Source organism: Primulina huaijiensis, chromosome 14, assembly GCF_012295235.1.
Source record: "Primulina huaijiensis isolate GDHJ02 chromosome 14, ASM1229523v2, whole genome shotgun sequence".
Classification (NCBI taxonomy): domain Eukaryota; kingdom Viridiplantae; phylum Streptophyta; class Magnoliopsida; order Lamiales; family Gesneriaceae; genus Primulina; species Primulina huaijiensis.
Genome location: NC_133319.1, coordinates 18,105,248 through 18,163,753, shown reverse-complemented (window position 1 = coordinate 18,163,753; position 58,506 = coordinate 18,105,248). Strand labels below are relative to the sequence as shown.

At 34.3% G+C, this 58,506-nt stretch overlaps 6 protein-coding genes across 11 annotated transcripts; 2 read left to right on the top strand and 4 right to left on the bottom strand.

Annotated features, from left to right (window-relative positions):
- The first annotated feature begins 5,847 nt into the window (after nucleotides 1-5,847).
- Nucleotides 5,848-10,392, top strand: LOC140957538 (magnesium transporter MRS2-4). The gene is made up of 4 exons (XM_073414851.1): nucleotides 5,848-6,285; nucleotides 7,250-7,695; nucleotides 9,611-9,889; nucleotides 10,041-10,392. Exons 1-4 carry the CDS (start codon nucleotides 6,015-6,017, stop codon nucleotides 10,317-10,319), a joined length of 1,275 nt encoding a protein of 424 aa, XP_073270952.1. The 5' UTR covers nucleotides 5,848-6,014; the 3' UTR covers nucleotides 10,320-10,392.
- A 471-nt stretch (nucleotides 10,393-10,863) lies between these two features.
- Nucleotides 10,864-14,409, bottom strand: LOC140957831 (ubiquitin-like domain-containing CTD phosphatase). Its single transcript, XM_073415226.1, has 6 exons — nucleotides 14,041-14,409; nucleotides 12,925-13,069; nucleotides 12,631-12,745; nucleotides 12,496-12,559; nucleotides 12,168-12,333; nucleotides 10,864-11,475 (listed from the first exon to the last, which is right to left on the bottom strand). Exons 1-6 carry the CDS (start codon nucleotides 14,319-14,321, stop codon nucleotides 11,230-11,232), a joined length of 1,017 nt encoding a protein of 338 aa, XP_073271327.1. The 5' UTR covers nucleotides 14,322-14,409; the 3' UTR covers nucleotides 10,864-11,229.
- Nucleotides 14,410-15,797: 1,388 nt separating this feature from the next.
- On the bottom strand, nucleotides 15,798-23,239 carry LOC140957030 (probable magnesium transporter NIPA4). Its single transcript, XM_073414078.1, has 9 exons — nucleotides 22,439-23,239; nucleotides 20,807-20,863; nucleotides 18,244-18,334; nucleotides 18,005-18,165; nucleotides 17,763-17,890; nucleotides 17,482-17,619; nucleotides 16,980-17,072; nucleotides 16,216-16,321; nucleotides 15,798-15,982 (listed from the first exon to the last, which is right to left on the bottom strand). Exons 1-9 carry the CDS (start codon nucleotides 22,611-22,613, stop codon nucleotides 15,879-15,881), a joined length of 1,053 nt encoding a protein of 350 aa, XP_073270179.1. The 5' UTR covers nucleotides 22,614-23,239; the 3' UTR covers nucleotides 15,798-15,878.
- A 14,172-nt stretch (nucleotides 23,240-37,411) lies between these two features.
- Nucleotides 37,412-38,928, top strand: LOC140957744 (glyoxylase I 4-like). The gene is made up of 3 exons (XM_073415116.1): nucleotides 37,412-37,727; nucleotides 38,177-38,514; nucleotides 38,722-38,928. Exons 1-3 carry the CDS (start codon nucleotides 37,498-37,500, stop codon nucleotides 38,802-38,804), a joined length of 651 nt encoding a protein of 216 aa, XP_073271217.1. The 5' UTR covers nucleotides 37,412-37,497; the 3' UTR covers nucleotides 38,805-38,928.
- A 3,196-nt stretch (nucleotides 38,929-42,124) lies between these two features.
- On the bottom strand, nucleotides 42,125-45,848 carry LOC140957494 (uncharacterized). Of its 2 annotated transcripts, XM_073414784.1 has the most exons (10): nucleotides 45,505-45,846; nucleotides 45,361-45,417; nucleotides 45,157-45,234; nucleotides 44,674-44,727; nucleotides 43,871-43,953; nucleotides 43,331-43,430; nucleotides 43,186-43,248; nucleotides 42,838-43,017; nucleotides 42,628-42,688; nucleotides 42,125-42,488 (listed from the first exon to the last, which is right to left on the bottom strand). In XM_073414784.1, the coding sequence occupies exons 1-10, from the start codon at nucleotides 45,772-45,774 to the stop codon at nucleotides 42,382-42,384; spliced, it is 1,053 nt and encodes a 350-aa protein (XP_073270885.1). In that variant the 5' UTR covers nucleotides 45,775-45,846; the 3' UTR covers nucleotides 42,125-42,381. The 2 variants fall into 2 exon arrangements, with proteins under 2 accessions (XP_073270885.1, XP_073270884.1); XM_073414783.1 differs by having other exon boundaries at nucleotides 42,628-43,017; nucleotides 45,505-45,848.
- A 6,680-nt stretch (nucleotides 45,849-52,528) lies between these two features.
- LOC140957036 (uncharacterized) lies at nucleotides 52,529-57,904 on the bottom strand. Of its 5 annotated transcripts, none has more exons than XM_073414092.1 (10): nucleotides 57,752-57,904; nucleotides 56,641-56,695; nucleotides 56,125-56,186; nucleotides 55,603-55,732; nucleotides 55,352-55,422; nucleotides 54,790-55,191; nucleotides 53,989-54,501; nucleotides 53,669-53,881; nucleotides 53,378-53,554; nucleotides 52,529-52,925 (listed from the first exon to the last, which is right to left on the bottom strand). In XM_073414092.1, the coding sequence occupies exons 2-10, from the start codon at nucleotides 56,666-56,668 to the stop codon at nucleotides 52,797-52,799; spliced, it is 1,725 nt and encodes a 574-aa protein (XP_073270193.1). In that variant the 5' UTR covers nucleotides 56,669-56,695; nucleotides 57,752-57,904; the 3' UTR covers nucleotides 52,529-52,796. The 5 variants fall into 5 exon arrangements, with proteins under 5 accessions (XP_073270193.1, XP_073270194.1, XP_073270196.1 ...); XM_073414093.1 differs by lacking the exon at nucleotides 57,752-57,904 and adding an exon at nucleotides 56,897-57,148; XM_073414095.1 differs by lacking the exons at nucleotides 56,641-56,695; nucleotides 57,752-57,904 and adding an exon at nucleotides 56,747-57,145.
- Between the last annotated feature and the right edge of the window lie 602 nt (nucleotides 57,905-58,506).

Genomic DNA, 58,506 nt, shown 5'->3' with positions numbered 1-58,506 from the left:
GTGACGAAATATATCCAAATTGAATATAGATAACATAAAATATGATTCAGATATGTAATCTCTTTTTAATTTTTTATACTAAAAATTGAGGATGATACCATTTAATTGATTGATGTTACTTTTAGTAAATTATTTAATATTTGATGGCAAGGTCAAAACCAAAATATTGGTTGTAACATAGCAGTAATTTTATTATTTTTTTTATCGAAGTGTCGGTACCATATCAATGTCCGAGCGTCATTTAATGCTTTGATTAAAAAAAAGGACTAATATTGAAAAGGAAGTAAAACATTAAAATATTGATTAATTAATTAAAATCAAAATAAGACCAAATTAATTTTGTTATTTTCACGGATGTTAATTTTCTCTCTCTCCTTTTTCTTTTTCTCTTTTTCAATTTTTTTAGATCAGCAATATTGATGTTCAAACTCATGTCCATTGTGGATATCCACCCACAAATCCACCTAAGCTGGGATGTTCATATGTTTGAACGCCCAAGTTTTAAATTTTTTAAAAAAATTTCATTATGGTGCATGCAAACATGTGCCAGAAAAGGGTATGAAGGGGTATGAGTATTCAAACTTTGGATAAAACCGAAAAAACTGAACACCGAATCGAACCGAACCAAAAGCCGAGTTTCTCGGATATAAATGTTAAAACAGAAGTTTATTTGGTTCAGTTTCGGATTATGTATGTCAAAATCGAAAAACTCGATTTGTTTATATTTTTATTTATATTATATATTTTGGTGTGATATTTAAAGAATGAAAAACTATTTTGAATAATTTTTAGTTAATTGTTGTTTGTTTAATTAATTTAGATCTTATATTTAAATATTTTACTTAGAAATCATGTAAAAAAAAATTAACATATCATATTTTACAATATAATTATATTATTAATTTAAATAATTATACCAAAACCGAATTAACCGAACCGTTTTGATAGAAAACTGAAGCGAACCAAAGGAAAATGGCTCGGATATCGAATTATATATTTCTAAAACCGAAAACCGGAAAACCGAAATAAAAAACAAAAAACCGAACCGAACCGACCGATGAACACCCACGCTACATGCCTATCTTTTACTTTTTAATTTTTTTAATGATTCAAACGGTTATATTTTAAAAATAATATTTATTGAAAACAAATCTGATCAAATTGAAATTTTAAAATTAAACGGCTAGTTAATGTGGGGCCCCGAGTCCGACATTAATACTAATATTTATAAATGTAACAAACCAAACGATTGAGTAAAATACATAATCTGTGGTTCATAAACCGACGTAAACATCATTAAAATAATTTAAAGGTCTCAAATGTTTGAAATATAAGTTTTAACATATCAAAATAAACTAGTGAACCAAAGTAATTCAAACATCATCAAATAGCTCCTAAGACCCAAGAATCTCACTCTAACTCGTATCTTGTAGCGTCTTTACCCGAGCAACTACTAAACAGATTAATAAACATGCAACATTAAAACTTAATAACAACAATTAAACAACGAAAACCGAATAGCTTAATCATCTTACAACCCAAACAAAAACAGAACAAACAACAGCAGTCTTAAATATTAATACAACCATATCGAAAACATAATTCTGAACGAGAAAACGATAAACCACACATAAAACCTCCACTGGATCACCACTGAAAACCCAATTGCTCTAGCCACTGCCCTGGTCGTCCGAACCGTCCAACCTATGACCTGCCCCGTGGAATAGGGTGCCCAAGATGAAAACAAAGACGTGAGCAACAATCGCCCAATACAATAATGTACGAGTATACGAACTGATATAATGCATGCAAAATGAAATATGCTCGGATATCAAGGATTAAGTCAAGAATCTCATGCTCAGTCTAGAGACGCCTGAGTGTGTAGTCTCTGATCTGCCCTAGACATGTTTTGGCTCCCACACTCATTATCAAGACGTGGACCTGCAATGTCCAGGTCATCAGAGCCCGCGGGTCCCGTCGGACACTGTAGCTCTTGATGCCCCATCGTCCAAAATACAGAATAGGGCTGAGCGGCCCCAACAAATGAGGTATATCTCAAAAGATATCTGGCTCAACATGATATGTCATGCATAATATGCCAAAGCAGTAAAACATATATAATGCAACACATAAATATGCAGCATATAAGTGTGTATATTATGCTTGGATATCTCAGTCAGTACATCATGTACCTCACTAAAGCAATCTGACAGAAAGATCTGAACCTAGACAATACCAACAATATGAAATCACTATCAAACCAGATCCTGAATTACCAAACATGCTAAAAAGTTCTTCTTAAAGGCTTTAGGATTATACATGCGTCCGTTGTCATCCCGCTGATGATGTCTCGATCTCAGTTCACCGATCTCCCCTCGAGTCGACATTAGCTCCGAAACTTCACGACACCAAAGTGCTTTAGAAACTGACTAGAAAACTAAGGTATATGGCTAGAACTCTCTCTGAAGAACGTGGTGTAGGAAACAAAATGATTCAGCTTCTATTTATAGGCTGCATCCGGACTATTTCAGAAAATCCAAATCAATCTTATCTACCACATGTCAGAATCTCATTCGTCTAGTTGGATTTCTCGAGATAACGTAATCTGAAGTAGATCGGGTTATCCATTTAAAATTCGGTGGATCTGACAGATTAATCCCAAATTATCAATTCGTTAATAATACTTAATTAACAACTCTTTAATTATCTCTTAATTTGTACTTCATTCAAAATAAGGATTAGGGTCATTACATATCTCCTCGCCTGGAGCTGGACTCTGGCATCCCAAGCCTCGCCTCACCTACCGTCAAGCACATGAAAACAAGAGGTAGCCGACGTGCCCGTGAGTATAAACCCAGTGTCATACAATCAATAACATATGAGAATTAAAATGACAAATAGTTCATATGAAATTCATAAAGATGCAATATAATGCAATGCATGATCAGAAGCTGTGGGATATCAATAAATCTCAAGATCAAGTGAATCATCTGGTCATAGGGTACCCAATGGAAGAGAATCCCCCAGCAACATCCACCGACTCATACGCTCGGGGTGGGGTGCTACGTTATACAATCTCATGACTATGATGCGCCTATAGAGAGTACTCAGGCCATAGCAGCGACCTCCGCATACACTATGCCAACTCAACTATAGCACCCTACGTCCAACAAATATATAAATCAAGACGACTTCCGTCATATCAAATCTGAATCGACAAGTGGCTCAATATGCAATGTAATAATGTAAATCAATATCATTATCTCGATATCGTAATAAACTCATCTCAAGACAACAATCATCATCAAATCACAAGTAATTCATCGAGCCATAGAATTTTCAATTTAAAATAAAAATGATACTTTTACCTCGTATGTTACCGACCGTAACATACTTTTCAAATATTACCAAAAGGATATCGAATGTGTAGTTGAGAAGTCTTGAACCCCTGAAGTCAACTATAAGTCAATTAATTAGATAATTTATCAAAACAGAGCAGTTTCTGTAGAAAATTTATAATTAATTCAATACTGCTTCAAATCAAGACCCGCAAATTGGATATGCAAGAAAACTCAAATTCCAACAATTATTCTTCACAAAGTTTTGTCGAATAAAGTTATTTACTCAGTCGTTCATAATCTGAAACATACAACATAATTCTCACGAATTCTGCGTCAATACATTTCTGGCACATTTTAGTATTTTGAGCATAACTTCTTCAATATCCAATGAAATCAAGCCAATTTGGTATCATTTCGAAGATAAGACAATGTTCTATAACTTTAATGTGAACATCAAACCAGAATCGTCCCGTAGATACACCAATAGACGTGCAAGTGTCATATGATTGCACTGACACAAGACCATTCAAAAAAAGTATATCGCTTCAACGCAAATTACAATAGCGTTTATAGTATGTATCGTAGCTGCCACAATGATGAGCATATATTTCGGCTTGCATATGAAAAATATCGCGAGGAAAATAACGACATTGCATTTAATCTCGAGCATATATGGAGAATCGTAAAATACAGTCTAATGTTTACTCCACCATAGTTGATCACCTTGTTGGCACGAAAAAGGCGAGGACCTCGGAGTCGGGGCTAGCAACACCTCATCAAACCAAGATGCGAGTCTACATGTAGACCTAAACGAATAAGAAACTCGTCCAATGAGTCAGAAGACATGAAAAAGAAAAGGAAAGGCAAAATGAAATCGAACATGGAGTGTATGATAATAAATTTAGACAATACGTTTTCAAAATTTACTGAGTATACAAGTATGAAAAAATGTTGAAGTTGAAATGAAGCAAAAACAACTCAAAGAGAGGAGATGAAAGCATAAACTGCCTTAGCCAAAGTTCAACTAAAAGAATACAAAATCATTTCGAAGGACATTGCGGATGCTCTAAGGGATTGTATTTATTATAGAGATTTGCAGAGTTTTTTTAAAAAAAACAGACTTTTGCAGAATTGATAGATTTCTACATACTTTTGCAGAATCTCAAATTTATTTTGCATGACTTTTATTAATATTTTATAAAATTTTTCCATAGAGCTTTATGGATTTTGTAATTTATGATTTTGATTTTTTTTTTAATTTCTTTCAACTAACAATTGAAAATGAATAACTTTTATTTATTTAAAATATTTTATCTATAAATATAAATATTTTTACTTAGTGATTTAATTTATGAAAAAAAATAAGTAAGTCAGTACTAAATTTATTGCAGTTAAATTGTAATTATTCAAGTCAATTCAACATGAATTAATTAATATTTTAAAAAAATACATAACAATATTTTTCAATATTAATAATACTAATACTTAAAATAATTTTATTTATTTAAATAAATTTTTTTATAAAAAATATATAAATTTTGTTTTTGATAATATGTCTAACAAAAATAAATAAACAAAACAATTATTTGTTCCTGAAAATAGAGAATAAATATATTACATATATGCGGTTATTGTAACTTTATAAATTTTAATATATTTAATTTATTATAATTATCTTTATATATGTGTATTTAAAAAAATAAAATAAAAGATATTCATAAATTTAAATTTTACGAAGTTTTGACCGAAACTCGAAAAATAAATAAACGATATCGATAATTTTGATTTTAAATTATTGTAAGCAATAAAAAATATGTTTTTAAAAATTTAAAATAAAAAGAAAAATATATGGAAGAGAAAAGAATGAAAATCAGTATTTGTATTGATATTATTTTAATAAAAATAAAAGTGAGTATGTGAGTTTGAGATATTTCTCAACTAAATATTCATCTAAATATTTAAGTTGAATCAAATATATTTTTTAACATTTTATATTTGTGCTTTAGATTTTAATTCTTGTACTTAATAAAATTTATAAAATTATTAAAAATCTATTGATATTTTAAATTTATCAAAACTTTTTTTTAGAGTTTTTAAAAATAAAATCTGAATATCACTTTATTTTTTTAAACTTTACAAAATTTATATAAAATATATAAAAATTTAAATTGAATATAACTTCCAATCGAAGCGCATTCGAGTCTCGAAAGGAGTAGGGATTATTCAATTATTACTAGTTATTATGCACACACGATGCGTGTGTTTACAATATTTTTTATTATTATCGATGGACTAAAGTGAAATTTGACAAATTATGGAAAGATTAAATTGATATTTGAATTGTTGAAATAAAAATAAATAAAAAAATACGTGTTGAAATTAAAAAAATAAAAAATAAAAAACAAAAATATAATATTAATATCTTATAAGAGTAAAATTGAAAAAAAAATTGATGTCATCTCTATCACATTTAATATAATATAATAGTATAGATTACGAGCCAATAAAGAATCCGATTGCTTCCCGAGAGGGCTCCATTCCCCATTGGTTCATAAAAAATCATGAAAATTGTATATTTTATGGAAGAATAAAGCGAAGACGAAGAGGCATACTCCATATAGAACGCATATATGCACATGGTCATTCTTTGTGTAGGCTAGATATCTACCGAAAATGGGGAAATTGACGTTGAGACGGAGGAAGAAGTCTGCTCTGCCGCCGACGGCTGATGTGGCGAGGAATTCGATGATGGCGGCGGCGGCGGCGAACAAGGCGGTGGTGAAGAAGAAGGCTGCAGGTGCACGCCTGTGGATGAGAATGGATCGTTGGGGACAATCGGAGCTCATTGAATGTGATAAGAGCGTGATAATTAAAAGGGCTTCGATTCCCGCGAGGGATTTAAGGATTCTTGGGCCCATATTCTCTCATTCCTCCAGCATCCTCGGTAAAGCTCCCAGATTTTGTTACAGATGTTTAGTTTTGTTTGTTTGTACCTGTTTCTGGTGGGCCCCTGTAGGGAAGCATTATTTTCTGAGGTTTTTGGGTGCTGTGGTTGTTTTCAGGTGTTTGCCTGCGGGTTTGTTTGTAAATGTTTCTTATTAATCTGGTAATGCTGTGATTTGGCGTTTTTATGCTTTCTTTTTCCTCGTAATTACGGATGAATTTGATGACTTGATATTACTATTTTATTTTGTATGATGAATATCTGTTTTCCACCCTTGAATAATTTCCATCAAGAGGCTAATTACTGGTTGCCTGAGCTTTTTATTTCTACTTTTGGAGCAAATAAGTCAGTAAGAATTGTGTTTTAAATGTTTTCAGAGATATCCTACTGGTTAACATTTTTATTCTGTGGTGGAAATGTATAGGGGCAGGAACCCGAAAGCGAGAGTCCGGGTAGAAAATATTGTTATATAATGAGTGATCCGCAACAGTTTGATTTTATGGCCAACTTTGAATTGATGTTCTTTTCTATATTGAACTTGGTGATGGTTGACTGTAGTCCAGGCATGATTTCATGCTGACTGCTGAAGGTTGCATTTGGTCTCTTATAAAAAGGGTCAAGGTTTTTGTCAGAGGATGCATTATTTTGGTATTAAGCAGTTCTTCTGCATCATGATGTCGTGGTGTTCATTTAATGTATTTCAGTGCTTAACCATAAATCATTTAATTATCAAGGTATACATTTTGTTTCCTTCTGAATTTTGTAACCTCGTAGATGCTAATCTGGTTCCACTCATGAATAGTTGTAGCCAATCATTGAGTCTCATTTTGGTCCTGCATCAGAAGTCTTCATTTGATTATCAATCGGGCCTCTTGTTGGCAAGAATATATGTTTAATGGATATTTTTGCACTAACAGTATGTATTATGGAAGAATGACAAGGTTTGTTCTAATTTCTTTTGCAGCTAGGGAGAAAGCCATGATTGTAAACTTGGAATATATAAGAGCAATAGTTACTGCTGAAGAAGTATTATTGCTTGATCCTCTTCGGCAGGAGGTTCTTCCATTTGTTGATCAGCTGAGGCGACAATTACCACATAAAATCCCTTCTGAGCATGTGGCAGGCCAAATGATCTCTCCATATAACGAATTCCAATCTCCCACAACCGGACAGTGGTTAGCTGTTCCTGAAGCCGCGGGAGGTTTGCAAGATGAACTTCCTTTCGAGTTCCAGGTTTTGGAAATAGCATTAGAGGTTGTTTGTACATATTTGGACTCCAGTGTGGCAGAACTTGAGAGAGATGCTTACCCTGCTTTGGATGATCTGGCTATACACGTGAGCACTAAGAATCTTGAACATGTGCGGAGTCTCAAAAGCAACCTCACTCGATTACTTGCACGTGTACAAAAGGTACAAATATCTTCTTACTTTTTTTCTTGTTATTTAATCAAGAATGTAGGAGATCATTTGAATCATAGCTGTTGCTACATATTCTATGTGGGACTTTGGTTGGAGATGCCAAACCTTTTCATGTATGTGTGATAGAAGGCAGCTCATGCTAAGGATGTTATTTTATGTCGTTCGTCTACCTGTTTTTTCGGTTTTTTTTTGGGTCGAGTAATTTTTTCTTTTTCCTTTTGTTCTTACATCCTGTTTACGTGCATCTATCCTTGAAACGGCGCTTAACATCATTAAAGTTTCAATATATTGCTCAGTACTTATCAGTATGGGATTGCTCAAGACACTTGTGCAATTAGATAACGATATAAATTCTCCTGATTATATGCAAGATCGGTTCGGTCTTTGAGGAATGCTATTTGGCTTTTGGAAATAATTTTGTGACGTTTCCTTTGCCTGGCTTGAAGAAATAACTTATAATGACACCTGATATTTTTTCTCATTTATTTGCTTTGTGCTATCATCACACCTTTTCTTTATCTATGCCGTTAATCCATCTTGTTTTGGAAAGTGATTAGTCTGTGGTTTTATCTCTTTCTGTTTGCATCTTCATATGCCAGTAGGATTGTTGGTGCTTGGTTTATAATCTCCGACTTAATATAATCTCATAAACTGGTCTACGAGCCAAAGAAGTTTATATTCTCGGTGTCAATAATTTACCGAGGTTACTTTGTAAATTAACTTTTTAACACTTTGAAGGATATTGTCCAGGGGGGCTATGGTTTCTTTTTCTATTAAGGATTATTCTTAAGACTAATTCTTGTCTAGTGTCAAACACATGTTGACATGTTTAAACTGTGGACATTTTGTGAGTTGTTGGAGTTGCAATAGTGTGCAAGAAGAAAAAGCTGAGCACACTGTCAAGCACTTTTCTGGAAGTAATTGGTGTTCTCGCAGATTTTATGAAGTTTTTATCAGAAGAAAAATAGCATGAAAAATTTGTTAAAATCATGTGGATTCTAGGCTTTTTTTAACATCTTAGTCGTATCCATAGTTATTTGGGGCGCAAGGCGCACTAAAGCGCTAGGGTGCCTTGGAGCCTGAGGCGCGAGGCGAAGCGTACGCTTTATCGAAGTAAAACGCATTTGAAAATCAAAAAATTCTAGTTCATTCATAATTCTGATAATAATGTATTAAAAAAATAAAATACAAACCAACTCCAAATGATATTACAGATTACTTCAGTAAATTCAATTGGACAGCAAACATGAAAAAAAAGGTTTAGACTTTAGAGTATTTGGCTTATCTACTCACAACCGGCAGCGATCAGGACATCAGGTGTGGGGTTCATAATCATTTACTGGGAAGGATTTGAATAAGGCTATGACATTAAAAGTGTGGATAGCATATGTTTGCTCAAATGACATTCCATGGTATCCATATCCGTTGAAAAACTGAAACAAGAAAGCAAAAAATAAATATGAACACATCTAGTGAAGGCTCTCATAACTGCAATAAAAAGGTTTAGACTTTAGAGTATTTGGCTTATCTAGGGAGAAAAATGCACACATGCAGGGCTTTTTAGAAAATAAAATAGGGATTCTGTTTGTTATTGGGCTTAAAACTTATTGGGCTTTAATTATACGTATAGAATCGTACCATAAATGGCTTTATTGGTACGAGCGCACAAGCGCGCGCCTTTCAGCAGAGGCCCAGGCGCGCGCTTGATTAATGTATTGCGCCTGGGTTATCACCCGGGCGCAAAAGGTGCGCCTGTCGCCTAGGCGCAGCCAGGCGCTCGCCTTTTATAACTATGGTCGTATCCTGATATTTGGTGCGGTATTGCATTATAGTTTCTCTCTTGATTTCTCTCTCCAAACATTATTATTTTTATCGTATTAAAATTGAACTAACATGTCTGTGACAGGTGAGAGATGAAATCGAACATCTTTTAGATGACAATGAAGACATGGCTCAACTGTACTTAACACGGAAGTGGACACAGAATCAACAATCTGAGGCAATGGCTGGAGCTATGGCACTAAATGGTGTTGTTCCTGCAGCACATCATCTCGGTCGGCTCAGCTTTACAAGAAGTGGTAGTTTGGTGAGCAACTATCAAAATGACCATGATGTGGAGGACCTAGAAATGTTGCTTGAAGCTTACTTCACACAACTGGATGGCACCCGAAACAAGATTCTCTCTGTCAGTATTTTCTTCTCATTATTAGTGTAACAATCCCCTTTTCATTTTCTGGATTTATATCGATGTTATTTTCTTCTCAGTGACGTCCTTCTCATGTCCTTGACTGTTACTCGATTGACATTCTTGTCTTTCGTGTATATTAAACCTGCAGGTACGTGAGTATATTGATGACACGGAGGACTACGTTAACATCCAACTCGATAACCAAAGAAATGAACTCATTCAACTGCAGTTAACATTGACAATTGCTTCATTTGCCATAGCTGTGGAAACTCTTCTTGCTGGGATATTTGGTATGAATATTCCTTGCACATTGTACAACACGAATGGGATATTTGGTCGTGTTGTTGGATCCATGTCAGCTGCTTGCATAGTGCTATTTTTTCTTGTTTTGTGGTATGCCAGATGGAAGAAGCTTATTGGGAATTGAACTGTATAAATACGTCGATTCCATCCGAGACAGCGAAAACAAGTATATTATGACGTTCTTGATCTTTTGTTTTTCTTTTCTTGGGGTGAGCACTTTCTGTTGTCGCTAAACATTTAGTTACTTGAGAGGTAGTAATTTAAAATGGACCCAAAAAAATTTGAATATGAAGTTTCAAAACCTGGTCTTTTCACTTTTTTTAATCTGAATCGACGCCCTATCTCAACATGCATCGATTCCATCTCAAAAAACTACTTGGTCAGATTTTGAAATACGTCACATTAAAAAATGAACTGAAGTAAAATTCGAAATCATGGAATTAAAAAATACCCGAATAGACTCAAAGATTGAAACTATTTGATTTTAAATCCTTCGATTCAGACGCACCTTATTAGATATATAAGACACATGATAGGGCTGATTTGAAGTCAATAACATTTTGCATATCCTCTGAAACCAGTGTCCAATTAGACATATACAACAAAATTCAACCATGGTCGCCAGACATGTATTTTTCAAAAGAAAGAAAAAATCAAGCAAGAGCAACTTCAATGCATACCCCACAGTTATGATCAATGTCTGAATAATATATCACATTTACAAGGTTTCCCACGGACAACAATGCAGACAAAATAGAGTAATCTTGTTGCAGTGACCATCATCAACCCACATCTACCCCACTCGACTTCTAATAACTTCATGTGCCGCAATCTTATGACGATAGGTTCCAAGTATCCGTAACATATTTTGGTATGATGCTATTTCACTCGATCTCACTATACTCAATAACTCACCTCCTCGACAGATCCCCAGCCAGTATCTAAATATACATAGTAGAAAGAAACCGACTACATAATAGAGAATCCAGTAGATATTAAAGAAGCATAGCTGTTTAATAAATATTTCAAGTAGTTTAAGCATGCCTACGCCTCTTGACACTGTCCTCATGAAATGACTCCCAATGTTTGTGATCGAGGACACTGATATCATCAAGCTCTGCGATAGCAAGTAAATACTGGGTCAGCTTCACCAATTCCTGATCGGTGCTCCTATTTGCATGGGCTTTTCTGAATGGTTTAATGGTCAAACCATTTTGTGGGTTCATCACGAAGTTCCTTCGTAAGTCATCAAACATTATGGTATTCTTGGCACCGTAAAACTGCAGGCATATCATGGTATATGTTAAATCAGGTTTACTTGAAAAAAGATTACTTTTTGAAAAAAAAAATCTTATTGAGACAGTGGTATTAGAAAATCCATTCCATTTAACCTCCGAGCAGTGGTAAAGCTTTTAGATTTTCAAATATGCTTCCCTGGATTGGCAAAAACACAATCTCTTTAGTTGATTCTTTAACTTGTTCAAGAGTTCTTACTATTAATATCTGCAAGTGCTTTGACATATCTATACACTAGCTAAAATGGGGGGCATGGCATATAACAAGTGCAGATGATAAGAGAATGTCTTCCAGAGTTTTTGCAGGAAAGACTGACATTTCAAAATGCAGTTTCACATTTCAACAAAAAATAAATATTATAACAAAAGCCAAACATGTGATGGACGAACTTTCAGAACTTTGTCCAAAATTCATGATTGAAATGTACAGATGGCGGATGCAGAGGGACTTCACAAAAGAACGTCAGTGACTAAGACTAGTAAATTTCCCTACTTGTACGCAAATTCACATCCTCCCACAGGAGATTTATTATTCTAGTGACGGGAATAAATGATGCAACAACAAAAATGTGGTCTTCAGGAGTCTCACTAGTCACCGACATTACATAATAATAATACTTTTCTTGTGGAGAAACCAACACATAAACGATAAAAATAAGAAAGATATGAAGTCTGACCTCGGGAAATTTAGCCCAAATCAAACCAAGTGGTTTGCAGTCAAAGACCCCTCGAGTATCTGATTGAACAGTTATCATCGCCATATGATCAAGAAGGGCTGTAATTTTATAATTTGGATTGTTCAGTACACCAAGCTCTCCCATCTTCAGTTCAACCCACTTCATGCTGCAGAAATGAAATATATCCATATTCTATAATCAAACATCTGCGGATATACGTAAATCCACACAACACTAGTTGGTGCCGATGAATATGATGAACAAATTCATCATATAAAACCCCTCAAAAGAAAGAACATAGAATAATGAAGAGGAAGCAAACAGTGACCTGGTTGCAGACCATATCATGATATCATATTCTGCATAGACGGCCGAGAGAAATTCATGAAGATCTGCGTAAAATGTAGAACGATGAACATAGCAGAAAAGGAAAACAAAAGAGCTTTTGTCAAGAAACACTTACAAGGCCGCATTAGTTCTAAAGGATTCTCTGCAGTAGACCGGTGATCAAAGAGGGTATAGTCAATATCCAGAACGAGCAGTTTTTTACCTTGACGGCAGGGATTTCGGACTTCGATCTAGCATGAAGAGCCAAGGACATAAAGATCATCTAGAGATGAAAAGCCTATTTTTTCCTACTAATAAGCAACACTGTAGTTCAAAATACTATAGTTACCCTACAAACAATCAGGACATATAACATAATAATCTCATTATACAGATGAATCAAAGAAAAGGAGGATAGAGAGTAACTTACTCTGAATTGCTCAATACGACGTCTCAGTTTCTGTTTATTGACTTCTTTATCTTTAATGTCCACGGCTTCATCTTGCCCAAGTTCAAAATCATCTATAATCTCTGGAGACTCCACAGGATCCACAATAATATCATCTTCAACAGTACTGCAAATCGAATTAAAACGATATAAAATTCAAATATACAACAAGTCATAAACCTCCAAATCTAGAGTTATTGGATATTTCTGCACAGCCATGTTAACTGCACTGTTCGAGTTAAAATGGATAGAATAACTAACAGGACCCAAACACTATTTTAGGTACAAAATATAAAGATAATGAAACAGCTTAAAGTTCGTGTTTATTGAATGCAGAAGGTGCAAGCATGAAGAAATGACTGAAAGAGGCACCAAAACGGTTAGTCATAAAGGTACGATGACAACAATATAGACATAAGACACACATCCTTATGTTAAGATCACCTAACTTAGTTTCCTATCAAAAAAAAGATCACCTAACAAAAAAAAACTGAGGTGTTACGTTTCATCCGTTAAAAAGGTTAAATAACAGTTCAAACCATTACCGCCTATTGAAAGTTTATTGATAAACATAATTTAATCAGAGGATAGAGTAAGGAAAAAAAAATGAAATGTTTATTACAAGTTTAACTCTTTTTCCGGTTTCTGGTGTCCACACAAACAGTAAATGTTTATGGCTTGTCCAATTGCTAAACAATAAAGTTGCTAAGACCCTAGCTGGATCTTACCGAAAGTTCCTAATCATCCTCCCCGTGATTTGGTAAACTGAAACCCGCCACCAATCAATTTCTTTACCAGTTTCCACCTTTATATTCATCCAAAAGTATCCTAAAATCCATTTTAGAACCTATTCTGAACCAAACTTTGGAGGAAAGGCATAAATGAAGTACCTTTTCACAAACATAACAATATATTCAGTAAAATTTGCAAACATTTCTCAGAAGAACCTAATTTCATTTATACGGGAAAAAAAGAAACAATCATAGGACAAAACATCCTTCTCTCCGGACATATATCTGCAACCAACTTGAATTCCTAGTTACAATACAGATAAAATCTACTGACTTAAGCTAAAATGAATTAACTTTGAATGCATACCCCATCATGGTCATTTTGACGGAAGCTTTAAGAGGAATTTGCGATAGAAGCAGAGAATCATCGGCGAGCTTGGAGCCTACTTTAGGGTACAGAAGTTTCTGGCGTTTGGGTAGCACATTGGTGACCTCGCATATCCGGCGCTTGAGTTCCCCCACCGTGTCGTCGCCGCAAACTCTGACGGTGTACTCTTTTCCGCTCCATTTCACAGAAAGAGTCAGCTCCTCCTCCGTCAAAGCCGAAGCCGCCACCGCGGCGGACGACGACGCCGTTTCAGTTGCCATCAGCGAGCGGGTCCGCTAATGGATACGAAGATTTTGTGGTTTGGATCCGACCCAATATGCTCAATTAAGGTTAAGGGTAAATTGCCTTAATAGCCAAACTTCAATTCAATTCACCCCCCTGTATTAATTTTGTTTTAGTTCTCTCCCCCCATCTACCTTCAAATTACTAATATACCCTTATGTTTCCGTAAAATCTCTTCCCATATTTTATCAAAAAATATAAACCGAATTTCTTATTAAATTTATTAACATTATCATTTTTATAATTGTTAATTATTCATTTAATAGTGAAAATATATCTTTATATTAATAATATATATATCTTATTATCAAATATTTTTATTTCTTATTACTTATTAGTAGTTAGTACTCTTATCATGTTTAATACTAATATTTTTATTGTTTATTATTACTATTAAGAATAATTATTATTCGATAACATAGTATTAAATATCTAATCAATAAAAAAAACTCAACTATTATAGTAAAAACATATATTAAAGTTATATAAGATTATTTAAAATGATATAGTTTTAATATGTTTTCATAAAATCAAATCGGTATATATTGTCACCCCTAATGCAAACCTAAAATAAACTATATAGATGAAAGTAGTATAAGTATAAAATTCAATATTCGACAGTTAATATATAAAGAGTAGGTCTCTTGTGAGACGGTCTCACGAATTTTTATCTGTGAGACGGGTCAACCCTACCGATATTCACAATAAAAAGTAATACTCTTAAGTCTTAGCATAAAAAGTAGTATTTTTTCATGAATGACCCAAATAAGATATATGTCTCACAAAATACGATCCGTGAGACCGTCTCACACAAGTTTTTGCCATATATAAAATACTTATGTTACATTTCGATCAATTTGAATTCTATCGAAATATTTGATAAAATGCATAAAATAGTGAGATAAAAGTTTGAAATAAATTACAAAATTTTCCTACTTGGCATGTAAATTTAGAACATGATTTCAGATTATGGTTTGGACTGAATCAAACATTTTATTTATGGGGTTTTTTTTTTTTTTTTTGGCCGAAGTAAGCTTTTGGTATCTACTTTAAAACAAAGCTTAATCTCTTAACGATTATTCATTTATATTTCAAAAATGTTATTCAACCTTTTTTACGGGTTTCGTAGCAAGAAATGATAAAATATTCATTGAAAACAAACTCTCTCCCAACTAACAAAGAGATATTGGCAGATTCAAAAGGTTTATCAATCCAGGGTGCACCTTGTTATATATTACACTTTTCTTATAACATGTTCACCGTCGAGAATAACTATGAGTCGAACCCGATTATTGCAATTGCACAAAGATATCTTTTTTAGCTTCTTGGGTTTATTTCTCTCCGGACCTCCGGAAAAAACATGAAAAAATGTTCACTCTTTTTTGCAACTCATCGATGTAAAATTGGCAGTGAGGACTGATCCAGTATTGATAAAATACACTTCTTCTGCGGTATATTCCCCAAAGAGCTCTATTTCGACAAAAAAGAGTTACAAGTTAAAATACAAAAAAAAAATAAATGTGGGAAAAAATACATCATGTTCTTGATGATTCCTGGCGCCGTAGGGGAATGTCTTCTCTACCAAAACCATCCTCATTGTCAGCGTATCTAGGAAGTTTCATGCTCATAGATAAAGAACCTACAACAAGATATGGATCAGAAAACCACCAAGTACTTACAGTGGAGTGTGTTTGGATAAGAAGTAGCAAAAACTCCTGCTTTATAAACTAGATAGTTTAGATCGAGTGCTTCCATAAACAAGTTCGCCAATTATATGCTCGTTGATCAGAATTGTGTTCCAAAAATTTTGAAAAGTTTTGCATAGATTTCATCAACTCTGAGCTAGAACTTAGAATATTAAATAGTGTATACCGTCAGCCATGTCTTTTGTTTTGTGAAGAAGAAAGGTTCCGGAAAGAATAGTCACAAAGCCACACATTTCTGTAACAATCTGGGTTAGATTCTGCCTGTCCCAGTCCTGTTCATGGTAAACAAAACCTTGTCAATCATAATATCATGAAGTTTCATTACATCACTGGCGTTTTATTGCCCATTTGAGTATAACTGTCTAAAACGAATTATTCACGGGAAAGCACAAAAGATCCAGCAAGATGTTTTTTTTAACTACATTGTGTTCTACAATTTGCCCAGAACAAAAATTAATGGAGTGTGCAGATTGAAATGGTAGGTAACCAATGATGCCAATAATTCATAATAAACTACATGGACTTCACATATTTCCTCAAATAGCTTATATATTTATGTTCCATCAATTTTCAGAAATATTTATAGAACCAAGCACCTGTGACAGAATGGTGCAAATCTAAGTTTTCAAGCCATGTAGTAGTTTAAAGGACCTCATCTTGATCACAGTAACATACAAACAGCCATAAGGGACAGTAGGAGAAATCTCCACTCCTTATCTGGCCGAAAAACATGATTGTGTGCATGGTATTCATGTTTCCTCGTTACAAGCCCTCGAGTATATGGTTCCCCCCAACAATATAACTTTTTTAACTGAGATTGGATATTGTGAACAACGATGGCAGTTTTACATTTGTTTATTATGAAACCATTATACGACCAAAATAACATTCTTAATATTAATTAATCCATTGAGATGAATAATTAATTACCTTGAACATGATCACACTTGCCAATATAGTTAAGGATGTGAACGTTACGTAGTAAATAGGTGAAACTACAGCAGTGTTGAATGTGTCAAGAGCCTGCATTTAGATTTACAATAGATTAGAAAATTGAAAGTTTATACAGGGACGTCATCCAAAACTACCTCTTGCAATACCACAGGAGAAAATCTATGGCATTAGAGAAAAAAAAACAGCCAGTATTAGATATGTACATGCAAAGTCAGTAGAAATAAAGTTGGAAAATTTTGAGAATTCTCTCTTTGTTCAAGTAGTCGGACAAACAGACTCCCAACAGAATGAAAAACCAAACAAAAGTTGATGGCTAAATCAATATAACTGGCATGAACGGATAAACCGATAAAGTCCTATCTTCTGAGATAACCACGCCTAAGGACGAACCCGCATGGTAGTAATGGTGTTGCTAATTGCTTTAAAACATAACAGACACATCAACACGGTAATAAAGAAATAACTGATATTATTTTACCTTATTTAAGTAATTCATTTGAGTAACCACGCAAGTACCAACAATTATAGCAAAAGCCCACGTCTGGGGATATGTTAGCTGATTCATTCCTGACAATGTCAACTTCAAAGCAATTCCTAGTGCTTTTACGCTCATGACCTGCAAAGTCAGCGTTCACAGTATTAATATTTACAGAAACTACACAAACAAAAGCTTTTCTATATTTCTTATTTTCTTGATTTGACTGAATGAAAAGACAGATAACTTGAGAAGGAACGAATTATCCTATAAGAAATACCTACCGACAAGGAGCCAACTAGTGAACAAACACCAATGTAAAACATTATATGTGTCTGTCCATATTCTGGGATATAATGAAATACAAGTACGAGGACAATTGCCATCACCAGAGATGCATAGAAGAGAAAAGCTGCAGGACAGATGTAACATATATGCTCAGTAGGGAACATGGCATAAAAAAGATAGAGAAGAGTGCCGCAGTATGATCAACCAAGTAATAAAGAAAGCCAAAATGTGAAGTTACCTGGCTCAGTGGCAAGGTCCCAGACTTCTTTCACAGATTCAATCTCACGTTCTCGTGGAGCATGCAAGACAATGGTTGTGGAGCCCACAACACACAGAACACAGCCAAGAATACCAAAAATGTGTAACCTCTCCCGCAAAATAATGTGCGCAAGTACAGCACTGCAATACTCACACGAATCAACTAACAAACAAGGCATTGTAACAAAGTCAACTAATGTCTCTGTAACGATATCATGCCTGATAATAATGCTGAGAGCTCCAAGAGGGGTCACTAGAATTGCTGGTGCAAATGCATAAGCCGCAAAATTTGCGATTTCTCCGACAATCACTGCCCGACCAAAAATAAACAAAAAGAATTCTCAGTTTTAGAAATATAACAGGCTGACAATACTGCTTAAATTCAAAATGTTTTTCTATGTTGATTTTATTTTATAAGGGTATAAAAAAAAAAGAATGGTAACAAAAAATAATTGATTAAATTAGAAGAAGGGAGGGTACAATAAGAAACAGAAATGAGCGTGACAAGGGAACATGACAATATCATAATTACCCTAGAACAGTTAATAATGAGTAAGTCGATGGAATATTGTATTTGAGGGGTTGGCTTTCCACTCAAATGTGAACAAGTATATCAGGTTATTTAACAACTGTCTGCTTAATGTCACTAGGTTCCAGTGGTTGAAATCCAGTCGTTCTCTCAACTTTTATATGGCTTTCACCAAGTAGAGAAATTTTTATGTTTCCTCTTCACCGCCTTTCACAGAGACTGGCTCAGTTGAAAACATCTCACCGATACACTGCTTCCAGTCAGTACAGTTTTTATACTAGCATTAAGCTCTTTTATGGTATCTTACTCCCCCAAGCCCCTCGCCACAGGAATAAAGAAGTATTCGAAACCACCACCAAAAAGGACTTATGGGAGGATTGAAACCAATAACTTCCGGCCACGCAAAGGTGCCAATCTATGGAACAAAATTCAAAAAACACAACGTCATTACTTCAGCCACTTCCAACTTCAAATTGCTCTAATATATAAGTGATCAAATTCTCTTTCAGGCCACATATCAACATTGAACCTAGCAAGGCTGTAACTCTTATCTAATATGTCAAAAACCCCAATATATCCAGGGCATGATTGATATGAATTAATGGAATAAAACATGAACAGAATCAATCTTGGAATGGAATGGAGATATGAATGGAATTATAGTTATATTTCATTACAATGATTGGTACTAAAAGAAATATAATGAATTATATTTAATAATCAAATGTTTTTTAATTAAAAATTTTCTCAAGAAATATTCTTGTTGTTGTTATTATTATATTATTGTTAAAATAATANTTATTATTAATATATGTATATATTATTTTATTATTGTTTATACAATTTTTATTTATTATTATATAATGTTTTATTTATTATTATAATTATTATAATTATTATAAAAATAAAAGTACGTAAAATAATAATGATAATATATATTATTTATTATTATTGTTATCATTATTATGAATATATAGATTTAAATTAGTTAAACTAAATAAGGTGAAATATGTAAGTATTGAGAGTGGAAATGATCATTCTCGTCTAAAATGGATGGAATGACCATTCCCATTAACACGAGAATAGTCATTCCCATTGGATTGAGTATTTTCATTTCAATGTTTTACCAAGCATAAATATATAGAATAGGATCCTACCAAGCACGCCCCAAGAGTTTTACCATACACGTGATTCCTCTCCATAAACCAACACACATGAAAGGCACTGATTCTCATTCATTTAATCACTAATGAAATGATATCTTCCAAAATTTATCAAGATGTTTACATGATAAAACTATCATATGCCAATGACAAATCTTGCTTCTCTATACCATTCATTTCAAGCTGAAAACTGATAACAAAAGCTTTCAAGCTCCGAACTGTACCAACAAATGGAGCTTCAGTATGCAACCCTAGTCATGACCAACATTCAACAAATTCCAGGGCTATGCACCCCAAATCTTGACAGCCATCCCTTGCGAATGACCATTAACAAAGGCAATTTGAGAAAGAAGGTCCTATGGAGATACATGTTGTACAGGCTACTAGCACATTGACATGTTGGTTTTAATACAAGCCATTAGAATAAGAGATACAACATTCATTCATTCTTCTGGTCATTCTAATTGTTTAAATGTCTCAAGAAAAGCAATCAACTTTACAGTTAGATAAGAATAACCATTAACCCCACCAATATGAGCTCGGTATTTCCATGCCAGTATCAACACATCATCACTAATACAATATGTGTGGTGAGAGATACAATGGGAGAAGATCAAACAAGTCCTTGGGTCCCCAAACTATAGAGACACCAACGTTAAATTCGGTAGCTCAACTACTGATATCATAAGGCCAAAAAATGTCAGCATAAAATGAGAACAATCATCTCCATCACAATCACTCATTGAATACAGTAAAGAATATAATCTTTAGATGTCCAGTGGGGTTAATCATTTCTTTTAAAAATCACAACATATATCAATATTAACAATCTCATCCACATACTGATGAATAAAGGCATGATGATTTGATGCAGTAGATCAAACAAGGATAAATATCTAGTTTTTCTTGATATATATGCAGGAGCAACTAAACAAACTTCGTCAGTTGACTCCATGGTAAAAAAGAAAAAAAAATATTAGTTTCTTTTTCGGATTACCATGAGTGCTACATGTAAAATGATGTTGTTCAGTTGAAATATACTTGTCAAACTATCTCCAACTTAATCGAGAAACAAATAGAATAGACGTACTTGTTATCATGCCTGTCCACCATAGTGGCTCATATAGATATGAATATCCTCCAACTCCTGCAGAAAACAAATATTATGAGAAAAATTTAAACAGAGATTCAAGGAGAAAATTTGACCAAAAAGCAAATATCTCAGGCAACAAAAGGTAGGATGACATGCATGTTAATTATAAAATAAATTACAAGCAATGTGAAAAAAGCACTTGGCTATACGAAAGATGTGTTATCACTACAATAGTGGCTAACACAAACTACTATTGGGAAATAACAGCAATCCTCTGCAATCATACATATTGGGAAATAACAGCAATCCTATGCCATCATTAGTATGTCCACGACTTATTGCTGTAATCTTTTCCAAAACTTAACAGCAGTACGATACTGCACTTTTTTTATTAGCTCCAGTAAACAGAAAAGACAATTCAACAAATGAACCATTGCTGCATTTGACTTAGTGCAACTTTTTGATATGCTTCTGAATAGGCAGAAAGTTGACGACATAATAATCTATAACAGTAAGTTACCCACAGCAACTCCGCTCATTTTTTACCTACTGTTGATATGAAAATGGAAGCTGCAATATCTACAATGTTAAAGACTCTCATAATTTATCTCCTTAAGGAAGCAGTTAGAAAACTGTTTCATGATGCTGGTCTGTGAACAGTGGTTTCATCCAATAATTTTTGTGACAAGTCAACACACGCCATAACAAAAAGCCAATGTTGCTTACATAAAGGTTGCTCTTGGTTTAGGTGATGGAATTAGTAATAATAAATTATACTATGATTATTAAATTGCTTGACTCCCTGAATGTTCATCTCACGGAACTTATCAGGATGACAGGCACCAAGTAGGAGACATTGAATGAGCATTGCCCGACAAAATAAAGCCAAATTAAACTCAAGTCTAAGAAAATAAAATGCTGTCTCATCTTCAAGTATATCAGCAGTTTCTAGAATCCAAACATATAGCATACTTCACTCACCCAACAAAATCAGTTCACCCATAAAACTACTTCAGTAAATTATATTGAGTGTTAATGAAGGTTTTAACGAGTAAGGAAGTTGCAAAAAATAACAATCAGATTCAAACTTCATCGCCGCTAATCAAGACATTCTACTAAAGACACCAACACTAAATCCAAGAAGTCAAACTACAAAACCATGGCTTCTTGAAAATAAATTCTGCCTGGTCTTCCTAAAACTGTTTCAATAAAGAGCTAATTAGCAATCTAACAATGCTTAACACCCTCGAATTGGGCAAACAAAAACGCGAAACTAAAGGTTTTGGGTTAGCCGGTTGATGCCCACAGATCTTTCCATGTCAGGTAACATATCCAATACAGGACTTCAAGGAATTCAAACTCGATACAGGACACGTCTGCCTGGGATTGATCTGAGCAGCAATTTCAAATTTGTTCATCATGCAAACAAAATCACGATCAAGAAGATACTACCAAAAGTACAATCTAGCAAAATAGCAGCACTTCCAACACTTCCAAATCCAAAAAACACTTGAAACATCTCCAGAAAAAATTCAAAACGCCTCCACTTGCTCAATTTTCAACATTTCCGAAATTGAAGCGAGAATAAATTAAGTAAACAGTTACAGATAAAGTGCCAATAAAAATTACCAGCCCTGACGCCGGAAGCACCTGCTTTCTTTAGTCCCTTTTTCTTAACAATGAAGCTCGCCCCAATGAAGAAGCTGGAAGACAAACCTAAAACTAGCCCTTTTATATTATCAGATGACATCCCCTTATACGAATCTGCAGCCGCAGCCGCCAAACTCATATCCGAAGCTGCCATCTTTACTATATACAGTAAAGCACAAAAAACCCAGAAGACCAATCTATCGTAAACCCATCGTAAACCACTTGGACAACAAAAAATTGCACCAAACAAATGGGTTCTCTATTTTCCCCCAAATTTTCGGGTTAACTCGAACTCCAACTCCACCCCAGTAAAACTACACTGAGAGAGGATCCTGAAATGAGATTCGCACAAAAGAATTCAATTGAAATGGGATTCCCTCTGATGTTTTAAGGAAAGATTTGTCGCTGTCGGCGATGGACATGAGCGAAAGATTGATAAAATGGCTGGCTGGCAGTGACGAAAGCACAGCTGTGAAATGGGATTTTCGCATATAATTTTGTGGATCGGAAGAGTAATTGGCAGTAAATAGTTTTTACCAAGCTGAGACTTTCCTCCACTGGGGTTCTTGGGGGATAGATTGGCAACAACCCAAAGCCACTCGCAGCCCCGACAAGTACAATCCGTGTGATTACGTTTCTGGTAACAATTCGTCAACTGGGAATCATAAATATACACGAAAAGTATTCAACCAGATATATGAGGAATCAAGATCGTGTTGCTATCTTCACTTTGGATTGGGAAATTCCTTCGAATTTTAATTTTGATTTTGTTACATCGATCTTTTTTGCACCTACAGTATAATTATATTTCCTTTCGAGGACTAGTAATATTGCTTGTCGTTACTATTTTATAAAAGCTGATTGGTCTTAAAAATATTATTTGGATATATAATGTGACCATCTTATGAATTTATTTTTATTTCTGTGATATAAATCAATCCGATTCATATTTAAATTAAAAATTAATAGTTTTAATATAAAATTGTGATATTTTTTTATAAATAGAGTCGAGTTGAAGATTAATATCACAAAATTGACTTATAACACAATCTAATATGAGTTTTTGTGTTGAAATATAAAATTGTGTCATATGCAACACTTGTGCTATGTTGCGAGTTGATATAGTTCATTCCGTCGTCATATAATCGCTCCAAAGATAAAAAAGACAAAAATTATACTAAAATGAACTTCTTGTTCTAAAATTAAATTTTGATGACTTATAAAATAAAATTCAAAATAGGTTTAAATATATAACCAATTTTTTTTATATAATATAAGAACAATTTTTAAGACCAAATCAGTTACCTTCCAAACAGTTATTATACATTTATGTGATGGAAAAGACCCTTCGATGGTTCTTTGAGTTTGAGGTTTTTTTCAATTTCTCAGGCATAAAAATGGTTTATGAGAGTTCTCTAGGTTTCTGATAATCATATAAACATGATCCATCTATCAGAAGCATTATATGGGATATTATCAGGGGAAGTTAATCCTGGATTCCAAGATTTTATGGGTTTTGATCATTAAACCAAAACACGTTGTTTTGGATTCTTAGTTACACTTTTTGTAGGGATTTGATCTTTCATTTTGGAACTTCGTGTTGAATTATAATCTATGGACTCGGAGCCCGGAGGAGATTGCTAAACGTATTAGTTCTCTGAAACACTATGCATGTGATGTTGAGGAGCTGATTATAATTCCAACAGATATGGCGTCTATTGGGCAACATCGATTGGAGTCTTGCCTGATCGCTAAGGTTTTCTCTCCAAAGATAGTGAATTGGGAAACTTTTCAAGCCCAAATGCCATGCATCTTGCAGGCGAAAACGGGTAAAGATCGGGGTGATTGGGGAGAACTTTTTGCTTATGGAGTTTGACTCCAATCTAGATAAAAGGCATGTGATATTGGATAGCCCTGGGACGTTTTTCAAAGACCTTGTATTGTTTAAAACACCGACTGGTTTTCAACACTCTTCGGATATGGTGTTTGATGAAATAACAATATGGTTCCGATGACATAATTTGCCTTTAGCGTTTATGCATACGTCTATTCTCAGGAATATAGGCGAGTGTATAAGAAGGGTTGTTCAAGTCAATTCAGGTGAGGATAGAAGAGGCACGGGGAAGTTTGCTAGAATTAGGGTGATCTTGGCTACTAATAGACCACGGAAGCAAGGCATATGGGTTCGTCCAGAACTTTCTCAAGAGGATATTTTCATCATCCTACTATATTGAAGTCTCCGTCCTTTTTTATATCAGTGTGGCTGGTTGGGGCATGTTATAAGGGAATGTGAGGATAAGCAGGAAGAAGGAAATGAGCTTCCTTGTGGTAGTTGGATGCGTGCTGATAATGGTTCAGGGGAGAGGAAATTTATATCTAACTCATCCCATAGTCCTAGAAGATTTGGATCTCCTAGTCATCCTTCAAAGGGAGCCAATGATGAACGTTACGAACAAATGACGATCGTTGCGACTGCGGCTAAAACTGTAGGTACTGAATCCTCCAGGGACGAGTGCTGCAGGCGAAAAACAAATTCGTGATGAAGACCAACATAATATTAGAATCTCAGATCAAGTGATCATATGGTTTTAGAAAGAGAAGTAATCTTAGCAAGGGATGAGAATGAAAAGGCACATAAAGAGAAATTTATTATAACTGGTAAGGTAAAGTGGAAAAGAAGGGCACGTGGGGAACAAATTCTTGAAATGAAACCTGCTAAGGACCTTTTGAGTACAGAGTCTTTGAAAAGATCAGCAACTAATCAGCTAAGCTCCAGTGGAAATCAGAAATTCGATGATACTGCGATAACTGATAATGAAAAGCAGCCACACCGCCGAGCTCAATGAGTTGTTTGGTTTGGAATGCACCAAGGCTTTGGAACCACCGTGCAATCCGTGAATTTAGGTGTTTACTCACCGAATGTAACTTTTTTTTAAATTTTCGTTCGTGAAAAAAATGTTGGTGGCATCATAGTGCGGAAACTGGAGGAATATATTTAAGTTTATTGGCATGTTCTTTGTGGATTGCAATAGACATAGAGGGGGCCTTATACTTATGCGGAAAGACCTATTAAATGTGCACATCCAATCATATTTGGAGGGACACAATGACTGTATTGTTAAGAAGGATTTGACACAATAGATATTTACAGGATTCTTTGCTAATCCAGCTGTGGCCTTAAGGAACTCATCATGGCAGCTAATTAGGGGTCTCGCAGGGATTCATGAACTGAAACATATTTTGTGGGTTGTTGGAGAGGATTTTAATGAGATCTTATTTGAATCAAAAATATTAGGAAAATCCTTAAGACCAAGCACACAAATGCAGGCTTTTCCAAGGCTATTGAAGGCAACGGTCTCCAAGATCTTATGTATAAAGGGGAGCCTTTTACTTGGTGCAACAAAAGGCAAAGCGGTGACGACATTCACACTTATCTGAACTGATTTCTAAGTAATTTATAGTGGCGTACGATGTTCACAACAACGAAATCATAGAATTAAGTATTCATGGGATCATATCATAGACCTATTTTCTAAACATGTCAATGGATTCAAATCCCCAATGGAATAGATTTACGTTTGAGCACAAATGGTTACTGAAAGATGATTTTTCGTAGTATTTTCTTAAGAGTTGAGGAAGGATGAATGTGAATGACAGTTTTCCATCCAAGTTATCTCATTGCAGTGGGGATTTGAAAGATAGGGCAGACGACCGTTTTAAACTGTAGGGTAAAAAAACTAAAACTCTGCGTGAGGATCTTAATCATTTGATGCTACCACAGAATGGAAGGGACAATAATTCAAGGATCTGACGGCTGGAAAATTAAATTGAGAAACTATCGTAACAAAAAGAAATGCATGGGAAACAGAGATCCAAAATTAATTGGTTGAATCAAGGGGACCATAATACCAAATACTTCTACTTCAGCATCTTCTAGACGACAGAAAAACTTCATTAAATGGCTCTTTAACTCATCCGGAGTATGGTGCTCTGATGAAAAAATCTTAGCATATATGACCATAGGGTATTTCGCTAACCTATTTTCTACTTCTAATCCATCTTTGCAGGAGATTGAGGAAGCAACTAATTTCATGGATGTTGTGGTTGATAAGCATATGAATGAGTATCTTCGTGAAAGTTCTATAGCAAAGGAGATTTTCGAAGCAGTGTTTGATATGCACCATTCGAAGGCTCCAGTTCTGGATGGGTTCATAACCTTCTTTTACCAAAAACTCTGGCCGGAGATTTGTACCGATATTGCTTCAGCAACTCTCTCAATTCTTAATGGACAAGGTGATAAGACAGATTGGAATTCAACTCTCATAGCGTTGATTCCAAAGGCATGAGAGCCAAAATCCTTAAAAGAATTTAGGTCAATAAGTCTCACACCTATTATAAAATTGTGGTGTGTACCATCACGAATAGATTTTGGCCTATCCTTGCCCAGATAATTGATCCTTATCGGAGTGCCTTATATTCTGGTAGATTGATTGTGGATAATGTGATTGTGGGATTTGAATGTGTGCAACGGATCCGAAATAATAAGAAAGCAAAGACTGGATATGCAATTAAACTTGACATGAGTAAAACATATGACAAATAATGAAATTTTTACAATGTGATGATAAAGATGGGATTTTCTGAATCTTGGGTTAGCCTTATTATGAGGTGTGTAAAGTCGGTTTCTTAAGTTTTCTGAATTAACCAATCAATCAGTTGTACGATGCTGCCATGGAGAGGTTTACAATAGGGAGTTCTTCTTTCTCTTTATCTGTTTGAATTGTCTGCATGAGGATTCTCGTCAATCATCTCAAATGCATTGAAGAAGAGATTACTCAACAGAGTGCAGATTTCAAGGACCAGCCCTACTATTTCACATTTTTTTGCTGACGACAGTATGATATTTTTTCGAGCAACTAGACAGGACTGTTTACAACTGCGGCATTGTCTACACATATATGAAAAGCTTCTGGACAAATGATTAATTAAGAAAAATCATCGCTTACTTTTAGCCCGAGTACAAATGAATAGACAATTGATGATATTAAAAGGGTGTTATCAGTTGAGCTTGTGTTGCGCCATGAATTATATTTGGGGCTACCGACTTTCTCTCTTAGGAACAAGCGTATTAAATTTTCTTATCCGAGGGAGCACATTTGTAATAAAATTGAAGTTGTAACCATATATTTTTCTTTGTGGGAGGGCGATAAGTTGTTATTAAATCAATATTTCAAGCGATATTGTCTTATGCTATGTCATGTTTTAGGTTCCTAGCTAGCATTTTTCAGAACACTGAACAGATGGTGCAATATTCAGGTGGACAGATAAGAGTGACGAGAGGGGTATGCATTGGATGGGTCGGTCTATGCAAACCAAAATGTCTTGGTGGTTTGGTTTCAGAAATTTGATTGCTTTTAACAAATATCTCATAACAAAACATGTATGGAGACTAATTCAATTTCCACAGTCTTTGTTGGCGTAAGTGCACAAGGCTCAACATTTTAGCCACTCAAACATGTGTGCATGGCTAGGCTCTAATACATTTTATGTGTGGTAATCCATCTTTTGGAGTCGATTCATTATTGGAAAGGGGATGTGTTGGAGAGTTGGAGATGTTAAATCCATTACAATAAAATCTGAACCATGGATCGGTGGACAATACAAAGAAAGTGGATATCTTGATAACAAATTTAGGCACTTGGGATTAAATAGATGTGCGGCTGATATTTCCCACCTTTGAAGCTGAAGCAGTCCTTGATATCCTTTTGAATCGCAGGGCTTGTGCCAATGTTAAATATTGGAAAGGGAGTCCCAGTGGAATCTATTATGTCAAATCCGGTTATCTTACGGAGATGAATGACATGGCACCTCCACAGTCACAATCTTCTCATCCTCATCAAGCTTGGTGGAACCTGTTGTGGAAGTTGGCAATCCTCCAAAATCCGTACATTTATGTGGCGAGCTTCCAAAAATTATATACCTACTGCTGCCAACTTATCTTTGAACTACGTCCCAACTAATGTATGTGTCTTTTGTGCAAATTTAATATTGCGACCACAAATCATTGTTTGTAATTTTTCCATGTGATAAAACATGTGTGGAAAAACTCTATATATTGGAATAGCAAATTGAAGTTAGAAACTTTTCTGGATCATGTCTTGGTGCTGCTGAAGTTTTAAAAAAGAACGATTTGGAAATTTATGAAATTATAGTGTGAGCAATGTGCGTGGAATCGTGCAAAATAACACATGCTTATAACCGAAATCATGGGTTGGTGAAGATTGATCGGGTGTTTCCTCTATTAATAATCTTCCGGAAGACTAGTCGGGTGAATGCTACTTCGAACTCTTCAATTTTGGGTGATTCAGTACTGGTTTGGAGTGCACCGAGGAGGGACCATACAAGAGTCAACGTGGATGCAAGCCTCAATGCGACTATGAATTTATGTAGCATTGGAGAAGGTATCGAGACCATTCAGGAATTTTGGTAGGTGTTAAGGCTTGTGCTGTTTGCCATGCAGGTTCGATGAAAAAAACAAAGTTTCTAGTTAATCGGTTGGGATTGGATTTCTGTCTTGAACGAGGATATCAAATGTGTGTTTATTCTCAGATTCATGGTGAAGGATGTGAGTCATTTCGAAGATGAGCTTGTCCAGAAGGGGCCATAATTACGAAAATTAAGGACATCCTTAAAGGTCAAAAATTATTTTTTATCAAACATATGAGGACGGCAAATGAGGCGGCATGAACTAGCTCACTTCGCCCTTCAATCCGGGATGAATATTGAATGGTGTAATAGTGATTGTCCACATTGGTTTATTAGTGTTGTATAAGAAGACTTTTTGTCTTAATATGAATGCATTTGTGGTCTTCTCAAAAAAAAAAAAAACAGAGAGAGATGTGATATCGAAGTATGTTAGGATTGAGTTAGAGTTTACAGAGAGGGTGAATAAGCTTTTTAAAAAATTTTGCCAATAAAAAGAGCTACAATAGCTCATTCTTGAAATTTTCAAAAACGAATCTAGCACTGAGAAATTAAATCGAATTTGTTTTTAAAATTAAGCGGAATAAACTCAAATAATCCCTCTAAAAATCGATTAAACGTTTTGAAAAGAATTTAAAAGGTATGCAAGTTTAAATAATAAGAATGCTTTGGTTGAAACGTTTTATCAAACACTTTATATGCAATATTTTGGTATTTGAAAAGCACAAAATGTTTCGACTATGCTTACCAAAAAACAGTATCAAAAGTAAATAAATGTGAGAAATAAATATACACGAATTTGTTTATGATTATTCAAATATTAATTACTCATATATCACCCCTTCTTTCCTTTGGAAGAGTTCACTAGAAGACTTTGATTTATACAACCATTTGTACAAACTCTATAAGGTCCGTGGGTCTAAACCTTTTAGGTCCTTTAATCACAGCCTTCATGATAGCACATGCGACACTTACTCACATAACTCCCACACCTGGCTGTGGAGTCTCTCAGGTTTCGAACCTAAGACGAGTCCAGGCCTCAAGTACACTAGCTCAATTGGTTACAGGTTTCTTTAATCCAAGTACTTATGGCCTGGACGAGGTCTTGGGTTTGAAACCGGGGAAGCACGTACTCCACAACCAGGTGTGGGGAGTTCTGTGAGTAGGGTGTCATGGCTATCATGAGGGTTGTGATTGCAGGATCCAAAAGGGGTAGGCCCTTGGGCCTTAAAAACTCATTTTGACTTAGAACTTATCCCTTGTCTAATCGAAACTCTAAAAATACTATCGATTGTAGGTTGCAACTTCGTAATCCGTATAATGTTTAACTTCTTTTATGCCAAAACTACAAACACAATTTTTAATGTCTTTAAGTGAAAACTATCATTTAACTAAACTTTGAAACCCATCTATCTTCTATATATGAGTAATTGTGTGTGAATAAATTAATTCATTACAATATATATACTCTCAAATGTATCCCCAGACTCAAGGGAAAAAGATCTCACTAAGCTAATATAATCTCTTTAGAATCTCCTTCATAGGCTTGATATCATTTTAACTAATTTCTTCATGTAGGTTGCACATATTTTGAATTCTCTTAAAAATCTTGTATTTGATTTTCAAGATGTATATTTATCCCCCGGGAGTGATATATAAGTTAGACACAAAAATATGACTGTTGTCAAAGTTTCTGTATTATTTCTGACATTGCAACGACCATATTTGAATTTGTTGCAGTTGCTGGTGCGGTCGAGTTCAAGGAGCAAAAGGTTGAATGAATGAACCAGTCGGATGAGCAAAATAGTTGAATGAGTAAATTGGTTGAGTGAAACGTGGTCTAAGCCGGGGAATATAGCTCTTGGTTTTTTATTTCTGGGAAAAGTGCTAAACATGAATGTTGTAACCCTTTTTCTTAGATTTTAATAAAATTACAAATCACTCAATTTTGAGTTCATATGAGAGAGATATGCTCGAAATACTGGACTCTATACATGCTTGAATTCTTTCTGCAACCTGTGCAGAACTAGCAATTATATTGCAAATTATCAGCTTCTTAAGCTTCAATTCAGACTTCAACCTTTGAAGATCATTTGTAGATCATTGCCGTATCTTTATAATGAATGTTGAATTGTTTCATTATGATAATTGAGCTAAGAGAAATCGCCAAAATACCATAGCTGATCTATCGAGTCGTACGGCTCGACGATGTTTGGCTGGTCGGATATTGCGACTGCCATTTCGCCTCGATAACATCCGAAATCACTCGACATGCCTCAAGTATAATTTCTAGATAATTGAGTTGGCTTTCCAACCACTTTTATCGCTAGTCATTTGGATTAATGGTTTGTGATATATCGTTGAATTGTCCATATGACCGTAAAAAGTGTCAAAAAAAAATTTCTATATGAGGATACAATCAAGGTACACTTAAGTCGATATAGATTTATACCCAATTATTACAATTGGCATCATCATGGGGAAGAGTATGTTCGCCCTTCATTTCCAAATATCAATCTAGATGCTTCATCGTCTACATCTCCCCGGTTTTGGAACATAGCTGTGGAAACCCAATTCAGAAATGTTGATCCCAATATTCAGAATTATATGTAAGAAAAATTTGAATGCAGAAGAAAATCTTCAATACGAAATGCCAAATTTTTGTGACGATGGTCAATCCCAATCCATAGATCAAAATGATTCCCCATAAAGCCCTAACAACTGCATCAAAGGATTGTATGACATGATAAAATCCGCTAAAAAGAAATCAGGTGACAGAAATCCACGTGGTCACTCGTTGTTCTTCGTTCTTCCGTGGTTATTAAATATGATACATGAGCACAACATGTCAAAAAGATATTTTGATGACATGTGTCAGCTAATGTCAGGGTTATGTCATGTTGATAACAATTTGCCGATAGTTTTTATGCAACGGAGAAACTTATAAAAAGCATCAGTCTACCAGTCGGGAAGATTGATGCTTATAAAAACAATTGCATGATTTACTAGAATTTAGATGTTGACGTGACTGAATGTAAGATATGTAAACATTGTCAATACAAACTCATTCAGCGTGAGCCTCATAATCCTAAAAAGAAGACTCCATACAAGAAAATGCATTATTCTCCCATCATCCCTCGTCCATAGCGGTTGTATGCTTCATCTGCTACAGCTTCACATTTTCGATGGCATCACAACCACCATTCTGAGATCGAAACAATGACACACCCATTTGATTCTCTCACATTACGTCATTTTGATGCAATACACCCATGTTTTGCTTCAGAGGTTCAAAATGTGCGTTAAGGCTTTCAGTCGATGGTTTCCAACTATTTGGCCAGATATGTCAACAATACTCATCATGGCATGTCATTTTAACCCTGTATAATTTGTCACCTTGGATATGTATGAAATATGAATACATGTTCTTCTCTGTAATTGCCCCTGGACCAAGGAACCCGAAGGATAAACTTGATGTCTTCCTGCAACCATTGACTACAGAACTTCAGAAACTTTGGTATGATGGTGTTGCTACATACTACATTCACACAAATAGAAATTTCACTATGAGGGCAGCATTGATGTGGACAATAAGTGATTTCATAACGTACATGATGTTATCCTGGTAGAGCAAAGCTAGAAAGTTTTGTGGTTTAGAAACTTCATATTTTGATATAAATAATTGGATAGAAAGTTAGGCCCAATAATATTTAGTATAATAGGTCCATTAGGCCTATTATAATGTAGGAAAATTATTTAATTTAGAAAAATTTTCGAAAATAATAACTGAACCTCCAAAAAGTCCTTATTTTCTTCTACTGATTTAAAATACGACTCGACGTGTAAAAACACCTCAAAAACACCATTTTCGAAAATCACTTATTAAATATGTAGTATATTAAATAATTAAAAATAATCTTTTAATAAAAATATTTTCTCTTTTTTCAATCACCGGTCTTCGTTCCTTGGTCATGTCTCGAATAACCCTTGAAAACATAATTTTATGCATTCTAATAGAAATCACATTTTAAACATATAAGCATGCCTACCACATTTAATCAATCCAATTATAATAATTTAATTAAACATTTTTTTCATTTTCCTAGATTTGTATGTAGTTGGATTACGTTATCGCATTTTGGACCTTACAATATATATACTTTTAAAGTAATTTAACACATAGCATGCATTTCTTAAATTATTAACTAAATAAATTAATTAATTTAATAATGCATGAGGTTTACGTGCACTAATTTTTGGGCACTACACAAGGTGTTGATAAAAAGAATTATGTCAGTTAGGGTAAGCGCAAATAAAAATAAATGATATTTTAAATTAGATGAAGATGTGAATCAATGATTAGATGTATCCCTGAACAATTGAAGGTCAAACAAGTATCGGATTATGTGTTCTCATTGAGATAGTTAAAGTTCAAGGAATTGAATTTGCCTGGCGACTATAGTTTGATATAGATAAAACAGAATGCTTATAAAAGAGTTTGTAAGTTGATTCCATACGATGGAACAAGTAGAAGTTAGCTTAACTGCTAGTTGAGTAAGGACAATGGAACTGACTATTTTGGTGAAAGAGTTCATAAAACTAGCAGTTGTCCAAAATGATCAGTAGAAATTTTGATCATCCAATTTTTCATTTTTCATTTTTCATTATATGAACAAGATTTGTATCATTGATACATATGCATTGTTAGATCGTCGATCGGGATTGTAATGAATTTACAATTATTTATTTAGTTAATGCTATTATTTACTAATTAAATAATATTATTAGTAATAGTGACTATTACTATGTACAAAATTCTCATAAAAGATTATAGAGGTGTCTAGAATTAATTAACCAATAAGATAATTAAAGAAATTAAATAATGTTTATTTAATTTTAAATAATATGTCTAAGCATATAGTATATGTGCATGTATAGATGTATTAATATACGTATATATATACTTTATATGGAGATCATATAAAGATGTGTGTATAAAAATATATCATGAATTATCAAAAGTTGATTAATACATAATATAATAATATAAAAATTTAAATAATGAAAACTAAGAGTCCTAAGGACACTAGGATTATGAATCATAGTAACATAAGACTTGTATATTTTAATAAATATGTATCAAAGATTGTTAACACATAAACACAAAACACAACACAAAAATACACAACAAAATTTCTCCTCTCCTCACAAAACCTCTCGGCCTTAACATAATTTTGAAGGAAAAATTTTGGCCGACAGTGCTTCCTCCACCGCCGCCGCACCGACTCCAAATTTCTGAAATTCGGGTGCCCTAGTCTCAATCATAGAAATTTTTTGAGATCTCTAGTGCGATCCAAACAAAGAACAAAATCTCTAATCTTTGACTTAATTTGACGATCAAATGAGGGAGATTTGTTCAAAGAGATATACAAGAAGGACTATCTCCGCTTAAAAATCTAGTTTGGAGTCAGCTTTAATATACACAAAAATAACAATTCTAAACATCCTATGAATTTTTAAATTCATACGACGCCCAAGAAATGTTTCGAACTTCGAAACAAAATTTTTAAATTTCAGCTGCATCTTGGGTGCGAGAAAACGATAATCCAACACGAGAATCATCACATGCGGCACGTAGTGCTTCACTACATATAAGCAGATCCTCACAAGGGAGCATGGAAGTGAGGAGGTTCACCTGTGGGCTAGGGTTTGCCACTTGAGAAGCCTAGGGTGCGACGGCAGGGAGATCCACACTCATTAGCTGATCCTTCCAAGGTCGTGCATCATCAAACCACATGGACGTGAACTTAAACAGAGACGATATAGACGACGACGAGTACGACGACGATGAGACCAACTGTGAATTGGATATTTTGTTCTACACTTTTGTCATATTTCTATGGTCTTTTGGATGTACAATATGTTATTGTTTTTTTTAGGTACGATATGTTAGTTGTGTGTGACTTATTTTTTTGTTTTTAACTATCATAGTTGTGAATGATTGTTGATTTTAGTTTATATCAACTTATCGATTTTAGTTTATTTTAATCATACAAGAATTTACTTAATAATATGTATACAATTTTTTGCCAAAAACAAATTAATTTAAAATATATAAATTATAATTTTAGAGAAAAAAATTGTATAGTAAAAATTCAGTTATTTATATAAGAAAAAAAAATTGTGCAACAATTTACAAAAACCATAGGTAAATTTAGCCTCGGTTTGAGTTGCTAATATAGCAATTGTTTAATTTAAACTGTTGTTAAATATACCTACAATCATACTAAAATAGTTGCTAAAATAACAAAAATTTAACTTAAATTATGGCTATATTAGCCATGGTTTAATACAATCCTTAAACCGTTACTATTTTATCAACGGTTTACCCACTCCCGTTGCTACTTGGGCGACAATGAGTCATCGCGAACTTAACAACGTTTTAAAACGTGACTAAACTTAACAACAGTGTTTTAACAACAATTTTTCCCGTGATTAAAGAGAGTATTTTTTTCAAGTGCATGAACCCCTTCCAATCTTAGTCTCGATCCATTAATTTAATTAAGATCATTGAACTTGTAACATTTTGGCTGATTAAGTTGTCCAATTGTACCAATCGGGAGGAAACGATTAAGAAACGCAATTTGCGTATGTGGTCAAAAGTTACAAAGTGTAAGCAACAATTATTAATCAATATTTTATATCTATCAAATGCAAATCTNCAAACACAAAAACTCCTGTGTAGACGGTCTCACGGGTTAATTTTGTGAAACGAATACTCTATATGGGTCACCAACGAAAAAATATTACTTTTTATGTCAGATATATTAATTTTTATTATTGTAAATATGGACATGATTGATCCGTCTCACGAATAAAGATCTGTGAGACCGTCTTATGAAAAACCTACTAAAAAAAAGCCCACAATGGACGCCGGAATACATATACATTTACATCAAAGCATTGTGAAGTTAAAATTTTGGTGAAAAACTAAATTTCGGTTTTATTGGCAAGTTAGTTTCTTCTCGTCTTGCGTTAATATGGTGCTAACGTGACGTTGATATTGCGACGATACGTCTACTGATATGCTATAAATTACATTTTGATTGAAATTAGATTTCTAGCTCATTGACATCTATTAAACAAATCGATAATATTAAAATTAGGTTGGTCAATAAGGGAAACATCCCATTAATCCACAATTTATATGCATCAGCCACAATTATTCTATGTTTCTGAAATAAATTGCAAAATCGATATGCATTCTTGATCTATGATTCATGCCACTTGCATGTGTATTTTATTGCAAGTTGAAATAATTATTGTGTATGATATTAAATACTTTGGAAATTAATTATTTTCGGTGATTAATTCAAATTATGTATATAGTCAACTATAATAATTTTTCTTAAAATAGAAACTTGTACATAACACGATTAAGGTAGCTTAAAATACTTAATTGAACTTTCCATAAAGTTCACCCAATTATTTATTCAAAAAAAAAACTCATGTGAGACCGTTTCATGAGTCAATTTTATGAAACGAATATCAGACATAATTCAACTCATGAAAAAAATAATTTTTTTATGCTAAAAATATTTTTTTAATGATAATTATGGAAAAATATTTTTTTTATGATAATTATGGATTGAGTCGTGCTGCAATTAATTCCTCGAACTAATTGGACGTCTCCGGGGACGTGCTGCAAAGGGAAAATTGCTTTATTCGTCCTCAACTCTCTCCGTAAAATTTTTGGTCCGATACATCATTTATAGTAGCACGTCTTGTGCTGCTATTTTTTTTTTAAGAAAATTTTACTAATAATAATAATAATCAAATTGATGTGACCTGATTTCAAGTTCACAATTTAAATAATCATGTATCAATTAAGTCATTTTAATAATTTATTATCTAGAAATCAATAATTCGATTACCAAAATAAATTTTACTCTATATAATGATAAATGACAAAAACTTGTGTGAGACAATCTCACGGATCGTATTTTGTGAGACAGATCTCTTATTTGGGTTATCCATGAAAAAGTATTACTTCTTATGCTAAGAATATTACTTTTTATTGTGAATATCGGTAGGATTGACACGTCTCACAGATAAAGATTCGTGAGACCGTCTCACAAGAGACATGCTCATAGTATCCATATTTATTATGTATCTGTATACTTATTTTGGACATGGTAGCCTCATTATGTTTGACTTGTATTGTAAAATAGTGTTCAAAACGTGTTCCTATTTAATATTATGGATAAGATCATTAGTAACATAACATGTCGGAATTTTTATCGTGTGTCACGTTGGATTGAGTTGGATTTTGAATTAATGACACAAAATATCAACCAATGACAAATATATAAATCACAAAATAACCTTTTCCTAATTTTTTATTTATTTATTTAAATTTCCCTGATTTTCTAGCTTGCTTCTATATATATGTATGTATGTACCACCATATCATAAATGTATTATTCACCCTAGCTCCATCTTCTTGTAGGTACACATTTTTACACCCAGAATCTCACATACACCAATCTATAGGTATGGGGAAAGAGATGAACGTCGATGAAGTCGACCGGTTTTTGAATAATACAGATGATAATGATAATGATAATGATAATGATGATGATGATATTACGGTCTTGCCTTTGTTATCGTTAAATCATGTATCGTTTGTGTGCAAATCGGTGAAAAAGTCTGTTGAATTTTACACACAAGTTCTAGGATTCGTGCTTATCAAGCGCCCGTCGTCCTTCGATTTCGAAGGAGCCTGGTATGTAATTATTCTTTTCAATCTTCTTTATGTTACTTCATTTGGTTTCATATTTCAGTATTTTGAATTATTTATTGAATAAATGTTATACTTCAAATTGTATTCAGATTATTTTTCTGGAAATGTAAGTAATAACTATTTTTTTTTTATGAAGAACACAATGTGAATATACTTTTACAATGTAAAATTTATAATTCTCGACTGTCCATGCTTATAACCACCCATGGCTATGCATATACTTACATATTTAGATATATACACACAAGCACGCACTCTCCGAAAATAAAAAATTTATGCCGGTGGGTCTTTTTATTCTAATATCATTAGATCATGTGGGTTCTTCACATTTTTATGGAAATTTGACATATATGCTGATGATCTCCGAAAAAAATTTGTTCATAGTAGTATTAAAAAAAATTAATTGGAAATTTAAAAATTCGGTTTGCTAGGTTGTTCAACCATGGGATCGGAATCCATTTACTGGAGACGGAGAACGTGACGTCGAAAAAAGGCAAGATCAATCCGAAAGACAATCACATCTCATTCCAATGCTCAGATATGGATCTCATCATCAGTCTATTGGAAGAGATGAAGATTGAGTATGTGAAAGCAATAGTAAGGGAGAATGGGATAATTGTGGACCAAATCTTCTTCCATGATCCAGATGGATACATGATTGAGATTTGCAATTGCCAAAACATACCAATACTCCCAATCTCATCTTGCCCCCTCAAAAGGATTACGAATCCCACTTCTAGTCCCATCAATTCAAGCTCTGATCTCTTTGGTAATTTGTCTTCTTTTTTTTTTCCCTTCAATTTAGAAAGTTTGATCAGTTACATAGGGAAAACTACATTTTTTTCGATTTTTTATCTTCTAAATTGTAAAATATCAGTCTTAATTAGTTGCACAATTTGATCAGATGGATATTGACGTGTGCAGTGTCACATCATCACTCTCAATAAATTAGTGTTTCGGATTATTATGGTTGCAGGGAAAGTGCAATACTGCTGCGGAGAAGCTGAGGCCTTGATGATGGAGAATTTGGCTATGGACATGTTGAATATTTCTATATAAGATATTTTTTTGTTGATTTGTCTTTTAAATTCTTCAAGTAATTGAGCTCGATTGAGCCTTTGTAAGAAAATTTTTGATTTATTCAGATGCAACGATTGTTGCACTTTGTCACGATTCAAATTAAGTTGCTCTTTTACGCATAAAGCATGTTACGACATATAGTTTAATTCTTCTATGTTGTAGTGTTTAATTTTATATATTCACCCTACCAAATAAAATAAAAAAATGTAGCACAAAATAATAGCTTTGCATATCATCATTTTCAGCCACTAGCAGACTGATTTTTATTTTCAGACGGTCAACTTCCTTTCGCTGTGAACAACTAGAATTGGTAGACTCATATGTTAGCATTTTATTTTCTGCCTTGGCTTGATCAAATGATTACGATAGTCTTTTAAATTCATTTATTATTTTATGCAATATTGTAACAAGATATTCTTATGTAAATTCATCTTATTTAAAGTAAGATACCATGTCATCGGCAGTTTTCGACTCGACTTCTATAGTCTAGGGCTCGATATATGTCATTAGACACTGGATCTTATCATCATCACTCTCGCTGGTATATGTATCTGAACTTGATGGTTCTGGGTCTACATCGGTTCATTTGTTCTATTATCATCAGCGACAAATACTCTTTGATCTCTCTTTTTCTTGAAAGATCTTTTGTCATCTTAGGACCGTTTCTTTTCGAATGGCTTTTTATCGTCCTTCTTTGGTGTGCCACAATCTACAATGAAATGGTATTGATTTCTGCAATTAAAACAAGCTTGATTATCATCAACTTGATCATTTTTAAGAGTTGAATTTAGGCTTATTTTTCTTCATAAATTTTCCAAATTTTTTAACAAATGAATACATAGCCTCAGTGCTTATCTGATAAGCAGATTTTATGCTAGAGGCTTCTTCATTAGCTATTGGAATTGAGACTGTGGCGGTTAGAGCTTTAGTTGGTTGTGATGTGGATGGCTCTTTTTATGTCCGTATCTCCAACTGAAACTCATAGGCTTTAAGATCAGCAAACAAGTTGTGTAGCTCGAGTTTGTTGAGATCCTTGGACTCCCTCATAGCTATCGTCGTTACATCTCATTCTTTGGGCAATGCTCTCATAACCTTTAAGGCAATTCCGCGATTAGTTTATTCTTTACCAAAAGAAGTCAGTTCAATAATGATACTACTACATTGTTCATCAAACTTATTAAGAGTCTCGTCAGGCTTCATCTTGGAATTATCAAACTTATTGCAACAGTCGGCTTGTTCGTCTTGGTTTGATCGTTTCCTTCACGAAGTTGGGTAATCTTCTCCTAGATTTTTTTGGCTGTTATACAAGTCTTTACCTTGCTGAACATGTTCTATTCAAGGGTCTTGCACATAATGCCTTTGGCCACATTGTCGAGGTTAACCTTCTTTTTATCATCAGTCATCCATTTAGACTTGTGCTTCTCGATCATATGTGGAGCATCATTAGATACTGCAACTATTGTTTTGGCTTTTAGTATATTCAATAGACTGTCAGTGATGACATACCACATGTAATCATCTTGGGCTGATAAATATAACTGCATTCGAATTTTTTAGGCATTATATTCTTCTTTGAACAACATTGGAATCTTGTTAAAAGTTGTCATTTTACAATACAGTTATCAGAGCTCAACAAAAACTCGCTTTGAAATCACTTGAAATCAGATTAGTGTTTAGTGGGGAGGTGAATAAAATCTTTTAAAATTCTATAAATTTAAATTGTTCTTAACAATTTTTGGGTTGTTAAGAGATATTCTTGAACGATTAGTTTTGCTGGACCGCTGAAAAATAGATTAAGTATGAAAACGTTCTGATTTGACTAGTGATAAACTAAATAAAACGGTTTGGAAGTTTAACAAGAAACGGCTTGAAATATGATTTGTAAAAATGTAAATTGTCTAGTGAAATAACACGAGAATTTTTATGGATATTCGTAGATAACACTCATAAGTCGCCTCTTATTCTATTTAGGAAAGTTTCCACTAAAATAATTTGTTTTTATAATGAATTGTAACAACTCACTTCAGTTAGGACTTATCACTGTCTAAACCAAAACTATTAGTGATCACTTTATAAATCTGGATGTTTAAAAACCCTCAGTTCACGAGAAAGACAATACAAAAATCCAACGGTCAGTCTTGATAGCTTGAGTTGTTGGTATAGCACAAAAGGATCCTTAATGATCTGATATAAACTGATAAAAGTGTGTTATGCACTATTAACTCATCATATCACATATGATATCTTCACTCGCAGACAAACGATGAATCCTCGACTACAATACATTTGATCTTACGTATTTCAAAACTACACCCAACCTCACCACCTGATGACCTTCAATAGAGTTGGTAAATTGATCAAAGTACATGCTAGTATGTATAGCTCATACATTGTTCAGGGTCAAAGGACTAATGGTGTACAATCATAATCGCGGACTATTTCACTCGATAAATGAGAACAATTTGCATAGTCCGAATGAGGGTTGTTCAGTACATCATTATATGATCATTCATCTGTATGAATGGACATATTCATGCCCTTGCCAATGAAACATGGCGTTTACATCACAGGTACTAGTCTCAAGCTCAAGCGACCTTTATCCTTATTTTAGGCGGCTGATTCGACTAGGAACTCGTTTAGAATATACGGTACACTTCCTAAAGAGTTTTATAATTTTACGTTTCGAGACAAACCTCATGGTACCTATTGTATATTAAAAGACTTTATCTATGCAGTTTGCATGGGTATACAGATAAAGTTTAATGTCATAATTGAATAAAATCGTAAAATATTATTAAAATAAATATCTTTTTACATTAGAGTCAATAAAAGCTCAAACCACAAGTTGGCTTACTGGGCACCTACTCTAACAATTAGAACTCGTTAATGCCTTTAATTTTTTCGTATATTAATCTTATATTTTATGTTACGTATGAAGATCTAATTTAATTCAATATTATGTTATATTTCTAACAAAATGAGCCAACGTTGACGAGGGCTTCATTGGCATAATCTCTTGTATTGATGAGGTTTACTAAGTTGTTTAAAGAAACACCATTTAAAATTGTTTAAAGAATTTAAAAAAATATTCCCGATTATCAATTTTAAAGTTCCAAACTTATTGTTGATCACTCGATTACAACTTCTATTTAAAAATAAAAATTAACCTTTCATGTTTTGATCAATTGAACACGAACAATATTTATCCTTCTTCAAATTTTATTTGTTTTTTACGAATACTTGTTTAGATTTAGTTGATAGATTAACCAAGCATGCATCAAACAAATTTAAGATAGGAATTTTCATTAGATATTGATTAGGACAACAGTGCCTAGTTTCCAATCTGTAAAAACCAGAATTTCAATGCAATCGTATTCTAGCATGCTAGGCATTCTAACTTCTAAAGATCTCGACACGATACATCTAAGAAGCCGTTTTAAATGCCACATATGGGTTTTAATGGCATTGATGTAGCCCATTCCGTCTCCTGGCATATGGGAATCGACAATAACGCAACTGTTATCTGCAGCCAAGACACATGTATTTTACCTCCTATTCATGTTTCTGAAGGGAGGTCATACTTGACATGTCCTAAGTAAAGACCACATGCCGGCGCCATAGGACTTGCAGCACTCACATCCTTTGCTTTGAGAATTTGCTCGACTGAAAGAAGCATCGATAACAACTTACAGAACTAATCAATTGTTTAACTCATTTCAGATTTTCTGTTTCATCATAAAACTTTCATGATTGTTCTCTAATCCAAATTTCATGCATGTAGTGAGTGTTTGCACAGCCTTACCGTCTATGGTGGTGAGATCACCTGCGCCCACAGATTTCAGAACACCAACAAGTAATCTAACCTGTTAAAAATTTGATACAACAATAACACAACTGTTATCTGCAGCCAAGACACATGTATTTTGCCTCTAGCACTTGTATTTCGGATAATGATAGAATTCAGTGGGTAGACCAGCACATGAGACAAATATTTATAAAACATTAAAAATACCTGATGATAAAGGAAAGAACGTGCTCGCGCAGTAACAACAAAGCACCTGTGACCTTTTTGGGAGCCAAATCCTTGATTAGTCTCTCCACTAAGTTCCCTCTTCAACCCTGATGGAAAATATGGGCTTGAAGCAACCTCTGTTACAGTTAGTTCATCCAACGTTCTGACAGGTGATTTAGCCTGTAAACCAATAAAAAAGGACAGGAAGTATTAATTAATAGACAATGCAAACTAGACATTATGAGCTATACATGTTTTCTACAAGTGTATGTGGCTACAAGAGATATATGAGATTAAAAGAGAGAACCTGAACTGAGAGTTTCAGAAATAAAGCTAGAAGCAAATAACCTGGCATGCTGCAGCTCTGAAAGAACTAAAATCATGGCGTCCAACAAGTACTTGGCATGCTTGCTGGATGACAATCAGAAGAAAATACTGTCATCAGAAAAATTTTAAAAAATGCAGAAAACATGTGTATGGAAAGCCAGTCAACCTGCATGGAAACTAGATCAAATTCCTCAGGGACATGCCAAGCTCGATCTTTCTCAAAGGTTGACAAAGGCTCATTACCAGATAACAATCTATAGAAATACCTAAATCAAAATTGCAGGTACAACAATTCTCAGATTTTATGCTCCAAAATCATTATCACCAATAAAATGGTACTCTAGGCTCAATAACCTGACATTTTGACAAGTGAAACAGAAAATATAAGACAAACTAATTTTAACACTGTCCAAGTAACATCAGCAGCTTGCGGTGATTTCTTAAATTTATTCCCTGCAGCACTACGCCAATTAAATATTTAACCATCCAACCTTGCAAAGTGCAATCTTGATATAATATAACATAATTCCACAAAATTGTTTCCCAAGCGATCTGAAGCACTTGAATCATAAATTCATAATATGTTCTATCATTAGGAACAATTAAAATAACTAGACCTAATTCAGAAAGCAGAAAATTTTGCGAGCACATCTTAGTTTCTAGGGTTCAGTAACAAGTTCCAAAAGATGTGTTGATTGATACCTACGTCCGTTCCTGAGCTCTGTAGCGAGCATGAAAATCAGATGGAACACACCTAACATCTAACACCATTATATCACCTTCGTTCTTCTGCAACAGATCAACAAAATGTGTAAAATCAATATCTCAACTCAAAAGATGCAAAACAATTGGATACCCCGAACAAAAATTTGACTTTTAAAGAAGCTGACCACTTAAAAATTCAAATCTAAAACAATTACAAAGCATGTTTTCAATAATGCATGACCCGGGAAGTGTCAAAACGTTGCAACAATCAATCCACATCAAGTACGATATTTCAAGTATGATAAAAGTAAATATATTTTTCTAAGAGCGATTCCCAGTTCTTAGCATATGAAACGTTTTTCACACTTTGGATTCTTTGTATCAAGAGGTAAAATAGCTTACAAAACCAATTCTCCTTCACTGAAAGGTTTAGGCATGCCTTTCTTGTTGCAAGATTTAGCTATCTCATCTTCCGAACTCAAAGACAATCCAAGGTCAGTAGGCTCATTCCATCAAGATTATACAATTCAGCACACATAACTTCATTCTCATACTCTGACAGACTTAACTGTGATCCCCATTGGACAATTAAAATGAAACTACACTTTCTGGGATGTTCATGTACTTCATTGATGACAATCCATTGAACAAATAACAATGTCATCAACATTTATCCTCGAAAAGTAAAAGGAAAAGGAAGAACAGGTTGTGTACTAGCTGCTAAAAGAACCTGGCATGTAAACAGAAGAAAAAATGGAACATTGAATTTTGAAAAATGTCATCCCAATGAAGGTTTTAAGTTACCTGTAAAAAATGATTGACCGCTCTTTTAACAACTGAAGGTTCATGTGGAGGTAACTGCAACTCCAAAAAAAACAGGTGATTAGTGAGACACATGGTTAATGTCATAACACAGTTTCAATAGGCAAGGGATGTCATAGTTTCTCTCTTATTTTTGACAGTGTTGAAATACTTGTTAGTCAAGCTTTGTAATAACTCTAGTCCTACATTGATTGGTGTCGTCGCCTCATATGCCAATGACTCTTGTTACATGCCCAAATACTAGAGATGGGGAGATCACAAACATAAACCCGTTCACCATTCAGATTATTGGAGAGTTAAACATGAAAGCCTTGAAGTTCAGGGGTCAGGTAAACATTACAACAGGAGCAGTGAAGCAGTACTTTTGAGGTTTAAACAACTACCATGTACAAATTCCCTCGTACTTAGCCACATGATAAGTTAAAGCATGACCATAAGAAAAAGTTTTTAGAACAAGATTCTTACCACTTCATCAGGTTTTCTTTTACTTATCCTCTCAACATCTACATGACAGACATTAGATAATGCATGAACGCCTGCGTCCTAGAATTAAATAATTCAAAAACGACACGATTAACAATCAAAAAGAGACGTTATGAAAGACTACGAAAAATAAATCGATGAAAATGGAACAAAAGCAGGATAAAGTAACAATATCAGAATACTTACAGTTCTGCTAGAGCAAAAAATGGAAACCGGCTGCCCTATAAATTTTTTAAACGCCTCCTACCATTAGAAAAAAATCAGGCTCACACCAGCAAAACAAACTTTGAAATAACATAAATTTCAGCAATTCATAGGCATTAACTGCACCTCGAGCACACCGACAACGGTTCTACAAGATGACTGCTGCTGTGCCCCGGAAAATCGAGATCCGATGTACTCAATCGCCAACAAATATCTCTGAATCCTCTTCGGGTTTGGATTCATGTCCTTATCAATTATCACTCTCTTCTCGGCTTCTTCCTCCTCCGCGTCGGAGAAATCTTCAGCTTCGATTTTCGCCAATTTCGACGGTCTTCCGAGTGCTTCCGGCCGTTGATTTCGAATTTCAGTTAATGGACTCGATTCTCTATCAGTCATACTTCCAAAATGAGAGGGGGATTAGGGTTTTGATTGCTCCACAGTTCACCGTTATATGTAGGGGTTCAGCGTATAATTTATTATCCAATTTAAAATAAAATTTATTTACAAATAAAATATAAATAACAAAACATAAAGTGTAAATATTTATTCTCTTAAAATAAATGTAACATGTAAATAACGAAAATTTGTAAATTTAATAATTTATATTATATATTTGTGATTTTAATTTTTTATGTTGTTAAATTTTGATTTTGATTTGTTATATGCATGGTAATTATTGAATTTTCATTTTGGTCGTATCTCATTTGTTTATCTATATTATTAGTAAATCAAGAAGATTGAATAGTAATCATCTTTCAATAAATTGTTATTTCACACATTTAACTCTAATATGTATTTCATTCTGTGAAATATACTTAAATTTTAATATTTTTTAAATGTACAAAATCATATTACTAAATCCAATGTAATATGTTGAATATCGTAACTAAACCAAAATGTTCAAAACAAAGTGCGCACACACATATATATTATGTTATACACACAATGTGTGTAAACGATCGATAGTATGTGATGTCAACTGGGTAAATCGGGTGAACTAAGTGAGCAATTTTACCGAGTTGAGTGAATTCTTCTCAGAAATATGGGAGATCAGGTTGATAGTTCTCGGGCTGAACAATTTGCACACTCAGAGAACATGGAACGTTAGTGGGGCGCCAGAGGATTTTCTTACGTAGACACTCCGACATTCAAGTCAGTCAAGTTTTTCTTGCAAGGGAAAATACAATGTAGATAATGTATATTGATTATTTGTGAAAAATTGTAAGTGAATTGAATGTTCACGATTAATAAAATCTAGATATTTATATAGATACAAGTCATGATGGCTGCCTCTTGGCAAAGGCTTCCTGCATCTCGGAATTATCTGCAACACAAAACTTAGCCACCTATATAAAAGATAAGAAGAGAAGTAAGGAAGAAAAATAAAAAGAAATATTGGGTTGAGAACCCGAGGTGCCGAATTCATCGATCACCCTATCTACATAATCCTTAGCCCGGGCACCCAGCCTGTTTGCCACGAGATTCTCCTATGTGATCAAGAGTAAAGAAGAAAACTTTTTTCCTTCCACGATCTTTTGGCTCCGAGTATAAGGTTCTTCATATTTGTAAGCCCAGAGAAGTTCGAGCTGCATAGGAAGATGGGAAAGAAATCCTATCAAATATTTACAATGAGAAGAGAGATCAATAAAAAAGAACAATCATTTCCGTCCCTTCAGGAAAAAGGGGATATCATCAAGAAAACTTTTATTAATCCGGGCAATAAGAGAGAAGGCACTCTCATTAAACCGACAGAGAAAATAATAATGAAGGATGAAGATGGTGATAAGGAGATTGTTCATTTTGAAAATAACAAAAGCCAAAGCCATTATGCGAAAGGAGTCGAGATGAAACTGGGTTATAGGAACCCGAGGAAGCTGGCCACCTCAGTATAGAAAGGGGGATGAGGAAGTGAAGGCCAATACGAACCTGGTCCCGGGAAAAAGTTTAAAAACCATCTGGGATCAACCCGGTCTGAGGGACAAAGAATGAGAATGGAGTAAGAGGAAGGGATAGAACCAAGGACTCTGAGAACCTCATCAGCCCCTGAGCGAAAGGGTGCTCGTCATTGTACCAAACCAGGGAGCACTTGGGGCTTTATGGTCTATTTTAGCAAAGATCTAAACTTTGCCCTTCCCTTGTTCAGGACACAACATTCTGTGAAGTGGTTTTTTGTCTTCTGGGTTTTTTTGGAACGAAAGGCATGGTTGAGTTTTCTAAAGGAAAGAGGAAGAATAAAAAAGAGGAGAGTCGTAACACAATGTCTCAGATTGACATTCTGGTGAACCGATATCCGTCGAAATTGATACAATATTGAAACATTTAAGGAAAATAATTTTGAATACCTTTGCATAACATCTATTATATCTGGCCAGAAGCAGATAAAAGATAAATTATGTGCACTCTCTTCTGGAATGTATTTTACAACAATAAAAATAGTTGAAGCAAACATTGTTACAAACCAGAAGTTTGTTGACCAACAAAGCTTCAAATTATGGCATGATCGACTTGGTTACTCTGGTGCAACAATGATGCGCAAAATAATAATTAACTCACACGGACACCCACTTAAAAACCAGAAGATTCTTTTACACAATGATTATGAAACGTCTGCTTATTCGTTTTCTTAAAAAATACTAGAAAAAAAATAATTTTTAAAACCCTCACATTTTCGACCGAACCCTATACTTATACCCAAAAATACCTTTGCACCATTTTTAAAATAAAACATCCAACTAGTACTTGAAAATCCAGAGGAAATATTTTAAAGCATAAAATCGTCAAACGTTTTACCAACCTAAAAATCAATAAATGTTGAAAAATGTAGCTCATACTAAACCTCTCAAAAATCTCTCAAAAGCATAAGTAAAAAGTCGTAAAAATCTTTAACTTAAAATCAAAACTTAAATGCGGAAATAGAAGCGCTGGTCCTCGGGTTATGTGCACCGACAGTCCAGCAAAGTCACCCGTCAAGTCCTCCAACATCATAATTATTAATATCACCTGCATCAACACACCTAGTGAGTCTAAAGACTCAACACATCCTACCTTTAATAACATGTAATACGTAATACAGTTAACATATAACAGTTAAAAATACTTGTACTTAAAATATCATTTTCTTAATAATGCATAAACTTTAAAATTTTTCAAAACTTAAACATTTCCTAAACATAAACATATCACATAAACATATTCATATTCGTATCCATATTCGTATTCATATTCGTATTCATGTTCGTGTTTGTTGAAGTCAGATCGTGATTGTGACTCGTATTCTTAATCTTAATGTGCGATGGATCCATCTAGAAAACCACAGTACTGGGCGGCGGGGACACCAGCAACACTCTCACCGGTCAACTGGGCCTTGGCCTACGTATTAACATATTCGTATTCGTATCATGTATTCGTATTCGTATCCGTATTTGAGGAAACACGATCGTCGGGCTCCCACTGGGACCATAACCCTCACGATATTTCCAACATATTCAGTAGTCACAATCCCTTCACGTCCTTCAACATGTTGTCATCACTTAGTAAAAACATGCATATAATATCATTTTTATTTTGAAACCAATCATGCAACATATCTTTTAAATGTAAAAGATTAAACCATAAAAATCCATGAACATTTAAAATAAACGTTTTAACATATAAAAATTATAAATAGACATAAACGTTTTAAAATAAACATTTTAACATATTAAAAATCCGTAAACATTTAAAATAAACGTGTTAACATCCTAAAAATTCATAAACATTTAAAATTGGCATATTAATATTTAAAAATTCATAAACATACATAATCATGAAAAATAATCATATTAGCATATAAAATAGCATTGAGGACACTGTCATGACGTTTACAAATTTTTAGGTGTAAAAAAACTGTTTTACCCTTGTACGTGATATTTTACGTTTTCGACTTTTTCTTGATTTTCTTGACACTAACATGTCCCAAATAATTATTTTAGCCTAAATTAAAATTCCCATAATTTTCTTTAGCTTAAAAACTAGGCTTTTTAATTATTTCGTAAATTGACGTTTTGAAGGCGTTTTAATTCCGAAAAATCCCAAACTTTAATATAAAATTCTTAAATTCTAAATTTAGTGTTTTTATATTATCTTAGCCCTTATGGACCCCAACTCGACCCCCGTGAGCCGTTTCTCAAATTATTTAGTGGTTATAACCCTTAATTGACCCTTGAAGGTTCAACCCGAGCCATCTTCCGATTTTATCGAGCCACCCCCGAACCATAACGGACCAGACCCTTACCAACACACTTAGGTACCCTACTGAACCAATAGAACCCACGGAAAACACCCGAACATAAAAACCCAAGTCCCACCATGTACTGGCCGAGAGCTTCATGTGCATGACCCTCACGTTTTTGGTGCCTAGAACTCTAACCCATGGCTTGGCTCTCTAACAAGCCTCTCCAGCACTCGCCTAGGACCCTTAGGACGCACTCTGACCCAGCCTTGAACCCCAGGCCAAGCCCCATAACCCCCACGCAAGCACTGAACCTGCGCGCCTCACATGCACTCTCGGGTAGGAGTCCATAGTGGGTAGGACTCCTCCTAGCCCCCTTAGTTCGAGTCCTAGCATGGCTAGGACTCCTTCTCGACCCCTCACCGACCTTGGCTAAGCCTTGGACAGGAGCCACGACCCAACCAACCCCTTGGAACCCAAAACCGAACATTTGATGACTTTGACAGCAAGTTGTGTGCAGCTTGTTGTCCAGGTTCACGTGTGGCGTTTAGGTACTTAACTGGGACTCTAACTACCGTTTAAAATCATGCCTAGACATGACCTATATCATGGCAGTCCCTAATCCATGCAAATACATGTTTTTGGTAAGAAAAACTCATGTTTTAGAACCCATACACATGGAGTTACGAAAATTAAACATGCTGCTATGTTTTTCAGAAAAATTCATGCATAAAACAAATAATATGATGTGTTGATGGTTTGAAGGAAGAGTAGGCGTGCCTTTGCGTATTTAACGCACGAAAACTTGTTGACGATTGCGAAGAACGGACGAGAACCGTGGCTATAAACTCCCTTAGCTTTCACCGAAGGTTTCTTCTCAAAATTTATGTGTGTGCCGTGTGTTTTCTCAAGTGTTTGGAAGAGATTTGATGGCACAAAATACTGAAAGTGGCGTGAGAGAGTTGGCCGAATGGTGTGTGGGGTTTGGGTGGGAATTAATTATTAAATACATAAAAATCAACTAATTAAGCCTTAAGCCTATCAAGCATCAATTAGGCCCAATAAAGCTAGATTAGGACTTAATTAAAACATTAAAATGATTTTGGTAAAAATAGTTTCTAAATTAAATAGCCGGGTTGTCAAAAAAAAAAGTTTGTATTTTTGTTGAAAAACCAACACCGATAAAAATTACTTCCCGACGTATTAAATCACCTCAAAACCCCTCATTTTCAAAAATACTAAAAACCCACCATCATATTTTAAATAATTTAAAATAATTATTTAATAAAAACATTTTTCGTTATTCAGCCCCCGGTCTCCGTTCTTCGATCGCAACTTGATTAATCCTTAAAAAAATACAATTTTTATGCATAATGACAATAAAATCCTATTTAACATATAATCAAGCATATCACATAATCAATTAACCAATTAAAATAATTTAATTAACCATTTTTTTTCAGAATTCCTAGATTTGCATGCCGTTGGATTACGTCGTCTTAATTTTGGACCTTACAGATTATCCATGTGTAGCTTGTTTATAAAGCAAACTAATTATAAGGCCTTCCTCGACAAAGATTGATGTTAAAATCTCAACCTTTTTGGAGAGAATTCATAGGGATATTTGCGGGCCTATACACCCACCATGTGGACCATTTCGATATTTCATTATATTGATTAATGCGTCTACTAAATGGTCACATGTTAATTTGCTTTCAGCTCGAAATATATCTTTTGTTAGATTACATGCACAAATTATTAAATTACGAGCTCACTTTCTAGATCATTCAATCAAGACAATTCGTCTTGATAATGCTGTTGAATTTAAATCACATATATTTAATGACTATTGTATGTTAATAGGGATTTCAGTTGAGCATTCGATTTCCCATGTTCGTGCAACAACTGATATGAGATTATTTTATTCGACAAAATCAAAGTCTTCTTTAGTTGGATATGCATATGCAGGATATCTTTCTGATCCACATAAAGCTAAATCACAGACAGATTATGTGTTTACACGAGGAGACAAATGTTATATCATGAAGTCGGTGAAGCAATCCTTAACAGCGACGTCTTCAAATCACTCAGAGATCATTGCAATGCGTGAAGCAAGTCCAGAGTGTGTGTGGTTGAGATCCATGACACGACATATTCAAGAATCATGTGGATTGCCAACAACCAAGGATAGCTCGACAGTAATAATCGAAGATAATGCAGCTTGCATTGCACAATTAAAAGGAGGTTATATCAAATGTGATAAAACAAAACATATTTCACCAAAGTTCTTCTATACACGTGAGCTTTAACAAAATAGTGATATGGACGTCCGTCAAATTCGCTCAAGTGACAATGTAGCCGACTTGTTCATAAAGACATTGCCAACTTCAAGATTCAAGAAATTGGTGAAAAATATAGATATGCATCATTTGAAAGATATTAGATGATTGAGATCAACGAAAATATCTATTGTTGTACTCTTTTTCCTTCGTTCAGGTTTTTCTCATTAGATTTTACTGATAAGATTTTAACGAGACAACATTTAAACCCTCACATCTCTTAAAAATAATTTGTTGAATCGATAATCATCTAAAGAGAAGTGTTATAAATAAAATATTGTAGATGATTATTGTGATAAGATTTATATTTTATCATATTATCAACTATTTAAACTCTGTACTCTATAAATAGATATCTCAAATGATGAATAAAATATTCCAATTCATTCGCTCATCTTCATATTTTTCACTATTCAAAACAAATATTATTTTATAAAACATAACTTTATTTTTAAAAAATATATTTTCAAAAATAAGATATCATTTAACAATAATTCATCTTCTTATTTGATAAACACATCTATATAATGTGATATTATTTTATACAACTTAATTTAATGTTTAAAGTTTTTTTTAAAAAAATAAGATATAGAGAAGAAACTAACATTCAATTTTTGACATTGACCATTTCTAAAACATGTAAATTTGAAAAAAAAAATTATGGAGAAAACATTGAGAATGGCAATAAAATGAAAGGGGAAAAAAACTCTTTTCCTCATGTGAGGTAAAATAATAGCCAGCAACTACCATAGACACCAACCAAACTAAGCCAAAAAAACGAAAAATAGCCAAACAGATTGGATTCAAGATAAGAACTAACGAACTACCGACGATGCGACAGCTTTCTCCTAAACAGGCAGTACCCTTCATTATGTACTACTCTTCGCTGTTTGGGAATTGATCGAGAGATTTTTCGTTAAAGAAACAAGAGATGAAGGATCTGGCAGGTTCGTATTTACAGATTTTTCGCCAGTCGCCCCTGCTGCCTCCAAATGCATCTGAACACCAGAATATCACACATGGCATTGGCCATTAAGACAAGATTATGAAAAAATAAGAAAATGAATAGAGTTACTTTTCCTAAAGCAATGTTACAATTCATAACCGAAATATATGTCGAACAGCATGAATAATGGGGCAATCCTGATATCGAAAAGTGATAATATCATCATGCGTCCTCACATATTGTTGATTTAAGTCAAAGATCTTCATCTTAAGCAGAAAGGGAAGAAGAACCGAAGGCCACTCTTCTGATTTAAACCCATAATGGGATATAGGACACCCAAGAAAATCTTTGAGTAGTCAAAGATTTCAATGATTAAAAAAAAAAAGAGATACTTCCCATTTCAAATCTTAAAACAAACCAAGGCAAAAACCAATTTGTAATAAAAATGGCACAAAGTTGGATTTTTTACAAGCACGAGCACGATAGGTAGAAAGAGAAACCTACCTCAAAATCTCCTCTGTTAAAACCATTTGTTTGAGGTTGAGAAACTTGTTTGGCATTCCTCTTAGCTTTCAGTGACTTCTCCCGATTCTCATAGAAATTGAAGTCGTCTAGCACAGACGTCTTTTCAGAGTAATTCTTGAATATGCCTAGAATTTCAAGCCCTTCTTTCAATCCAACCTGACAACAGCATATAACACATTGTAAAAGCATACACAAGCGCATATAAAGAAATTCAAGGTTAATCAGAGCGTTACGCTGCAATAATGATCATGGTTTTAGAAACAAGCGCACCTCTTGAGTATCCCTACTATAAGTTACAGCTCTGTTCTCATTGTTCTCAAGGATAATGTGTCGCAGCAGCGTGTTAGGGATGTCTTTAATTATGTGCCACTTTATTGGAAAGAAACCATTCCACTTATCGAGCTGCCAAAAGTCCATATTTTTGCTGAAATCTACCTTCCCAATCATCTCAGCAACACCCACAAATTGTCCACTCCCATTAACCTGAAAGTGATAGAGGGTAAAACCTAAATTACCGAGTAATTGGAGTCTAAAACAAGATGCTGATAAAGGAGAAAAAATAAAGGAAAAGAAAAAAGATAAGAGCTTACCGAAAAAAATAGGAAGACGGGACATTTCACACCTGTTTCCTTTGCTTTACCGTCTGCTTCATGGAAAGCAGCATCCAGTTTCTTGTTCCCATTTGGAGTACTTGACCACACACCATATTTGACGCATTTGTGAATGTCATCCTCACTGTAAGATTTGATGACGTAAAACTTGGCATTAACGTATTCAATCTGAAAATCTTTCGAGTTATATACACTCCTTTCAATAGCCGGGGCTGGCATTTCAACCTCCGTGGGTAACTTCATTGGATCATTCCTATTGTCACCCCGAGGGCCTCGAGTAAGCTCTGTTGAGCTTTCAAATTCTCCACTTCGGCTGAAATTTTCTCTATGTTTCTGCCTGAAGTTGTTATTCCATTCTCTACCATTAGATTGGTAACTAGCGGGACCTTGTTGCAAGTAATATCGTCGGTTTTGGTCAGTAATCATTGAGAATTTTCCAGTCGGATGAACTTCCCTCCTCATCAGACCAGTAGATTGGTAACCAGAACCAAACTGCAATATATGAAAAATGAAATTTTGATTCAAAGAAAACAGTAAAACAAGAGGTAGCTTCAACCTAGAGGGTCGTGCTTAAAAAAAAACTTAGGGGTGCTAAAAAACGAAAGAGGTTTATCTGTAAGGTGAAATCACTCTTTTGCCATACGAAAATTAAGATTGGGTGGGTTGGGGGGACCCCACTAGCTACCCCTCCCTCCACGCCCAAGTGTCACTGAGTTGAATAACATGATACATAAGGCATAACCAATAAAATGATAGAGCATTGATGGGGTTATATCATACCTTGTTTAGCGGATTTATAGGATTGTTCTGATACATGGACTTTGAAAATTTTGAAGCAGACTGCTGTTGGAATTTTGAATTAAAATGCAGAGGTGAAGTTTTTCCGGAATAATTGTTGTTTGTTTTCATGGCGCTAAATCCATTTGACTTGCCAGAGCCACTCGGTGTCATCAAAGACTTCATATTTGCTGATCTAGCAGCTGTCCCACTCAAGCCATTTCCGGTGTAGGTTGAATCATATGTGTAGCTTGAAAAGGCTTCTGACCCATATGGGATTGGTTGTCGAAGGTATTCGGATGAAGTAAATGCTTGCTTTCCATCAGCGCCAACATATCCAGTCGGATATGGACTATAGCCAGGAACATAATACAGGAGTGAAGTATTATTATCTGATTGAATACCCTGGTAAATCATACAGTTGTTAATTTAGAAAGGAGATGAAGAAAATTATTGTTTTCCAAAACCCCGTAATGGGGAAAACGATGAATTCAAATTTGAGAAATGGTTTTATAGAAATAATATGAGGAGCAACAGGAAACAAGGCTCGTATTAAAGGACGTACCGTGTAAGGACTACCTGCCGCGTTAAAATAACCTTTGTCTGCTGACTGCGTAAAGGTACCGTTGTATCCTACTAAAAAATTAAAAATAAGGAAGGCACCAAAAGCATCCATTACACATGGGAAAATCAAACATCTAGCAAATTTTGTGATGCCAATATGGCATTGAATAACATAAAAAACTGAGTTCATGAAAATAGGGAGTAAGATTGAGAAATAACATTTTTCATGACAAATGCATTTTGATATCTCACCTGGATAATAGTAATCATAACAGCTGGTAGGTGGATAATAGGCACCCTGCTCTGACACTGGCGAGTGATCAATCGCTCCTTTGACTCCAGATACAGATGTAACGGAGTCCGACTGTCCTCCATCTTTCACCTATAAGAGAACTTGATGAAAATATGTTTCCAAATTTCTAAAAAAAATTCATTTCAAAATTATGCCAACGGACAAATGTTCTCTGTGATTGGCTTTTTCACATTTTTACTGTACAAAATCAAACGAAATTCCAGAGGTTTAACAATTACTTCCATCCAAACGAAAAACTCAACGTTGAATCAAGAAAGAACCACCATGAGGTAGATCGTAGAACGATAAAAACATGCCATTTGAAGGATAATGAAGTCATATACATAAGAAAAATTACACATTGCAAGACAAACCAGTGAACCGCCACCCCCAAAACAAATGAAAAATATTTTACAAGAAAAGAAATGAGAAATAAGAAACAAAACAGAGACTAAAGTCGAGCCATGTCGAAAAATGCATACCATATCCTTTTCTGGAAGTTTGATGGAGGAATCAGAAATCTGATCAAGAGCAGTCTGCTCAGCTGCAAAATGTGCAAACAATGCTATAAGATATGCATGATTTCAATCACATCACATTACATAAGCCAAAAGTAAACAATATATATTTGATTGGCAAGATTATAAGATATATCATACGGTAATGACATGAATCGAGAGAACGAAGTATTTTTATCTAAATAATAACAAGCTATCAATACCATATAACTTATAAATATCAAATCATATGTTCACAGCATAATTTACCAAAACAGACAGCTGACTCGAATGATAAATAATCTCCACAGGACAGCAACAACTATACAACACAATTCCATGTTCAGCGACAGTATGATTTCAATCGAAGAATCCTCAGAAACAAGAAAAAGAAGGAAAACCCATGAACAGTGACAACCAATAGTCGCTACCATAACAGATACGTCCATGATATAATACAAAATATAAACGGCGCCAGCTACCAGAACCGTAGGAACATACACTTTTTAATATCCTTCTCTCCAGCCATTTTATATCCCCAATATTAACTTTCAACCTAAAGAAAACAAAGGCCACAAAAGAAAAGGTGAGAAACAAGCAAAGATACCTTTCAAATGCACATAACTCAGATCCTAACTCTAATAATTTCAAGTAAACATTTCCATAGCCACAATTTCTACTTTAGCATCCAGTCAAAATATTTATTTAACAAGATAAATAACACAACATGAACAATTTCAAGGAGAAAGGCCCATACCCCCTTACAAAAGGGGATTCTATTCTTCACTCATAAAAAAGACGAAAGAGAGAAAGAAAGGTCAAGATTCTTTATCCCTTTACAAATATCAAGAGGCGTGTGTATAAGAATGACTGCTCAACTACCGTAAACCATGAAACCACAAAAAAAAGGAAGGATTTATACGTGGCTGAGGATATTAACAAAAAGATATTTTTTTTGAAAGTTCGGAAAAATGAAATCCCATGAAAAACGGGATTTTGGTCAAATAACTCCCACAAAAATCTGAAGTCGTTGAAAAGACAACATAACGTTGAATAGAATAACTCGACTTCTCGTTGGCCCCCGATTATTGTTAACGAAGAGAGTCGCAATCACAAAAGCAAAATGGACAAACAGGAAAACACGGCCCTCCATTAACACATCATTTGAGGTGAATAACGCCCGTACACCAATATTCAATAATGCAGACAGGAAAATACAAAGTTAAAATCTTGAACAACACAAACAAGAGTAAACGTCAATTGTAGGGGGGAAAATAGACTTTTAACCAAATTATTAACCACAAAAAAGTAACCTTTTTCGCCAAATTTATTAAAAACCAAAGTCCCCACTGATATTATGCGATTTATGGGCCTTGACACATGTCAAGGTATGCGAAAATGAACCCAAAAAAACACCCAAGATTTTGTCTCTATCAAGAAAAATATCAAGAAAAATCAAGATTTCGAAAATAAAAGTAATCAAAGATGACAAAAATCCCACTTTCTGGGACAAATCTTGAAAACAAACACATACCCAAAACTCCAATACTGCGAGTAAACCCCAAAACAAAAAAGAAAAACAACAGCTCGTGGAGCAAAACGAGGAACCCACCTCTCAAAACTGATTCCTCCTATTCGTGCGGCGGAAAGCGGCTTAAAAATCAACCAGGGAAAAGGGGTTTTGGAGCCAAGTATAAAGAATAAGAAGAGGAGAACAAAAACCACACGAAGGAGGCGTGCACTGGAGGTACTTCCACTAAAACCCTCGAGAAGATCTGATGGCTGGTTTTGTTTTCTTGATAAGGAGTGGATTAATACTGACCGTTGGATCGGAATCCTAACAGCCATTGAGCTAGCAATTTATAAAGCTTCTGAAGTGGAGTCAACTATGATAGTCAATGATAAATTTCAACTTTTTTGGATTTTGAATAATCAAATCAAATTCATCCAAAAATTGTGTATAAATTTTATATATTGTTTAAATTTTTAATTTTATTTATTTAATCTAAGATATATAAGATTAATACTTTATAATCAACATAGTTCATCGAATTACTCGAAACGACAACAACTAATATATTTTTTTTTTCCATTTTAAAAAAAAAGTTGAACGCACGTCTCTTTTTAATTTAATAAACATTCAAAGCAATAAAAAATTAGAAAAGATAACTTAATTTGAAAGCAATACTAAAAGTTGACAGCTTTTATAACATTCTATAATAAGTCTGGAGTCTTCAGACGATTTCACTTGTTTATCTATGTTCATGAAATAAGATGATATGATCTATATTTATAAATAAAAGTATTATTATTAGCATAAAATTAATACTTTTGTTAAAATATTTTATATAACTCTTGAGTTTTGGT

Bases quoted from the DNA above. Each gene is read 5' to 3' on its own strand.
- LOC140957494 (XM_073414783.1), bottom strand. From the start codon at position 45,774: ATGACTGATAGAGAATCGAGTCCATTAACTGAAATTCGAAATCAACGG. The intron at 45,235-45,360 runs GTAAGTATTCTG...ATTTAATTCTAG, and splicing joins TTTTTTGCTCTAGCAGAACT to GACGCAGGCGTTCATGCATT. The intron at 43,249-43,330 runs GTTGACTGGCTT...ATTGTCATCCAG, and splicing joins TTGATCTAGTTTCCATGCAG to CAAGCATGCCAAGTACTTGT.
- LOC140957030 (XM_073414078.1), bottom strand. From the start codon at position 22,613: ATGGCAGCTTCGGATATGAGTTTGGCGGCTGCGGCTGCAGATTCGTAT. The intron at 18,166-18,243 runs GCATGATATCGT...TGAGTATTGCAG, and splicing joins GCTCTCAGCATTATTATCAG to TGCTGTACTTGCGCACATTA. The intron at 17,620-17,762 runs GTAGGTATTTCT...CTGACTTTGCAG, and splicing joins CACTAGTTGGCTCCTTGTCG to GTCATGAGCGTAAAAGCACT.
- LOC140957744 (XM_073415116.1), top strand. From the start codon at position 37,498: ATGGGGAAAGAGATGAACGTCGATGAAGTCGACCGGTTTTTGAATAAT. The intron at 37,728-38,176 runs GTATGTAATTAT...TCGGTTTGCTAG, and splicing joins TTCGATTTCGAAGGAGCCTG to GTTGTTCAACCATGGGATCG. The intron at 38,515-38,721 runs GTAATTTGTCTT...TTATGGTTGCAG, and splicing joins TTCAAGCTCTGATCTCTTTG to GGAAAGTGCAATACTGCTGC.
- LOC140957538 (XM_073414851.1), top strand. From the start codon at position 6,015: ATGGGGAAATTGACGTTGAGACGGAGGAAGAAGTCTGCTCTGCCGCCG. The intron at 7,696-9,610 runs GTACAAATATCT...TGTCTGTGACAG, and splicing joins TACTTGCACGTGTACAAAAG to GTGAGAGATGAAATCGAACA. The intron at 9,890-10,040 runs GTCAGTATTTTC...TTAAACCTGCAG, and splicing joins CCCGAAACAAGATTCTCTCT to GTACGTGAGTATATTGATGA.
- LOC140957831 (XM_073415226.1), bottom strand. From the start codon at position 14,321: ATGGCAACTGAAACGGCGTCGTCGTCCGCCGCGGTGGCGGCTTCGGCT. The intron at 12,746-12,924 runs GTAAGTTACTCT...TCTTCATGCTAG, and splicing joins GTCGTATTGAGCAATTCAGA to ATCGAAGTCCGAAATCCCTG. The intron at 11,476-12,167 runs GTCAGACTTCAT...ATATGCCTGCAG, and splicing joins TTTGGGCTAAATTTCCCGAG to TTTTACGGTGCCAAGAATAC.
- LOC140957036 (XM_073414092.1), bottom strand. From the start codon at position 56,668: ATGGCTGGAGAGAAGGATATTAAAAAGT. The intron at 55,733-56,124 runs GTATGCATTTTT...GTTCTCTTATAG, and splicing joins AACTTCCAGAAAAGGATATG to GTGAAAGATGGAGGACAGTC. The intron at 53,555-53,668 runs GTGCGCTTGTTT...TGCTGTTGTCAG, and splicing joins ATAGTAGGGATACTCAAGAG to GTTGGATTGAAAGAAGGGCT.